Source organism: Prosopis cineraria, unplaced genomic scaffold (assembly GCF_029017545.1).
Source record: "Prosopis cineraria cultivar Desert tree isolate PC_DT_omini unplaced genomic scaffold, ASM2901754v1 PC1, whole genome shotgun sequence".
Lineage (NCBI taxonomy): Eukaryota > Viridiplantae > Streptophyta > Magnoliopsida > Fabales > Fabaceae > Prosopis > Prosopis cineraria.
The window spans coordinates 37,565,581-37,634,507 of NW_026555332.1; the positions used below are offsets into that span (position 1 = coordinate 37,565,581).

A 68,927-nucleotide genomic window follows, 5' to 3' on the forward strand; every position below is an offset into this window, starting at 1 on the left:
ATTTGCCGGTAGTTAGTAGTTGGAATGTTGGCCCCACGCATGATTCCCACGCTGCATATGATGCACGCGATTAATGAGATTTGTGTTCAATGGGCAAAATTGCCAGCAAACAAATGAATTAAAAAGTTTAATCATTAAAGGATTGAATTTGTTTGCACCAAGGAAACGTCGGTGGTTGATGCAAACTATTAAAGTTTGTGTTATAATATAGTACGAGTAATTGTCTAATTTTAAAACAGGGAAAGACGGCAAACAAACTTCATTGCCATTTACCACCCTGGCCATTTTAAACGATCACTGAAATTTATATCGTTTGTTCTTGAGAATTATAGATGTTAACAAAAATCATACATCACCATTCATTTATTATTTCTTAGGGCGACATCAATATAAAATTAAAATTTATTACTATTTTTTTATCCCAGAATTTGTTACTATTTAAAGAGAATTGCATACCTGTCTATAAAAGAAGAAGAAGAGAGAATTACATATCTGACCAGAGTTTTGTATATTTTTCTTGAAATTATATATATTAAAAAAATTAAATATGCACTAATTATTGACCCAGACTAATTATAAATTGTAAAAGTATATGTTTTTTAAAAAATATAATAAGGAGAATTTCAACTAAGGATCATGAATATGACTTAGCTATTAATAGGTTCCAAAAAAATTAAAATTTCATTTCAGTTTAGGAGAATTGAAGTGAATAATTTTTACTAGTTATTTGTTAATTTTGCTCAAGATACAAAATTATTAATTGTTAACATTTTTCCTTCACTTATAATTGAACAACTAATATCAAATCTTATATAATTATTTACAGGTCAATTTATATTGTTAAATTAATAAATGAAATAAGAAAATTAATAATTAATAATTTTACATATCAGACAAACTTAACTAATGAAGGGTATTTTAATGTCCTCATTATTAAGATTATTTTTACGTTAATCTTTATAAATTGAGCTGAAGTTATAAATTTTTTCAAAATTCACTAATAAATAAATCTTATATTTGGTTCCTAGTTGAAATTATTCCAATGTAATATATATAAAACGAAGAACACGACCTTCTTGCAACAGCGTATTTGACAAGGAAGGTTCTTGGAGCCTAAGGAAACAACAAGAGTAGCTTCCACACGTGTCATGCAAGATTTAAACTTGTTTCAATTTTCAAACTAATTAATTATTTCCTGTTCCTTGAAATAAAACGCTTGCCTGTCTGTCACAGACGTTGACCCTGAGGGTCAGGGTGCTTGCCTGCTTGGGGCCGAAGTAAAATAATTAAATAACAAACTGTGCTTCGTGCAAAAAAAAAAAAGAAAAAAACCTCTGCTTATTGAGTGACATTTCACCACGGGTGTCTGCGAATCTAGAAAGAATGCCATTAAAATTTTGAAACAAAAAATTTGTCATAATTTGATTCTTAATAAATTTTTTAACATCAAATTCAAATATTAATTTAAATTTAAAAGTGTTAATTATAAATAAAATATTTAAATTCTAACTGCAATTGCAATTTTTGTTTATAATTATTTGAATTAATATTTATAATTTATTTTAAAAAAAATTATCAAGAATTTCAATCTCAATAATTTTTATTTTAAAATTTTACTATCATTCTCATGTGAATTTATGCTCTTATTTATAATAACCAAAATTTTTAGTCATTTTTAAATAAACGAGATAATTTTTAGTTAAAAGGAACAACAAGTAATACTGTCTAAATATCTATTCTCTCTGTCCCGGCAAAATTTCAATTTAATGAAGAGTATAGATGTATTCCTCCTTTTTGCGACTCAAGGGATACGATTAAATTTTTTTAAAAAGTATAATATAATGAGGACTAAAGGGAGTAAAAGTCAATTTTTTTTCAATATTATATATCCTTAATTGCATCAAGTTATAATTCTTAAAAACACTTTAGTGTGTTTATTAATTTTAGCAAAAGATACAATTGAAAAGTCATATATTTCTTGCAAATTTAAATATATTAATTATCAATCATTAACAATTGTTAAGTTGATTAACATTGCCCTATAATTAGGATTGGTTTGCTCCTCTAGTTCTATTTATAAATTATAAAACAGAGAAAAAAATTAATTTTAATCCTATTTATAAAACATTCCACTATTTTTTATATTTATTTTTACATTTTCACTTTTGTTAAATGTTAGAAAAAATTTAAAATATTTTTTATCCTCGCACATGAAATCTTAATAAATTTTAAAATAAAAGTAATAAAATTTAATTTTTATTATTATAATAAAATAAACTATAGATCAATTATAAATAGAATAAGGTGGGTAATCTCACATGTGAGTTACCAATAACTACCTCATCAACATTAAGAAAACAGTTGAATTCATTAATTTTATTTTTAAATAATTTTTGAAATGACCATATTAATTAACTTAAATATATTCTCTCCCACTCCACGAGGAAAGTTGACTTTAGAGAATATTTGTGAAATAAATAAATTATATTTAAGACTAAATAAAATGCTATAAAATAAAATTAAAAGTCATGACACTTATGGTTACTCAAGGCTAAAGAGAATACCACAAAATAAAATTTAAAGAGTATTTTTAAAAATATTCTATTATTAGTATGTGTAAGTTTTGAAATTATATTTCATGAATTTTACTATCATGTGTAATTTTGTTAAAAACCTATTTTAAGACATTTTTAGATAAAACTATATATAATAATAAAGCTCATTAAATTCACTTGATAATCTTATTTTTTAAAATAAAAACATAAATTTTCATAAATAACTTTCATTATAATTTTATTTGAAAAAAATTGCATATATGTCCCATTGAGGAGATTTATTTATACTCAAGTTTCGCAAAATTTAAAAATTACGATCTTAGGATTTGAATGTAATTTAAAATTAAGATATAAATATAATACTGTCCTAACTAGTGCATGATCAATTTAATTATTAAATATATAAAATTATCATTGTAAAAATTAAAGTAATAGTTATAAATTACTTATGGGTAGTTATAAACAATTGGTTCTAAAATTTGTTAATAACACATAATCTGTTTAACTATTAAATAATTTGTGAAGTTATAATTATAAAATATTAAAGTGATAGTTGTAAATTACTAATAAGATATTTATATGCAATTATATTAAACTCATAACATACGATCTATTTAACTATTGAATATGTAAAGTTACGATTGTAAAATGTTAAAGTGATAGTTATAAATTATTGATGAAGTGGTTATACATTACTTGATTAATGTAATATATTTTTAATAAAGATGTTATTGTCTTTAAACTCTAATTTTAAATTATAATTTTTAAATTTTATAAGATTTATTTACAAATAAGTATGTTCGGCACCACCCATTCATGAAAGATTAAATAGAGAAGGAAAACATAATATAGAAATGTTAATATTAAAACAAATATAATTAATCCATCACTGTGCTCATGGCCTGTAGTTGGGGCCTTTTCTTATAAACAAAATAATTAATAACACCTTATTTTTAATTAGAATATCAAATTATATTTAAAAATATCTTATAAATATTGAGATGAGACTACTCTCAAAATTTTGTTCTTTCTTAAACAAATTTTCCCACACACACTTTTAAAAATTAATTGAATCAATAATAATGTTTAATTCTTCAAGGGCCTAAACTATTAGGGATAAGTTTCTCTCTCATTATAAGTTTAAATCGTTTAAATTAAATTTATTTTTTAAAATTATTAAATTTAAATTAACAATTCGATCTACAGAAGTCTCTCAGCTGCCCTTCTTCATATGGGAAAAAATTCGACTCCAAGCCATTGCTGTGTCCTGTATGAACTATACCCACTTGATTAGATAGTATGTTATTTTAAAAAAAGAAAAAAGTCAGGAGCGTAATTCTGTCACATGCACAAATGTCAAGATAAATGAACCTGGCAATTACGTTCCCACACACTATCCCTGACTCACTGATCGTCATCGATGATCCAATTTGTATCTGGACTCCTACTTTTTTATTCCTACTTTAAGTGGACCCCACTCTCCCCTTGCTCTCTCCTTCCTCCTTCCTCTAGCCGGCGCCCCCTCGCCTCCCATATATATACTCTCTCCTCCCTCACTCCTCTCACCACTTTCCTCACTCTTTCAATTCCTTATCGCAATGGCTCTCGTCCGCGATCGCCGCCATCTCAACCTCCGCCTCCCTCTACCGGAACCCTCCGAGCGCCGTCCTCGCTTCCCCCTCCCAGTCCCTCCCTCCTCCACGGCCTCCAACAACTCGGTCGCCGCTGATATAGCCCCTAACGATCTCGAAAAGCTTCAGGTACTTGGCCACGGCAACGGTGGCACAGTTTATAAGGTCCGTCACAAGCGCACCTCCGCCGTCTACGCTCTCAAGGTCGTCCATAGCGACTCCGATCCCATGACCCGCCGTCAAGTCCGGAGGGAGATGGATATCCTCCGCCGGACGGACTCGCCTTACGTCGTCCGCTGTCACGGGTTCTTCGAGAAACCTTCCGGAGATGTGGCGATTGTCATGGAGTATATGGATTTGGGAACGCTGGACACGTTGTTAAAGAAGAACGGGACGTTTTCTGAAGCCCAACTCGCGGCGGTGGCGCGCCAGGTTTTAAATGGGCTGAGCTATCTTCACGCGCACAAGATTGTCCACCGCGATATCAAGCCCTCGAATCTATTGGTGAATCAGAAAATGGAAGTGAAAATCGGTGATTTTGGAGTAAGCAAGGTCATGTGCCGCACACTAGACGCGTGCAACTCATACGTTGGGACGTGCGCGTACATGAGCCCGGAACGGTTCGACCCGGATAGGTATGGGGGGAATTATAACGGATACTCCGGCGATATATGGAGCTTGGGTCTTACCTTGTTCGAACTGTACGTGGGTCACTTCCCGTTTCTACCGGCCGGTCAGAGGCCCGACTGGGCCACCCTGATGTGTGCGATTTGCTTCGGAGACCCGCCTAGCTTGCCCGGGAAGGCTTCGAAAGAGTTTCGGAGCTTCATAGATTGTTGCCTGAAGAAGGAGTCTAGTGAGAGGTGGAGTGCCTGTCAGCTTTTGAGTCATCCATTTCTTTCGGGAAGTGTTAGCTGTGTACAGGTCTGGGTTCTCAATGCCGGGTCCGGTAGGACAGGGACTTTTTTGTCAGTCGGTGTATATACCGTCGGGATTCTATTTTGTATTTCCCGAGTAGAAGCTGTATCGTTTGGCCCAAGGAAAGAAACTATACCATTCTCTTTGTAGATTCGATTCTCTTCACCCACTTTCACGTTTGCTAGCTAATTTCATATTTTAAATATCCATTTTTTGGTTTTCACGACACTAATATTCAAATTCAACTACAAACATTTTAAAACTAGAGGATGGTTTAGCCATGGACAGTCATAGGTAGTTGGATATGTTCTTTAAAATGGTGATTTATTTTATTCCTTCGTAACAAAATATTTATTATTGTCAACTAAATTACAATTTTCAGAAAAAATATTAGGTAAAATTTTATTTTAAAAAACATTTATATTTTTTTTATTTATACCTTTTTTTTAATGGCATGTGCATATTTTAAATATGAAGTGTTTAAAGATAATAAATAAAAAAGTAAGGAGATAAAGAAAAAAGACATAAAATTTATTTAATACTTTACATTTTGGATCAATGAGTGTTTTAAAACGCCAGTGTGTAGGGAGTATATGTTTACTGGGTTTGGGGTGATGGGAGGAATTGATAATCATATTATCATGAAAATAACAGTAGTTGGTGACTCAGTCACGGGAAAGAAATAAAATAGAATTAAAAAGCAAGCTGCCTTCTTGTCGGTGTTGGATAAAAATTAATAAGAAAGATTTAAAATTGTCACGTAAAAATAACTGAATGCAAATTAACGTATTCCATAATAACGAGGGTGTGGAGGGGACTGGAGATGTAGACGTTCAGGGATAAAACTGTAATTATGAACACAAGATACTGTCATAGTGTCACACTGTAGCTTCGTTTGTCTGATTTAAATCTAGAAACATATTTATAATTATTTTGATAATAATAAATTAAAATTGTAATATATCATTTTTTTTAGAAAGATAGGTGAACTAAATTCATAAAAGATAAAAGGTAATTGTTAGCCTGTTTTTCAATGAATGGGTCAATGCATCGTGACTAGTGTTCGAGTGTGCCAAACATACTAGAAGAGTGTGTTTTTAAAAGAGTGAATTGTGATTAGATAATTGAAATGAATTCTCAAAATCCTTCATCATAATTTTTGTGTAGAGTTAAGTGACTCGTGAGAATGACTGTAATGAATGTGCCTCAAATGAGTGTGGGAAAGAGAGACACAATGAAGTGCCACATGGATAGAGAGAGACTATCAAACCTAAAAGACTAGCCTAAAGTGCTGAGTTTGCATAAGGGAAGTAAGTTTGTGTTGGGTGAGGCTGAAAATGATGCAGTGGTTAGGATTTAAGTAATTGTGTTAAGTAAATTTAGTATAAATTTGACAGAATGTTGAGAATCTTGACTCACACACTCATTGCCTATTTATAACAAAGGACAATGTTGTGCTTCATTTTGAATTTAAGTTTGGCATCAATAAAAATAGATAATTGTTAGTGTCTATAATTGCCTTAAGAGAGTTCCATTGTGCAAAGTAGTGGATGCTGGAACAACGAGAATCTCAAACAGTGGGAGGAGTGGACGTGACTCTATCAAACCTTCTTTCAAATGCACCGTCTCACTAATCTCCACCCAATTAAATCATAATTAGACTGAGTTTCACCTCCTTTGATTTAAACTTTGAGGATCTTTTGTAATTAGGTTTGACACTCTAGTTTTAGTTCAAATGGTAATACTTAGTTTATAAATTTATGGATTGTGATTTATGAAATTTTTAAATAGTATAATGATTTTTACATTTATAAAAGAAGAGTAATTTAATTTATTTTAATTTTAATTTTTTCAATTTATTTCATTGTATCATCTTTCTAACAGTGAAACAGGACCTTAACGTGTTTGTAAGTGAAATTATCCCATTTCCTCTAGTTTTATGAAGATAGTAACAACAATAAAATATGAAACAAGGGAGAAATAGTATAAGGAATGCGACCTGGCCGAGGGAATGAATGAAGGAGAACGTGAAAATTGGAAAGAGTGGGGAATGAGAAAAAAGTGGAGAATGAAGGACACGTGTGACACGTGGGAGGGAAGGATAAGATAAAGACAGGAGGGGTGAGGGTGGGCGTGAGGAGTGACGCAAAGGATTGGTTGGAATAAGAAACGGACACCTGAGGAGAAACAGCCAAAGGCGGACGTCAACGTCACAAGAAGATTCATGAATCTCCAACCCTTCCTTCTCGTGCTTCACCTTCACGTCACTTTCTTTCTTTCTTTCTTTCTTCCTTTATCCCTTCTCCACCTCCCCCACGCCTCCCCTCCCCAGTCACCTCTGGCTCTTCCGGCCTACCACGTCATTCACTATTTGGGCCTGACGGAGGCCCAAATCTCTAGTTTCAGAACTGAAGCCCATACGATAGTGCACCGCAATTAGCCTTGCTGGTTTTATAATTTCCAATAGGCTTTCAAGCTTATATTCCTCGATCAGCTACTTCAGACTCCAACTTAAGGTCTATTAATTCAATCATAGTTAACTATTAATCAAATTGGTGGTGGTGGTATTAAACTTAGGATTTAGATTTTCAATTTAAAAGTTATTAATACTGTGTTTGGATGTATATGAATTTAGATTTCAATTTGAACAAAAGCCTCTTTGGATTGTATAAAAAGTCTATGAACTTGGTTTTATTGTAATTTTTTTTTATAATTTCAAGTTCTTTTTAAACCCTAGTTATTCAAAATTTTTGTTACTCCATTCATCTATTTTTTATCTCCATATTTTTATTATCAGCATTTGAGCTGCTATCGACTTTATTTTAATATCTTGTTCTTATTTTTTATTGATTGAAAAATATATGTAAGCTCGTTACTCCCAATTTTCAAATTCTAGTTTTAAGTCTTAGCTCATTTATATTCTACTATCAAAACATTTCATTATAAAGATGAATTTTAAATGTTAGATGTTAAATGTAAAATCTAAATTCAAATAAACGCTGCCTAACTAAAAAACTACATACATAAATAATGCTCATTTAATATTAGAATAAAAGGAAAAAAATCATTCCAATAAATTATGTTTTTGTCAAAAAATTTGTCAAACCACAATCCTCACATTCTTCCCCCCTAGATTTTGTTAAAAAGTGAAGTGAGGCTTTTTGTTAAAAAAATTAAAGGCCGTGTCAATGGCAGGTTTGATGAGGGGATTTAACTATTTTATATTAGAGATGAGGAAACATATTGGCTTAAAAAAATAAAAAATAAAACGAAGAAAGAAAGGCGAGGAAGATGCGAAGAGCCCTATTTATTTAATTTGATTTAGTTTTCATTATTGATATTGATTGTTGGCCAAAAAAAAAAGAGATGTGCATTATTGATTGCGTGACGGCATTCTAACTCGAATCCAACATTGGTTGTGCACTGTCAGCCTGTCATGACTCATGACTCATGTTTCTTGATGTTACTTTCTTTCAGTTCCTGGTCTCATTTATAAATTATTATATTTTAAAAAATTTATTTCATTATATTTATAAATTATGATACATCTTTTTAAAAAATATTTAAAAATATTTTTTTTAAAGAAAAAAATAACATAATATTTTTTAAATTTATTATATAAAAATATATTTAAATTTTATATACTTTTATTCTTTATATTTTTTGTATTGATATTAATGGAGTTGGTAGAAATGATTTATATAAAGGATTGGAAGAAATTTATTAGTTAAGTAATTCAATGATTTGTTTTTTGTATTGGTTAAGTTCTCTTTTAAACCCTAGTTAAACAAAATTTTTGTTCTCTTTAGCTATTATCGACTTTAATATCTCGTTCTTATTTCTAACTAATTGAAAAATATATGTAAGCTCATTACTCTTAATTTTCAAATTCTAGTTTTAAATCTTAGCTCATTTATATTCTACTATTAAAACATTTCATTATTCAAACAAAGATGAATTTTAAATGTTAGATGTTAAATGTAAATTCTAAATTCAAATAAACGCTCCTGACTAAAAAACTACATACATAAATAATGCTCATTTAATATTAGAATACAAGGAAAAAATCATTCCAATAAATTATGTTTTTGCAAAAAATTTGTCAAACCACAATCCTCATATTCTTCTACCCCAGATTCTGTAAAAAAAAGTGAAGTGAGGCTTTTTTTAAAAAATTAAAGACCATGTCAATGGCAGGTTTGATGAGGGGATTTAACTGTTTTATATTAGAGATGAGGGAACATATTGGCTTAAAAAAGTACAAAATAAAACAAAGAAAGAAAGAAAGAAAGGCGAGGAAGCTGCGAAGAGATTTATTTAATTTGATTTAGGTTTCATTATTGATATTGATTGTTGGCCTAAAAAAAAAAAAAAAAAGAGGCGTGCATTATTGATTGCGTGACGGCATTCTAGCTCGAATCCAGCATTGATTGTGCGCTGTCAGCCTGTCATGACTCACGATTCATGTTCCTTGACGTTACTTTCTTCCAGTTCCTGGTCCCATTTATAAATTATTATATTTTAAAAAATTTATTTAATTATATTTATAAATTACGATGCATCTTTTTAAATAACATCTAAAAAATATTTTTAAATTTTTTTTTATGAGATAAAAAAATAACATGATGTTTTCTTAAATTTATTATATAAAAATATATTTAAAATTTTATATATTTTTATTTTTTATATTTTTTTGTATTAATATTGATTGAGTTGATAGAAATGACATATGAAGAGAATCGAAAAAATATGTTTCATTGATTTGTTTTCAAAAATTCATTGGTTAAGTAATTCATTGATATGCTAAAAAAAAAAAATTTAACAAGAAAGTGACATTTAACTTTCCAAAGGAAAAAAGAAATGAAAGTTTGGTTTTCAATTTTTTTTGAAAAATAAGTAACAGATATTAATTTAAATTATCATAAATTTAAGAATTTCAATTTTGACATTAAATTTTAAATGTAACTCTTATTTTGTAATCATGATTTTTCTCTATAATAATTTGAATTAATATTTGCAACTTTTTTTGGCAAGAAATCTAACTATTACTAATTTCTTCTTTTGGAGCTTTACTATCAATCTCCCAAATGTTTTAGTAAAATTTTGATTATAGCAAAAATTAATTCATAGATTCTTACAATTTTATTTAATTTTAAATTATATTTCTTTAATTTATTTTATTTTAATTATGTCTTTATAGTTTGATCTACTCCCTCTGTTTTTACTTACATAAGAAACTACCACTTGTAGTTTGTTTTTTATGTAAGAAAAATTATATTTTTTAATAAATATTTATTACATATTTTTTAAATTATTTCTCATAATTTTATCATTCTTAGTCATAAGAAACAATCAATAAAGGCTTGATTAATATAATTAACAAAGGGTATTGTCGTTCAATTATTTTATTTTCAGACATAATTAATATAATTAATTAATTTTCTTAAATTATATGATATAGTTTTTTCTCCTAAAAAAATGGAGGGAGCATTAGATATGTTAATACTTAAAAGTTAAAACTATTGATGATGATGATTTTTTTAAAAAATTAATTTTAAAGTTTATAGAAAATTTGATTAATACTTTTAACAAAAAAATGATTTAATATAATTTGTACTCCATGTTTATTAAACTTTTTATAAAAATTTTATATATAAAAATTATTTGAAAGACACAACCTAATTATATAAGTTTAGAAGGAATTTGAAAATAAAACTAATGCCATTACTTAATTCACTGAATGAGCTTTTTTTGAACACTCATATCATCTTGAACAAATGTTGGATGAAGATTTGGGGTGTATTGAAAGTTGGCCCCTTGAATTTATTCTGTGATAGCAAAGTGCTATCATCTTTGTGCAGTGTGTTAGGGAGGCTTATTGTGGCACAAAGGTGTGTTGGCCATGATGAAAGGCCTCTACATCATCAACTGCGATAAACGCATTGTTGGCTATAACAGATTACTCTAGTTCATGAAAAAGTGATTGTTAAATAGTGTTTTCATTGTTTTTTAATTATAAAAGGTATTCCATGTTTCTTTACACTTTATGACTTTGATTTATTCTTGTTTTGTTTCAAATATTTTATGTTTCTAAATGTAAAACTTGAGATCCCATTTTGAATAAAAATTTTCATTTTCCATGGTAAACTTATATGGTTAATGTTTGATTATCATAGTAATATGTTTAATATGGTTAGCTTTGTGGAGTATCTTAGCTGATATTACATTAACCCTTGAATCTTAAAATTATCAATAAATGATTAATTTTTTTAAAATTACTTTTAAAGTTTACAAAAAATTTGATTAATACTTTTGACAAAAATTTGATTTAATAAAATGGGTACATGTTTATTAATTGTTTGATAAAAATTCTATATATATATATATATATATAAATTATTTAGAAGACATGACCTAATTATATAAATTTTGATATATATATATATATAATTATATATAAATTTATATAATGTTCTAATAAAAATATACTCTCTTTATTCAAAGAATATTAAGACATGTTTTTTTTTAAGTAAGATGTTAAAAAATATAAATACTATTTTAAGTCTTTTAATATGCAATCAATGATATTTGTTGAAAAATACTATTAATTTGAAGGTGCAATTAATTCTAATCGAGATATCTTATTAAATAAAATTAAATATAAAAAAGAATGTGCAATTTTAATGATAATTAATTAATTCATTGAGAGTATGATTTGATTAAAAATACTTCTTTAATTTTTTTTATAAGTCACTTCTAACATGTTTTATTATAATTAAAGAAGACTTTGTAATATTAAGTGGAAAGGGTAGAAGTTCTGGATTTAATTCTTTAAAAATATTTAAGGATTTTAACTTTTGGAGAATCTAATGAATTAAACTATAATGATTCAATTAAAATAAAATGTAATAAACTATGTGGATATAATTTAAAATTGAAAAAATTATAAGAAATATATAAATGACTAATAGGTACCATGAACTGTGATAATTAATGCTAGTCCCAACCCAAGGGATTTGTTTGGTATTTTATTTTTTGTGAAATGACATGTTTGCCCCTATTTCCTCTCATATTCTCACTGCTGCTTCCGCCCTCTTCCTCTCTCACCATCTCCAACCACATCTCCACCATCATGAATTATAAAATAGGCAATTCACAATTTCAATTCAAACACAAACATTTTACCTGCAACAAATGATGAACCAAATTAAGTACCCCAAACATCGAAGAAGCATGAAAGCAAGTCGAGTGATCAAATGCGTCTTGGCAGCAATGTGACCAATATTTTCTTTATATGACGATTGCCGAGTAGCCTGAGGCCAGGGGCCATTTCGCTTGGCAGCTCCCACATGCTTCTCACCCTCAACTGTCATAGCCATTTTCTCGACTTTGCTTTCTCGAATCCACATCCATTATAGCTCTTCCACCACCAATCATTGTCAAAATCATTCGATGGCGTTTGGTCAAGGTTGCTGCTGATGGGACAATAGCTGGAGAAAGCAATAGAATGGAAAAAAAAAAAATTTGAAAGTATGAATTCCGATATGTGACATAACCTCAATTTGAGTATTCAGTTGGATTTGGAAATTTGGAAGAGAATATATGGCGTAGCTTTTGGATTGCTTTGACACTTCCAAATCAATAAAATATTGACATTTGGATGAGAGAGAAAGAGATAATCATCTTTGAGAGTTTAGAGAAAGGGAAAAGAACGAGATAGAACATCAAATCGTCATTTAGGTTCAAGACGACACCGGTGAGGACAATGCAAAGTTACCATTTGCCATGGTTATTGCTTTCAACCTTGATTCATTGGGAAGTGTAACGACTAATGAACTGGAGTGTGTGGCGGTCATGATTAGCTCAAGAGGGATAGTGGGGTTCAAGATGGTGGAGATGTGGCTAGAGATGGTGAGGGAGGTAGAGGATGGAAGCGATAGTGAGAGTGAGAGGGAATAGGGAGAAACATGTCATTTCACAAAAAAATAAAATTCCAAACAAGTCTCTCGGGGTTAGAAAATAATTATTACATTTTATGGTATTTATTTGTGATTTACATATTTTGAAGGTATTTTATTTTCATTCTCCTTATTAATTTTCTCTTGATTTTATTATAACAACAACAACAAGCCTTTATCCTACTAAATGGGGTCGGCTACATGGATTGTAAGACGCTATTGTGCTCTATCATTTATCAAACTTTTAAAAATATTATTAATTAAGAGATCGCGTTCAACAACTTCCAAGAGTGTTCTCTTAGGCCTTCCTCTACCTCTCTTAATCGGATTCAAAGTTATATGTTCCACTCTTCTCACTAGTGCCTCCCTTGGTCTTCTTTGTACATGCCCAAACCATTTCAACCGATTTTCTACCATTTTTTCCTCAATAGGTGCCACCCTCACTTTTTCACGTACGTGCTCATTTCGAATTTTATCTTTACGTGTATGTCCGCACATCCATCGTAACATTCTCATCTCTGCTACTCCAACTTTATGCTCTTGCTGTCTTGTTAGAGCCCAGCATTCACCACTAATAACATTGCCGGTCTGATAGCAGTGCGATAAAACTTTCCTTTAAGTTTATTAGGCACCTTACGGTCGCAAATAAGTCCTTTAGCTTTTCTATGTGAAATATCTCCACTGATTTCGCTATCATTTTGAATAATGGCTCCCAAATATCTAAACTTTTTCACTTGAGGTATAATTTGATCTCCCAATTTCACTTTCAAATTATTGTCAAATAGTCTTTTACCAAATTTACAATACAAATATTCCGTCTTACTCCTACATAGACGGAAACCTTTCAACTCCAATGTCCTCCTCCATAACTCAAGTTTGCAATTAACGTCTTCTCTTGTCTCTGCAATAAGAACTATATCATCCGCGAAGAGCATACATTTGAGAATTTCCCCTTGAATATGTTCCGTCAAAACATTTAGGATTAAGTTGAACAGAAAAGGACTCAGAGATGATCCCTGATGTAGTCCAATCTTTATAGGAAAATTCTTTGTTTGACCACTAGACGTTCTTATACTAGTTTTTACCCCCTCATACATATCTTGTATGGCTTTAATATAAGCAATCTGTACTTTTTTTTTTCAATACTTTTTAAAGCACTTTTCTTGGTATACGGTCATAAGCTTTTTCCAAATCAATAAAAACCATGTGTAAATCCTTATCTTTACAACGATATTTTTTCATTAATCCCCTTAGTAGATAAATCGCTTCTATAGTTGATCTACCTGGCATAAAACTAAACTGATTCTCATAAATACTTGTCTCCAATCTCAACCTGTGCTCAATTACTTTTTCCCACAATTTTATTGTGTGGCTCATGAGTTTAATCCCTGTATAGTTAGTACAATTCTGAATATCTCCTTTATTTTTATAAATAGTAATTAATGTACTTCTTCTTCACTCATCAGGCATTTTCTTGGACCGTAAGATCACATTAAATAACTTAGTTAACCATCTCACCCCTTCTTCACCTAAATATTTCCACGCTTCGATAGATATACAATCAGGTCCGTTGGCTCTACCATTTGTCATTTTCTTAAGAGTTTTCTTTACCTCCTTATCACGTATTATTCGATAGAATGACAAATTTTATTCTCCTTCACCAGTTATTAAATCCTCCAAGTTACTAGATGAACCCTATCCATCATTGAAAAGTTTGGAAAAGTAAGTCTCCCATCTATTTTTAATTTCATCATCTGTAACTAAAATTCTTCCCTCTTTATCCTTAATACACCTTACCTGTTCTAGATCCCTTGATTTTCTTTCCCTACTCTTGACAATCTTATAAAAATTTCATTTTCCTTCCTTCATCTCAAGGCTCTTATAAAATTCTTTAAAAGCTTTAGAACGAGCTTCACCCACAGCTCTCTTAATTTTCTTCTTAGTCATACGGTACCTCTCCCAATTTTTCTCATTGTTATAAATGTATGGCTTTAAAACAGTTCTTCTTATACTTAATTTTATCCTGTACACTATTATTCCACCACCAAGACTCCTAATCTCTCGGACCAGAATCTTTTGATTCTCCCAAAACTACTTTTGCAACCTCTTGTATCTTTTTAGCCATATCTCCCCACATGATGTTAGCACTTCCCTGAGATTTCTAAATTCCTTTGTCCAAAAGATTTTGCTTGAAAATATCTTGCTTTTCACCTTTTAATTGCCACCACCTAATCCTTGGTGCTACTACTTGTCGACGCTTTTGGATTTTACTCATAATACACACATCAAGGACTAGGACCCTATGTTGTGTCATTACAGCATCTCCGGGGATCACCTTGCAATTTTTACAAAGTTTTCTATCTGTGTTCCTAACCAAAAGAAAATCAACCTGTGACCTTGAGGCTCCACTTTTGTAAGTGATGAGATGCTCATCTCTCTTCTTGAAACAAGTATTGACAATCTTAAAATCATACACCAATGAGAAATCAAGAAGAGTTTGTCCTTTATTGTTTAGCTTTCCAAAACCAAAACCACCATGCACCCTCGTATACTGACCAGCCTCCCTCCCAACATGCCCATTAAAGTCTCTTCCAATAAAAATCTTTTTACTTTGTGGTATGTGTCGAATCAACCCCTCCAGATCCTCTTAAAATAATTCCTTAAGACTGGCTTCTGTTCCGACTTGCGGCGCATAAGCGCTAACAATATTAACAGTCTCACGTCCAATTATCATTTTTAAGGAAATAATTTTGTCTCCAATTCTGCTAATTTCTACAACATTCTTCTTCCACTCCTTATCCATAATGATGCATACTCCATTACGTGCACTTACTTTTTCTGTATACCAAAGTTTGAAACCTTGAATATCCTTAGCTTCTTCTCCACGCCATTTTGTTTCTTGCAGGCAAAGGATATTGATTTTCTTTTGAATCATAACCCTTACAACCTCTACAGATTTACAATTCAATGTCTCAACATTCCAAGTACCAAATCTAATTTTGCTCTCATGGACTAATCTCTTTAGCCGCGCACATCCAGAATGACGTGATAACCCTGACTCATTTAACACTACATCCGGGCACCGATATAGCAGCTCTAACTCACTTATCACTGTACTCGAGCCATGCAGCGCGTTACTTATGGGCAACGACCTAGCATTAACATTATAACGTCTATTGTTCATGTTCATGATAGATTCAACAAAGTTTTACATTGGCTGTTGATGGCCTAACACAACCCTCTTCCTTTACCCAGGCTTGGGACCGGCTATAAACATAGGCGAAGTTTTTCTCTTGATTTTATAATTTTTTATAAAAAGGAAAATTTCATCAAACAAAGTAAAATGACTACAACAAAAGCCAAAGAGAAGTAGTTGAACTATTCTCTCAGGCTTCGAAAATGAAAGAGCAATATAAAACTAAAAGCAAGAAGCAACAAAAAACTAAAAGTAATGAAAAGGGATCACAACATTGCTGAAGACAAAAAGAACCAGCTGCATAAAGAATTATAAAATGTACTTCTAAGCCTCCTATCTATCAAATTCCTAGAGGAATTAAGGGAGTATGAATTCTCTATTTAATGTGCAATCAATTATGTGCTTCTAAACTAATGGCTACACTAACATAAATTGAGTTGCTACTATTGAAGACATCATCTATGGTGAAAAATGGAATTGGATAAAGGATTTCTCTAAATGCCTGAGCTATTATCTTGGCATTGTTGCTGAACTTTTAGGTATCTTTAAAGGGTTTAACCTTTAATTTGTTGAAAAAGTAAGTTTTCTAAAGTCAATATCAATTCCGAATCTCTTAAAACTCTTTCACTTATTTGTCGTGATTTCAACAATAGTCACCCTCTCTCTAAAACTATCACAAAAGATTAAAGACCTTATTATGAGAGATTAAATGATCATTCCTTTTGATTATATTTTTAGCAGAGCCAACAATTGTATGAATTGGCTCTCACATCAAGCTCTTAGTGATATAAGATATTAAAATTTTAGATGAATTATCTGTAAGGTGCAAAAGCTTTCTAAGCATTGACATAACTTGATTATTATCATTTCTATGATTTTTGCCTTGGCCTTCGTTATTAAAAAAAAAAAAAGGAGTATGAAGCGTTTAGAATTATCCCGTAGGATTTGAAAGTCCATTGATTCTACCGAAACAATGGAAGTTGAAAAGCAGCCGTTTTTTCATGAATCCACAGACGAAAAAGATATCCTGTAATACAAAAAACATAAAAGACACGTGAAAAATAAAAATGCAGGCCTGCATTTTGGACCCTTGAGTAGTTGCAAGCAAACTCAGAGGTCCATTATCTGATCTCTGCGGTCAATGGAGAAAACTCTGAAAAATATTACAAAACTTGCGCTTGACACCTGGAGAAGAAAAGTAGACGAAACCCAAACTTGGACCTAAAGAAAGAGCAGTCGCTGAGTTGGTTGCAGGATTCTCAACACCAGATATGTTCATGTTCTCTATGAAAGGATTGCCATTGCAAAATATAAAGCCAAAGGAAATGATCACCATTGAGTAGAAGCAGCTTGAACGAGTCTTTGACTGAAGCTTGAATATTCAACTGACTTCAAGTGAGTCGTAGTGAAATTTGAGACGTGGCAAGCTCGAGAGAAGGAAGACAATCCATATGTGAAAATGGGAAAAGGTTTTCGGTAAACGTGATACACTTGGCGATTCCTGGTTGAAGTCGAACCTCCCAAAGCAGCAGAGATGGAAAAGATTGGATTTTAATGACTTTGTTATATTTTTCCCCCTTTGCCCTTTCTAAAGTTTCATCTCTCATTCCTTTTACGACACCTAGATGAATCCTTTGGCAACACGTCATACACATGCATATTGACATTTGGCAAATCAGAATAATCTTCATCAATGATCTTGAAAACCCAAGTTGGAAAACTTTTGGTGACATCATCTGAAACTGCAGAGCAGAACAGTGAAAAAAGTCCAGACAAACTGCACAAGAGAGAACTCCGTAGATCTATAACCTTGTGTTTGAGATTCAACCAGTCAAAAGAAACTTTGGTTGAGTAATCTTTGAACCCACCAAAGAATCAGCAAACTAAGAAGATAAATTAAAAGGGCCATTTAAGCAGCTTTTCTGAACATGTCCTGGTTGAAGACAATTTAAACAAAACTGAACCAATCATTCATACTGTAGTTGAAACTGACACTCACGTCCAGAAGCGAAAGAAAGAACACCATGCGTATGCAAATAAGCGTCCCAATTCATTCTTATTTGAAATCTTAAATTGAAAGATTGCCACAGACTTGTTTCATCATACTGTGGAAAATCACCCATCTTGTTGCCTATAAACTGTGCGGTTCCAAAAAGTATAAAGATCTATCGGTAATCCACAAACATGCACCCAAAGAGGAAAAGGAGAACTGGATCTCGTGAATCTGTGAAAAAGGCCTCCAGCTTTGAAGAACAAAAATACTACTATGAAACACCCATGTCCAGCATGTAACATAAATTGCAGATCAGAAGAAAACTGAAAATATAAGAAAAAGCGATTATCATAGAACTAAACAACTGAAACAGATCCGTGTAAATTCCAATATTGATTGATATAATATTGGAGCTTAGATGAATGAAAGTGCCGACTATAGAAAATTCTTCCATAAGCGTAATGGTCTTTACACCAAGAAACATCAACAAACAGAAGAAACTTGAACCGTCATACTTAATTGTGAGGAACATAGAAAGGCAATAACTCTAAAAAACAGGGAAAACACTGCAAAGAAGTGTAGATAAGAGCACTGCAAAAAAGAGTGCGAGAGAGAGAAGATGGAATAGTGTTTGGCAACGAACACTGGGTTTAGAACCGAGAAGTAGAGAGAGAAGTCTCCTCGCGTGACTTTTGATTGCAGATTCCTTTTTCTTCCCTCCTTTCTCTGGTGAATTTTATATTCAAAAACAGAGAGGGAGAGACATCTCTTGATTTTATTAGGAAAAAAGAGATAATAAAAATAAATTAAATACTAAAAATAAAAAGCTTCCGCTTCTCATTTAAAAAGATTCTCATACCTTTCTTTTGGTGGAGAATAATGGGGAGGTAATCAAGTAATTTAAATTAAGTTTTAAATATTAAATTTAAAAAATTTACAACTTTAACTCTTAACTTTATAATTTTATTATGATAAATTTATAATTTACATTCTAAATTTTAATAAATAAATAAATCTCATACCTTTCTTTGGTGGAGAATAATAGGGAGGTGATCAAGTAATTTAAATTAAATTTTTGGTATTAAATTTAAAGAATTTACAACTTTAACTCTTAACTTTACAATTTTATTTTGATAAATTTATAATTTATGTTCTAAATTTTAATAAATAAATAAATAATATATTTATTTATTTATTAAAGTTTAATTTTTAAATTAAAATATAAATATAAATTTTAGGGAGAGACAAGTTTATAAATTTTTAAAATATAACATTTAAAGTTTAATTTAAATTAATTAATTTCCTTAACATTTATACGTCATTCTAGATTCTCATTCCTGCTGCCTCTGCCATTGTACCGAACGCATCTGATAAATATTCTGCCTATATACCCCTAGTAATCTATGTAATATTTTAATCATTTAATGCTGCAAATAGATACGTAGTGAAAACTCTTCCTACGGGCCTGCAAAAATGCTGGAATGATGGTGTCAAAACCAATATTTTCATACTCGGATTTGATGTTCAATCGAAAAAATCAGCGGTTCATAATTCATATTATTTAATTAAATTAAATTAATGATCAAACCAATAATATAATAATTAAATTAAAAAAATTATATCTATATATAATAATTTAAATATAAAAAATATATATATAATTACTACTTAACTTAAAAAAATTAAATATTTTAAATTTATCATGACTTAACAAGCTGCATAATATAATATAATATAATATTAAATGATTAAAAAAATTTGATAAAAATAAATTTTTTTTGAATAGTTTGATTTTGAAAATCAGATTCAGTTTCCGACTTGATTCTGGCTCCTAGTCCGATCATTGGTTCGAAATGACCCAACCTAGCTCAACCATTGAAATGATTTTCTCACATGAACCAAACCTAAATTTAGACTGATCAACGATCATATCACTTTGACTGTTCGGTCCAATTTTAAAAAACACTGGTCAAAACAATTGAGATTGATTGCCATTATGCTCGTACTTTAAATTACTTAGGCAGGGATATATCAAATGACGACCCTTTGCATGATCTCCTCCTTCAAGTGAATGAGCTTTGTTCTTCATAATTAGTCTATCTATTTTAACTTCCTCTGTACTGATAATAGTACTTTTCTTAAAGACATTTTTAGTACTTCTTCAAATTTATTTATAAATCATTTCTATCAATCTCATCAATATTAATATAATAAAAATATAAAGAATAAAAGTAAATGAAATTTAAACATAACTCTTAAGTAAAAAATAAAAATTAAGTCAATCATGTGATATTATTTTTTATCTCTCTCTCTTACTTTTTAAGATAATTTAAGAATTTTAATTTAAAATAAAATAATTTCATCAATAAATAATTTATAAAATAAATTAAATTATAATTTTAAAAAATAATTTATATATTGAATTTGAGGAGTACAGGATATCTTAAGGCTGATTCTCTTGTTTCCTTTCACCATCAACCTTTCCAATATTATGAGCGGGTGGCTTGTGAAAGGAGTTAACCTTTAGGATTTTGTTTGTCGTACAGTTTTTCTGATTTGACAGTACTTCTTTTCAATGAAGGAAAAAAAACTCTTCCCATACGATTATAGTTATTTTTTTTTGGTGGGTGTTAGCACTGGTATCTTGAGATTGTCCCATGTCAAACTAAGGGAAATTTAATTAATGGGGTTTAAACTAATCCAAATTAAGTCAAGTAGGGATTTTTTTAGACAAAAGCTCTACCATTAATACCATTGCATTTTCAGGGCTCAAACTTTAAAATTTTTGGTTAAATTAATACAATTCCTTTGCCAGTTGAACCAAATATCTGGTGGTAACCTAATTTTTTTATAGCTCATAATATTATCCTCCTATTAAGGATGAGCTATTTAAAGTATAATTAGACATTAAATGTGTACATTTCTCTTAATAGAGATTTAAACTCTAATTTGATACATTGTAAGGGACTAATCTAATTCTTTGTACCCAATCTAGTTGGAACAATGAGGTTGTAATCTAACAAAAGTGTTAATAGTAATTTACACTTTTTTTTCTCTAAGTTGCACTTTTTTTCTCCCTCAAAAAACCAAACAAGGTTTGTACTTCCTCAAGTGATTTTTTAAATCTCTTATTTTACTATTAATTAGTATATTACACTAATATTTTTCATTTTATCTATATTTTCCTTTTATTTACAAAAATATATACAAAAAAATAAAAAAAATGTACACCAAATTTTCCTATAAACAAAAAATACTAGTTCTCAACTACATTTTGTGCTCATCAGGATTTTTTTTATAATTTTTATTTTGAAAATATAATATAAAAATATTAAAAAAATAATTTTAAATCAATGGAAGAGATTATTGGAGAAAAAAATAAAGGGCCCAAAATCACCCCAAAGGGTTGATGAGCATGGTGCTCGTTAGTTCCTATATTGTACCTTTACAAAAAAAAAAAAAAAATTTCCTGTGTTTCAATGTTGTCATTTCCTTATCTTTGTTTTATTGTAGTGAATGTCTTTCACATTTCTTTAACTCTTTATATTTCTGCAGAAGGATAGACAAAACAGAAGCTTTTTGGTAACATCTAAATACTTTAGCTTTTAGTTGGGGCGTCATGTTTTGATAGACCATGTATCAATAGATAAACCTTTTAACTGTCAATTTTTTCACCTTTTTGGTATGATGTTTTTTAGTGTAGTTAGTTCATTTTATTTATTATACCTTTCCTACTGTGTATATATAGATTTCTTTGCAAATAAGAGTGTATCCTTTATGCAATTGTGACCATGCCACTGTAGGTAAAGCTTTTACCAGATTTCTAGCTTTTTATATCAGAAGATTTATCAAGGTTTGGTTGCTTCCGGCTGCTTATATCAATTCAGTATCATGACACTTTTTTTCCCCATTCAATCAATGTATATGATGGCACCATTTCTATGTGTAATATTTTTTTTTTTACTGGCTATCTATTGTTGCTTTGTGTTTAGTGACAATAGATATGGCTTATGATCTTGGTAACAATGTGGCAGATGCTTAATTTACAGCTTCATTAATTTATAACATGGTTAGTTGTTAATTATAGTTAAGGCATGTTAGGAGTACCTTCCTGTGAATTGAATGTCGTGATTAATCAGTGCTATGAAAACAATATTTTCCTTGTAGTACGTTTATATATTTTAAATTATGACACTAATTTCTTCCTTATCATGTAATTTATTGAATGAATTAATGTATGAACCATATGTATTGGAACATATGTTTTATTCAATGCATATAGTATAGTCCATTCCAAAAGGGTGCAAGATGATGAATTTTGCATGATATCATTATGGTTTCTATGTCTTATTATCGACCAATGTGAATTAATATGGGACTCAATGAATGCTATGTCTTATAAGTTGATTTTTTTAATTATAAACTCAATATTCTTTAAGTAGGCATTTCATTGATAGCTAACTACGTTCAACTAATTTGTAGGATTACTTTTTTCAGTCGTTTCCTTCTCTGTGTATTGGGCATTTTAAGTTATTGAGCTTTTGAATATCTTGTAAAGTCAATGAATGTTCATATTTTCCAACAAGGTTCATGATTGCAGGATTTAGATTGCAATCATTTGCAATCCCTTATTTTAATAAATCATATTTCTTGAGCACCACATTATGCTCCCTGTTTTTAACAATTTTTGTGAGATATAACAGTATGATGCATATTCAATTGGTGATTCTTTATAGTTATCTATTGAAATTTAGTTTGTAACTGTAAGTTTTTCGCCAGCAGCACACCAAGATTCTAGAAGTGATATGTATGACAGTGATGCTATCATGATGTATTGTGCACAACACTGTGAGGTAATTAAGATTTTCAAAATTATTTCATGGATTGCCAACAAGATTGATAATGATAAATATAAATTACGTAATGCACAATAATAGTCAACATTCTGAATTCTTGAGTTTTGTACTATGACTACACAACTCCGCCTATGTTTATAGCCGGTCCCAAGCCCGGGTAAAGGAGGAGGGTTGTGTTAGGCCATCAACAGCCAATGTAAAAATTTGTTGAATCTATCATGAACATGGACAATAGACGTTATAATGTTAATGCTAGGTCGTTGCCCGTAAGTAACGCGCTGCATGGCTCGAGTACAGTGATAAGTGAGTTAGAGCCGCTGCATCGGCGCCCGGATGTAGTGTTAAATGAGCAAGGGCTACCGCGTCATTCTGGACGCACGCGGCTAAAGAAGTTAGTCCATAAGAGCAAAATTAGATTTGGTACTTGGAATGTTGGGACATTAAATTGTAAATCTGTAGAGGTTGTAGGGGTTATGATTCAAAGGAAAATCAATATCCTTTGCTTGCAAGAAACAAAATGGCGTGGAGAAGAAGCTAAGGATATTCAAGGTTTCAAACTTTGGTATACAGGAAAAGTAAGTGCACGCAATGGAGTAGGCATCATTATAGATAAGGAGTGGAAGAAGAACGTTGTAGAAGTTAGCAGAATTGGAGACAGAATTATTTCTTTAAAAATGATAATTGGACGTGAGACTGTTAATATTGTTAGCGCTTATGCGCCGCAAGTCGGGACAGAAGCCAGTCTTAAGGAATTATTTTGGGAGGATCTGGAGGGGTTGATTCGACACATACCACAGAGTGAAAAGATTTTTATTGGAGGAGACTTTAATGGGCATGTCGGGAGGGAAGCTGGTCAGTATGCGAGGGTGCATGGTGGTTTTGGTTTTGGAGAGCTAAACAATGAAGGGCAAACTCTTCTTGATTTCTCATTGGCGTATGATTTTAAGATTGCCAACACTTGTTTCAAGAAGAGAGATGAGCATCTCATCACCTACAAAAGTGGAGCCTCAAGGTCGCAGATTGATTTTCTTTTGGTTAGGAACACAGATAGAAAACTTTGTAAAAATTGTAAGGTGATCCCTGGAGATGCTGTAACGACACAACATAGGGTCCTAGTCCTTGATGTGTGTATTATGAGTAAAATCCAAAAACGTCGACAAGTAGTAACACCAAGGATTAGGTGGTGGCAATTAAAAGGTGAGAAGCAAGATATTTTCAAGCGAAATCTTTTGGATAAAGGAATTTGGGATTCTCAGGGAAGTGCTAACATCATATGGGAGGATATGGCTAAAAAGATACGGGAGGTTGCAAAAGTAGTTTTGGGAGAATCGAAAGGTTCTGGTCCGAGAGATAAGGAGTCTTGGTGGTGGAATAATAGTGTACAGGACAAAATCAAGTATAAGAAGAACTGTTTTAAAGCCATACATTTGTGTAACAATGAGGAAAATTGGGAGAGGTACCGTATGGCTAAGAAGGAAACTAAGAGAGCTGTGGGTGAAGCTCGTTCTAAAGCTTTTGAAGAATTTTATAAGAACCTTGAGACGAAGGAAGGAGAGCAAAATATTTATAAGATTGCCAAGAGTAGGGAAAGAAAATCAAGAGATCTAGAACAGGTAAGGTGTATTAAGGATGAAGAGGGAAGAATTTTAGTTACAGATGATGAAATTAAAAATAGATGGGAGACTTATTTTTCTAAACTTTTCAATGATGGAGAGGATTCATCTAGTAACTTGGAGGATTTAGTAACTGGTGAAGGAGAACAAAATTTGTCATTCTATCGAAAAATACGTGATAAGGAGGTAAAGGAAGCTCTTAAGAAAATGGCAAATGGTAGAGCTAACGGACCTGATTGTATATCTATCGAAGCGTGGAAATGTTTAGGTGAAGAAGGGGTGAGATGGTTAACTAAGTTATTTAATGTGATTTTACGGTCCAAGAAAATGCCTGATGAGTGGAGGAGAAGTACATTAATTCCTATTTATAAAAATAAAGGAGATATTCAGAATTGTACTAACTATAGAGGGATTAAACTCATGAGCCACACAATGAAATTGTGGGAGAAAGTAATTGAGCACAGGTTGAGATTGGAGACAAGTATTTCTGAGAATCAATTTGGTTTTATGCCAGGTAGATCAACTACAGAGGCGATTTATCTACTAAGGGGATTAATGGAAAAGTATCGTTGTAAAGATAAAGATCTACACATGGTTTTTATTGATTTGGAAAAAGCTTATGACCGTATACCAAGAGAAGTGCTTTGGAAAGCGTTGGAAAAAAAGGGAGTACGGATTGCTTATATTAAAGCCATACAAGATATGTATGAGGGGGTAAAAACTAGTATAAGAACGCCTAGTGGTCAAACAAAGGATTTTCCTATAAAGATTGGACTACATCAGGGATCATCTCTGAGTCCTTATTTGTTCAACTTGATTTTAAATGTTTTGACGGAACATATTCAAGAGGAAATCCCGAAATGTATGCTCTTCGCGGATGATATAGTTCTTATAGCAGAGACAAGAGAAGAGGTTAATTGCAAACTTGAGTTATGGAGGAGGACATTGGAGTCGAAAGGTTTTCGTCTGAGTAGAAGTAAGACGGATATTTATATTGTAAATTTGGTAAAGGACTATTCGAAAATAATTTGGAAGTGAAATTGGGAGATCAAATTATACCTCAAGTGGAAAAGTTTAGATATTTGGGAGCCATTATTCAAAATGATGGCGAAATCAGTGGAGATATTTCACATAGAATTCAAGCTGGGTGGTTTAATTGGAGAAAAGCTAAAGGAGTTATTTGTGACCGTAAGGTGCCTAATAAACTTAAAGGAAAGTTTTATCGTACTGCTATCAGACCGGCAATGTTATATAGTAGTGAATGCTGGGCTCTAACGGGACAGCAAGAGCATAAAGTTGGAGTAGCAGAGATGAGAATGTTACGATGGATGTGCGGACATACACGTAAAGATAAAATTCGAAATGAGCACATACGTGAAAAAGTGAGGGTGGCACCTATTGAGGAAAAAATGGTAGAAAATCGGTTGAGATGGTTTGGGCATGTACAAAGAAGACCAAGGGAGGCACCAGTGAGAAGAGTGGAACATATAACTTTGAGTCCGATTAAGAGAGGTAGAGGAAGGCCTAAGAGAACACTCTTGGAAGTTGTTGAACGTGATCTCTTAATTAATAATATTTCTAAAAGCTTAATAAATGATAGAGCACAATGGCGTCTTGCAATCCATGTAGCCGACCCCACCTAGTGGGATAAAGGCTTGTTGTTGTTGTTGTTGTTGTTTTGTACTATGACAACACCCATATTAGTTATGTAAGTACCAAAAATTATTATTATTCTTGACTCGCAGTTGGTTGTGTCTCACATACATGCTGTAGATTTACGATTTAGTATTCTTGGATCATACATAAATTTAAATGAATTTGTGCTGATCTCTTTTTGTTCGGCAATTTTTTGTACGAAATAATCATATAGGAACTGGTGTCAATGGTGTGGATTAACTTGCTGTATTGTATTTGTTTCTCTTGATTAGTTTAATTGTTGTATGGTTGATTGACGTTTTAGTATTCTTGGAGCAATGGCATGATATTTTTTTTTTCATGCAAAATTATGTTACTTCTGGAATGGAAATCATTTATAGTTGATCATTTATATTTTTCTCATCCATTCCAGAAGTCATTACTTGCTAGTTGTATATATATGTATGCATGTATTTTTTCTATTGTAAATTTCAAATTTTATATTGATGATGATTCGACAGGAGGAATTGCCTTCCATACAAAAACGGATGAGAACCCGGACGTGTTTGGATAATGGATATGGAAACGAGTAATGATTTTCAAGGATTCTTGCTCTCGTTCAGTGGTGAACATCCTCCTGGGTTCCATTTCCATTCCACCCACTATGCCCACCATTTCTCGCTCCTGTCCGTAATTCCAAATTAAGAATTCAAGATCCCAAGAGATACCATTTTTCTTTTGCTTTTTTTTTTTTGATTCTCTTTCAGATCTCGGTCACTTTCACGTGCAAAGTTCAACTCTTTAGGTACTTGTTTAGATTATTCCGAGATTTCTTCTCACCATCATCCAAGGGCTACAGACGCAAACGATTCCCCATTATCATACGTTTTCTGCTTTCCAAAGTCATCAAGAATATTACACTCAGATTCATTTTTTCTCCTTCACCTTCCTCCTCCTCCTTATCCTTCATCGGCATCTGAGCTTTGCAGAAACTCAAATCCATCATGGCATCTCTCAGTTTGACCGGGACCCACATCAAAACTGGGCGTTCGGCTTCTGGGTTCGGCTTACCTCGTCGTCCCACAACTCTGATTCGTCCTAGCAGAGTTGGGTTTAAGGTTTATGCTTCGGAGACTCAGACAGAACCAGATCTTAGTGTTAACGTTAATGGATTACACTTGCCTAATCCCTTTGTAATTGGGTCGGGTCCACCGGAACCAATTACACCGTCATGAAAAGGGCCTTTGATGAAGGATGGGGGGCCGTGATTGCTAAGACTGTAAGATTTCGTTAATGGATTACGCTTGCCTAATCCCTGTGTAATTGCTACGTCCCCTGCATTGGCTTCTCTGCTTATTTCGTTTTCCAGTAAAACTAAACTAACAATCATAATCATAAGGATCTGATATCTGGAAATTTACAGTAATTTGTGTTCAGGAACACCGGTGGCTGAAGTACATCATATTATGTACTCTATCCTGATCAACTGACTGTTCTTGGCTAAAAAACAAAGAAGTTTTCCACTGTTATCGTCTGTGGTGTAAAACTTGGATGTCAACTACTGTACTTTGCTTGATTAGGACAAGTACAGTCAATTGTTCGAAGATTCTTCCCTCTTCTCCACCTCCCTCTTTTCCATGATTCCATATTGATTAGGATAGGCCCATGGCTGTGTTAGGGATTTTGTCAGGCCTTGTTCTTTTTGACTTGATATAAACTGAGCTGCTTTTGGTCTATTAACGAGCTCTTGCTATCTACTATCTGTTTTTCCTGGTTGATATTACCACTCGATCGTCAGATTTTGCCTCCTTGGACCTTGCAACATGGAGGATTCTGCATCCCATAAGTAAATTTTGACTTGATCCAGAAAGAGCCGTCGGATCTTCAATATTTCACTAAAACTTTGGTTCCTTTTCATTTCAGAGTGGAAATTGAGATTGAGTGGGATGAAATGGAATAGTTCGTGAGGGGCGTGTACAATTGCACAAAACAAAAATTTAAGAAAGGCATAGGCAATGCAGTGACAGAGGGATAAGCACTGCTTATGGTGCTAAAATGAACAGATTTAATGTTTATCTTCGTGTCATGGAATAAATTGCGTTTTGGCGCTCAGCCAGTGACCACACTATGTATCTTTAGGCAATCAAGCTTTATAGTTTATGTTGGTTAATTGGGATTGGGACTGTGGGACAATCCTGTATTTTTTTAAGGCTATCCACGGGTAAGTTGCTATTGATGTAAATACAGGAGTCACTTGAATTAAAGCTGAGAAGATGTAAAGTTGTCTTTTTAAGCTATATATTCTGTTAATTTTTCGATCCATCATTGGTAAGCTGTTTGTCATAAAAATAAGACTGTAAGAAGGCTTTCCTCCCTCTCAGTGTTGGTTTTAGTTTCATTGTTATTTATGGATTTTGGATGGACGTGCTGCTGCCCGTTAAATCCAGTAAATAATTGTAATTTGTTCATCATTCTAAATGCTCCACAAAGTGAATGGTGCAAAAGAAATTGTATATGTGCATATACTCTAAGATAGTCTAGTATGTTAATCTTTTCTGATTCTGTAGAAGTTAGCACTAAGCAGGTCCTGCAGCTTTCCTGTAAAATTATATCATTGTTTTTTCTAGCCATTTGGTTCAGATTCCCCGCATCTGCTTCCTCTTAATTAGCATTAAACTACTCTGAGACAATTCAGAACATTGTTTTCCTCCTGCCAAACAGAAGTATTACTTGATGATAGTAAGGTGGAGTAACTTAAGGAAATTCACAATGATTTGCTGTCAAGAATTTGATACTTGCCAAAATCGGTGATTGTTGTTTTAAGGTTGACTTTTTATTAGAGTGCAAGCAAAATTTTTTATATACTTTATTGTATCGGTTTAAGAAAGGCTTGGTCATCAGTCATCTGTCTAAAAATCAAACACTTTCAGCATGTTTATTGAGGATTTACTTGATGCCAAAAATTTGGAAGGCTTCATTGTCTTTTACAACAGTTAGAACTGTTTAAAGACATAGCCCTTTCTATTGACAAAATGTCTAATGGTTCACAAAAGGGTTTTACAATTCACAAATTAATGATAACTATTTTATTGGTGCATGACCCAATGTATCACATCTAATCGGGATATGCTTTTTGAATTAATGGCTATAAATAGTGTAGTGTTATCTGAACAAGCGGGTTTTATGTTAATCTAAACTTCTAATAACCGCATGTGTTATTTGAATTTTGAACAATTCAATTAGGGTTTAGTTCCTTGTTTGCTTGTTGGCATCTGAAGTCCTTATGCCATTAGGAATATGTATCATAATCATTTTTTAGAAAGAAAATCAAATTAGACAAATTGTAATTTTGACTAGTTTTGGTGAGGTCAATTTATTGTTTGTTATTTTCCAGTTATAGGCCTGCTCTGCAAATAATCTCTCGACCTATAAACCACAAGTGCACTGAGAACTTTTTTTTTTTTTAATTTAAAGTCACTGTTTGCCATCATTTTTGGACTACATGAACTAAAACTTCACCTTGGCATGAAATTTCTCAAATCTCTCCATGGGAAAATTTTTTGTTGCTGGTATTAGTTATTTCACTGTAGTCAATTTACATGCAACTGGTGTTTAGCATCCCGGTTAAAAGATAACCAGGAAATTTGATGCTATTCTTTTGCTAGGTGTCACTTGATGCAGCAAAAGTCATAAATGTGACTCCTCGATATGCCCGACTACGGGCTGGTGCAAATGGTTCTGCCAAAGGAGAGATTATTGGATGGGAGAACATAGAACTTATCAGTGACCGTCCTCTTGAAACTATGTTGAAAGAATTTAAGCAGTTAAAAGAAGAGTACCCAGATAGAATTCTCATTGCTTCAATTATGGAGGAGTACAATAAAGCTGCCTGGCAGGAGCTTATTGACCGGGTTGAGCAAACTGGAGTTGTAAGATGTCTTGCTGAGTTCGCGAACTCATATTTTTCTAGCTAAAATTCTGGCATCTCACTCGTCTGACATTCTTGTAGGACGCAATTGAAATAAATTTTTCCTGTCCTCACGGTATGCCAGAACGCAAAATGGGTGCAGCGGTTGGGCAAGATTGTGCGCTTCTGGAAGAGGTTTGCGGATGGATAAATGAGAAGGCTACAGTTCCTGTTTGGGCTAAAATGACTCCTAACATCACTGATATTGCACAGGTTAGCTTTGTAACTTGCATTCTAATTCTCTGTCCATCATTGATGAAGATCATCATCACTCTTGACCATACTGTTATTGGACTCTGTTGCTTCTGTTTATAGCCAGCAAGAGTTGCTCTTAGATCAGGATGCGAGGGAGTATCTGCTATAAATACAATCATGAGCGTCATGGGAATCAATCTCAATACATTACACCCTGAGCCTTGTGTTGAGGGGTTTGCAATCTCAATGCCCAAAACTTCATGGTTTTTCCTTCCTCATGTTTATGAACATCTAATCTAATGCTGTCTAAAATTCACCAGATATTCAACTCCTGGGGGTTATTCTGCAAAGGCAGTTCATCCCATTGCACTTGGGAAGGTGATGAACATCGCAAAAATGATGAAGTCTGAGTTTGACAGTGATTACTACTCACTGTCTGGCATAGGTGGTGTTGAGACTGGTGGTGATGCTGCTGAATTTATTCTTCTAGGGGCAAATACTGTTCAGGTATGTCAGGCAATTAGCTTCTTAGGTCTCTTTGGTGCTTTTACTGTTCAGCACTATGAACATTGCCCCCAAGTTTCTTATAGTTAAATGGGTTTATCTTTATCCATAACATATCACTTCAAAGAACTATGTCAATGCTGAAGGATTAGTTCAACACGACGCTTTCCACAGACTAAGAAAATCGGGTTTCGAGTTTAGTGTCAACTGATTCATGGATACCCGTGATGGCTTTGAAATTTATGAAGGCCCATTTCCTGACTTTGAATAAATCATTGTTTGATGAAAGTTTTTGATGTTATAACATATAACCTTTCAGACAGTGAGGAGTTAATGATGATCATCATTTGAGTTTTCCAACCGTGTAGGTATGCACTGGGGTCATGATGCATGGCTATGGCCTTGTGAAGAAACTATGTGCGGAGCTTAAAGACTTCATGAGAAAGCATAATTTCACATCAATAGAGGATTTCAGAGGGTATGTATGAGCTTCATCTGAGCTGATTCCCAATAGCTCACAAACTCACTCGATAAAAATTCCAGGAATGTTAAATCCATTCATCAATAATCTTTTACCTGTTCTGTGTCATAAAAACCGCAGGGTGTCTCTCCAGTATTTCACTACTCACACTGACTTGGTAAGGAGGCAACAAGAAGCAATTCGACAGAGGAAAGCCATAAAGAAAGGTTTGCAATCTGATAAAGACTGGACAGGAGATGGTTTTGTGGAAGAGACTGAAAGTATGGTTTCCAACTGAACAATGTAACCAAACAAATTATAAGCGTCTTCTTCCTGTATGGTTTAGAAATAAATAACGAGGCATTGCAGGAAACTCTCTTTCTGAGTACTGTGTGAATATCTGTGTACTTTTATCTGAACTATAATTTTACAGAAGTTCAAAGAAGACAATCAAATACCTTCATGACATTTTCTTTTAGACCGACATGTGAAGAGTTTCTTGTACTCTGTTTACCTGAACAAAATTACAAGTGCCACGTGAGATCCAACGACAACTTTAAGAAGCAATTACACTACTGTGAGTCTGTGAGTTCGAATCTGTGTGTTTTGTTTTTTTTGGATAAAAAGAGTAACAATTAAGACAAGCTTACATCTTTGACCACGAAAGAGACAACCTTACATCAAAAGATTGCTAAAAAAAAAAAAAATGCTTTACCCATCATCAACCTCCACCTCCGTGAGACAAGATGGATGAGTTCTCTGTACAACGAGCCTTCTCACAGCAGGTAGGTTGGTTACATGATTTGTATGATGTCATTGTATCACATCATCAACTAAGCCCTTAAAAATATTGTTAACTAAAAAGTTTTGTTTAACAACTTTTATAAGTCTTCTTTTTAGTCTTCATCCATTTCTCTTTATAGGGTTCAAAACGATATTTTACTTTTTTTACTGATACCTCTCACGATTTCATCATATATGTTCAACCATCTCAAACGATTTTATATAATTCAATAAATATCATGTCAATTTTTTCTCATATATGTTTTGACTAATTCGAATTGAGCCTGTTCAGGATTATTTTAAGTGAAAACTTTACCATTATAAGCTACTGCACTCTTAGAACTCAAATTCAGGATCATACATCTGGTTAAGCTAGTACAATTTCTTGGTTAAATCAATGTTTATCTCATGCATTCTATCCTTTTAGGTAGGTGTGCCGCAAGCCCACAACCACGAAACCAATATAAAATAGGTCATTTTTATTCTCAACTATTTTGTTCCTAGAGTACTGCAAAACAAGAGGATGAAGAATTCTGGCGTCTTCCTCCATGATCACCTGTATAAATTCCAATTTTGGTTAAATGCTTTGAATCTCCATTTCATCTTTTACGGCACTTTTTGATTAAGCCATTATTGAATTATTTTGTTAATTTAGTTCCTTGATATATATTTTTTATTTGACTCTTAAAAATTGCGTTTTTAATGTAATCTTTCAGTACTAGAATAATTGACAATGATGTTATCATGTCATTTTCTTATAAAACTAACGGATTACTAACATGTACTATATTTGTTGAAGGATTGTCATTTAGTCTTCATCGTCATCTAATATTTAGAATGTTAATTTTATTGATAGCACATATAAATATTCAAATATAATGAAAAACCATCCACGTTAATCTAAGTCATGAATAATATAATTTATTTTTTAAACTCCATGCAACATACGTGCTTCACACTTATTATTTATAGTAGTTTAATTTACACAGAATCCATTGAGAAAGCAATGAAAAACTAAATTGAGAAAAATGAAATAAAAAAAGCAAATTGAGAAATACCTCCTTTGCGAGAAATTTGATATAGAAGACAACTTTATGGCATGTCCAATTTAAAGGAATACTCGAGATCTTACCGTTAGAAACTAGACCGTTATCTAAGAGTAACTTTTTAAATCCATTCACCGCAGGTTTTTTTTTTTACGGAAAAATACTTATTTTTTAAAAGTATTTTGATAAAATTTTATAATATTTGTTTATGGTTTTGAAAATAATTACAATTGAAAGAAATATTTCTCATTCTTAGAAAAAGCAACTCTGAGTAATTTCTAGAAATAATTAGAGCTAGGAGAAGAGAAAATGTCATAAAAGTACGAAGATACATCAAAATATAATAAAATTTGAAAACAATTAAATAATAAATAGGATTTTTATGAAGGGATATGCACAAAAAGATCATAAAATCTAAAAATTATTAAATAATAATCATTTTTTAATTGTAACTAAATACAAAATAATATCTTCTTTTCATAAGTTTTTTTTTATAAACTAAATCAATTTTTTTATTGCACATAGGCATATGTATATTAGAGATAATTTTAATTGAAGTGTAGGCAGGTACTAAATGTTAATATCTTTGAGAAAGTAAAAACTAGCCCTTTTTCTCATTAATAAGCAAATTCCTTCTTAATGAAACCTCTAATTAAATCATATAAAATAACTATTGTTAAGCTTAAGCAATCAAGCCATTATAGAAGCAAATAAACATGTTGATTTACATCAGGCTCACCACGTGGCGGCCATAGTTAAAACTTTTTAACCCTCCACCTTTGGGTAGGAATATTTAACCACTGACTTCTTTTATCTTCTTTCACGCAGTGTCCTGTAGCCTTGTATTCTAAGGGCAAAAGACTAAAAGGAATAATACTGATACATATCCCATATGCAATAAAACAAAGCTTAATGTTTTATCCTTTTAAACATTATTGAAGGTTAATTAAGGGTTAAGACAATTGATTCTTCTCTTTTTCTTTCGGTATTTGTAACTCATATTAATATAATAACACCGTATAAACCACAATCACGCATATTCAACTGATGATATCATATATAGTGCTTTAAACAGAACTTTTACTAAATGAGGGATAACGAGGCCTTAAATAAAAATTAAAGCAATATAAGCCTTGCTAGCTAGGAAACTCTGACACACTAATAACTTGCACACTCAGAAAGTGAAGCTCTAATTAATTATTCTAAATTGAAGAATCGTTTTCAAGAATATTGCAATGAGCAGAAGACGAAGGAGATGCAGGTGGTTGATGACCTGGCAAGGCATTAATAACAGTGAGCTCTTTCAGTTGTGAATGCATCTTGTTTATGAAAGCCATCACCTTTTGCTGTGGTTCCTCCATTGCTTCTTTCAGCTTCCCCAATGCCATGCAATATGCTTCCTGATGCTCATATATATATATATATATATACATACACGCGTGCGCAAGTCAATAATTAAGTTTTTATTAGTGACACTCAAACTTTATGCCTTAAGAGAATACTTCTGGTAAACTACTCAAGTCTAAGATTAGTGATGCCATTCTGCATTCTAAGAATAAGTGCATGACTGTGTCAGCTATAAGCTAGGTTATTATAAAAATAGACATTGCCAATAAAAAAAGTTCTGTTTTGTCATGTTTTGATTTAGAAAAAGAAGCAATATTGATCACTGATGAGGAGACAGGTTATAAAGTGGAGCATTTATAATAAAGGTGAGTGATCTGAGCCCTTGATGAGGACACACACTGGTGATCACATAGGGTTGGAACAAAAAACTATGCACATTTATCAGACAAGTCCTTTTCATGAACATGCTTTGAGGTTCCATGAGAGGTTTCTATCAATGAAGAATTAACCTAAACAATCTTAATCCTTTTCTCTCTCATATTTTTTCCCTGGGATTCCCTGAACCGTACTACAAGACCCATTTCTCAGTCAGATATGTCCTCTAAAGCATCGAGTGGCTTCTGTGTAAATATTGAGACTGCAGAGAGAGAGAGAGAGAGAGAGAGAGAGAGAGTAAAAGTCATACCATGAAGAGATCAAGCTCTGGCTCACTGTACATGTCTAAGCTTTGCCTGTTCATTATTAGCTTCTGATCTATCTCCTGCTCTCTCTCCAAGTTGGAAATCTCACTTACCTGATGAACAAGACAGAAACTGATCATAAATTTGTTTCTCCTGCTCTACACAATGAAAGTAAAATAATTCATGGAGAGACCATCTCATTTCCCTTAAGTAATCAGTATTCCTTTCTAACCATTACGAGTTAATTTGCACTATCAAATGCCTACATGTACACACAAACACACACACATACAAACAAAAGAAAAACACCAACTTTTCGGCTTCAGCTTTCACCTTCAGTGCCTTTGCTCTAATCATCTTTGAATATATACAATCCAACGTCTGTGTGACCGGAGGATTATTTCAAGATGATGATGCTTCATCATGAAATGAGAGAAGAACACTAGATATGCACTATCACTATAAATCTGCGTTTATATGAAACGATGCATCAGTAGAGGTGAGAGAGGGAAGGAGGGGGAGAGAGAGAGACCTTCAAACACTGCAAGTGAGCTTGAAGGAGGAGCTCATAGAGAGGATGGCTGGAGATTCTTGTCTTGAGGATGTCGTCCTTTTCAAGATCTTGTTCATGGCTGTTCTCTCCAGCACTGTGAAGCCGCTGAGATTCCGTATTATCCATATTTGAGAATATCATAGCTGAAATAACCTTTGATATACCATATATATAAATGTTGTGTGTGAGTGGGATGTGGAATGCTGTGTGTGTGTGTGTGTATAAAATAAAAAAGAGAGAGAGAGAGAGTGTGGGTTGATGAGTGAGTGGCACTATAGTACGTAGTACGGAGGGTGAAGAGTGGAAGAAGAGGAGGGTAAAATTGGAAGGAAGGGAGGGGAAGAAATTTGCATGGGAAGGTGTAAAGAGAAAAATGGAGGAAAAAGGTGGGACAGAGAAGAGATTATATAAAGTAACAGGGAAAGTGAGGGAAGGCTGTGGACTTGTTGCCACCCCTGTGACTGTGGGGCCTCTCTGAATTCTCGAGAAATGGAAACCACTCTCCTCTCACCTTCTTCTTCTTCTTCTTCTTCTTCTTCTTTTTAATTAGTTGCAAATCATGCTGACGTACGTAGAGTCGAGGGACTTAATGAGGTTTCGAACTTCACATTAACTTGGATTCAGCATTCACAGACCCTTTCAGTACAATATTAGCATTTTGCATGGATTTTCATTCTCTATTGCCATGTCTTTTCAATTATCTTTCTGTATCTTCTCACAAACATTATCAAAATCGAGGTGTTTTTTTAATTTAAATTTTATAAATTTTTGTAAAGTGTTGTTTGTGAGAGGATGCAGGAAAATAATAGAGAAATTGGAGTAGAGAGTCAAAGTCAAATGTCATTTGGCTTAAAAACTTAGCCTTAAATCTTGCATTGAAACAGTATCCATAATTTAAAAAAAAAACAAATTCAACTTGGGTATTTTAACTGGTGATTTTCAAATCACTTGATCACTTTGACTCTTAGTATTTTTTTTTCATTACTTTATAGTATACTAATCTTTTTAATGAATAAAAAAATGGTGATTTTTCCTACCTAGTAACTTTTATACGTGTAAAAAAAATCTTGGGAAAATCGCACTTAAGGACCTCTGTGGACATTTTTTAAGCAAAAAATAATCAAAAGATTTTTGGTTTTACCCTGCCTGGACCGAAAAATTAAATTAAAATGTAAATAAGTTTTGACTATTAAATAACAATAATACTCTTTTTTTTTTAAATAAAGTCTACCTCAAAGATCACCAGTGCTAGAGCTTCAGTGACCGCTGGTGGCTGGCGCCATGGGGTGGAATTTTTTTTTTTTTTAAAGTAAGAGTATTCCTGTTTTTTCACATTCAAATTTAGTTACTCTTTTCAATCTCATTTATAAGATATATTTTAGAATATTTATTTGGTTCTATTTATAAGTTATGGTGGAATTTTTTAGTTAATATTTAAAAAGTATTTTTGAAATTATCCTTTATAAGAGAGGAAAAGTAACATGACATTATTTTTTAAATTTGTTATATAAGGACAGGTTTAAAATTTTACACACTTTTATTTCATTACTTTTTTGTATTTGTTAGAATTTTTGGAATTAATTTCTGTCCATGATGAGTCATAACTCTAGTTATAATGAGTCGACCAGAATCTAGTATTAATGCATGATTAATAGCTAGAAAAGGAAATGATCCTCTGTCTTAATTGCGATTATTCCAATCAACATATTTACTTCATAATGAGGCGAATTAATGTTGATTGGATCTTCCTTTTATACGGAGGCCTTGTTTCACTATAAATAGAGAGGGTGGCTGAAGGTAGAACACACACCAAAACAAACCATTCTCTAGTTCTTTCTATCCCTCTCTTTCTCTTTGGTGCATCTGCTGTTTACCATAGTCTAGACTCTGGTAGTCTAAACTCGTGTGGGTATTCGAGTAAATTCTGCGATGCTCGAATTCGGTAAGACTCTAACTCAACTCCTTTATTTCAGTATGTTATTTAGTTTAATATTCCTTCATTGGCATCAATGCCCTATCATTCCTACGGCTTCGATCATGGATTTTTTTTTTTTGTTTGAATGTGGATCATGCATCCCTTTTCTCTCTCAGCCATTTGTTGATCAAGAGGCTTTCCTTACCTTGATTTAGGACTTGGCTGGCTTCTTAGCATGCTATTCTTTCTGTTGCGTTTTTATATTGAATGTGTTCATTTTTTTTTTCATGCTATTCCTTGGCCTCTTCTTTTTCCCATAATTATTTTTCATTTTTTTTGGATTTGTGTTCTAATTTAGATCTTTGTGTGTATGTGCTTTTATTGCTTCTAGACTCTCTCTTCTTCTTCCTCCCCATACATCTATGAGTTGGAAAACTTTTTTGGAAGCGTCCAAAACCTCTATTGAAGCCATTCTTCGAACAATGCAAAGGAAGAATTTTTTGAAAATATGGTATTTTGAAATCTAAGTTTTTAGCCTACACAATTGGTGTGGTTGTGTAAAGGGTGAAGAGATAGTTCCAACAAGATTGAAATCACATCAAATGGACGTCGGACGGAGGAGAAACAAGTAAAAAATGATGATGAACTGACGGGTTAGATTAACCCAGCTGGAGGTTGAAGACAACCTCAATGACACATCGTTTGACCTTAACCAAAATGATGTGTCTTTTTGGCCCTTACAGGGTGCTGCGTTTCATTATTAAAACGTAGCACATTAGATTGGGCTCTCCCCAACTCAACTGGTCAGACCTAGTTTGATTGAGTTAATGGGTTGATCCTGTCAATGGTTAACATAGGCTAGGTAGGTTGACCCGATCTGATCCAGCCCTTTATTTTTTTTTAAATTTCTTTTTTTCCCTTTACTCGCTTGGTCGGCTTGTGAACGTTGTGTGGTCAATCTTTTGTTAATATAAACACATGGTTGGGCTTGTGGCGATAAGATAAATCTAATAGCGTGATGCGTGTGGTGAAATTCTGCCCCCATGGTGGTATGTGTAGGTTACGCGCCTACACCAGGAGTTGGCTTCATCCCACTCTTCATTTTGTCATGAATTTTTTATTCCAAAGCCTTTTGGAGGTGCGTATGGGCATGTAAGAGCTCATTTTAGGGTAAGGTTTGGACCTAAAAATCTCTAAATTCATGATCTAGAAAATGATATATTATTTACTTGTTTTCATGCAAGTTTTATGTGTTCATTTTTGTTTCTTTTACCATTTTTTTAATAAAATGTTTAAAGAATATGTCTTATAGTCGAGACTCTCCATCGTATTCTTCTCTATCTTATTTTTTGATGAGGAAGAAAATATTTTCATGAAAGTTATGCTGAGCAATTCCTTATAGAAAGTAGAGGCTTCATTAAAATCATATTCTGAGAGCATAATTAAAGAAAAAGAGCCTATCTCTAGCAAAGGATCTTGTGAGATCTAGAAGAAATTGGAGGATTAAGAAATTGATCAACCTCTGACACCCACTTTGGTTAGAGATATTGCAAAGAAATATGCAAACAAAATTAGACATATTGATGACCTAAAGGAAATGTTGGAAACTCTTGAGGTTTTCTTTCAAGAAGACCTGTAGCTATATTTCTTATGCACAACCATAAGGGAACTCAGGAACCAATTGGATCAAATGGGCAAGCAATAAGCCATCGAAGTATAGAGTGAACAAGTTAAATCTGGAATGAAAAAATACAAATAAATACAAAGTTGAACTTCTTATTGAGATGTGTTGGTCTTTTTGATTTATTTTTGAGTTATTCTTAGTCTTGGCCCATTTTTATTTTTGGGTTTTCTTTTGAATATTTTCAAACGTATTAAAATTGCTTTATGGATATTTGTTATCTAATTGTTTAAGCTTTATAATATATATATATATATATTTCTTTTATGGATATCTATTATCTATTTTAATGCTTTATTTGAGTGGGAGTCCTTCTAGAATGTGTTATTTGAAAAGGATGCAAGGGGAAACAAATTCAACTAAGACCCTAACCAAAAGGAAAGTAGTCTAGCTATAAAGATTGGAATGTGAGTTAACTTAGTTATCTCTTGAACATGAAACTAGTAATTTAGTTGGCCAAGGATCTAACTTGAATAAACTATATTGTATACTATTTTAAGAGTGCATAATTTTCTATGTCACAGTAATGGTAACTAAGTCCATAATTGCTAAGCTTAATAAGGGTGATAAGCTTAACGGGGACAACTATGACATATGGCATTGCAAAATCTCACGTCCTAAAAGAATAAGATGTTATGGATGTCTTGACAACTATGATCCTAAAACCAGAATTTGTGAAACATGTGAAGGCTTTGGGTATGCGTAGGCTGTAATACATTTGAACTTATCTCATAAATAAAGTTATGCATTTCTCTTAGCAGACATGAGTGTAATGGTGTACAATACTCAAGTGTTCGTATAGGTTTAAATGGCTGGTTCTCTCACATAAACAGTCACCTTCAATGCTTAAGATGAGCAAAGGAGATGAGATATAATATGATCACCGCCCATTTAAAGAGAAATAATGGAATGGTTGAGAAGAATCATATAATAAATATCACCTTGAATAGTAGTATCAAGGTGAGATATGGAATCTAAAGTCTAGATTGAATCATGGATAGTTGCAATCCATGATGCTTGTAACCAAGCAAAGAATTCCTTGAGAAAGGGCGTTATGAGTGATTCATAGAATTATAGTTCAGGTATTGTGTGTATTTGAGACTCAAGCTTGGACAATGTTGATGAATCAAAATTGACATACACTCTTAAGAAAGAAACATTGTAGAAAGCAATTCATACTGCATGTGCTTAAATTTTGACTGCAATAATGGAAGTGGATGGAAGGATCCCTATTCTATCACTATATGAGTCCTATGAAGGAGAAAAATCCTTTCATAGTGCCCTTAGGACTTAGATAATGTCATAAGAGGATGACTTAGTGACAGTCACTTTAGCCTGTACCCTATAGTCATGATTGATTCGATCTAACAGGTCGAGTATTGGGAAAGCAACGAAGTCAAAGTTGATTGACATAAGGTCTGAAGGAAGATTAACCTTAAAATACACAATCATGCTTGTGTTTGAGACAAGTCCCTTACAAGTAGAGAATTTGTAAGTGCAAACATTAAGCATATGAGAAAGCAATCTTAGTTAAATAAATAACTCGAGGTGGATTAGATATGCCATGAGTAATGTTTATGGGTAAATCTAGGGTGCTTGAGGCAACTTATAGCTATAATGTAGGTATACAACAAGATGTCTTTGTGTGCTAATCCTATCCTAGGACTTCTAGTGCATAAACATTCAAATCGAGGACGTCGTGCTCACACGGTCATGGCAGAGCACCAAGTATGAAGGAAAAGAGATAGAGTTCGCATGATAATAGTCTCATCATGTACGAGTGGGAGATGCAAGAATTTTTGAAATTAATTTTCATCCATGATAAGTCATAGCTTTGGTCATAATGAGTTGACAAGAATCTGGTATTAATGCATGATTAATAGTCAAAAAAGAAAACGATCTTCTATCTTAATTGCAATTATTCCAATCAGCATATTTCCTCTATAATAAGGCAAATTAATGCTGATTGGATCTTACTTTTATACAGATGCCTCATTTCACTATAAATAGAGGTAGTTGGAGGTAGAACAGACACTAGAACAAACTATTCTCTAATTTTTTTTTTCTCTCCCTTTCTTTCTCTTTGGTGCATCTACTGTGCACTATAGTCTAAACCTTAGTAGTATAATCTCATGAGGATATTCAGGTAGATTTTGCAACGCCCGAATTTGGTAAGATTCTAACCCGACTCCTTTATTTTGATATATTATTTAGTTTAATATTCCTTCAATATTAATATTGATGAAAAATGATTTATAAAGAAAACTATAAAAGTACATTTTAGTCCCCTTGGTTTTGAAGCGCAAAATCATAATCTTTTAGTTTTTTTCTTTGCTAAAAAAATGTCCACAGTGTACTATTTTCCCAATAATATTCTGATGAAATGGCCTCACCTATAAAACATGGCGTTATTATTGATCATACATCTGCGTCTTCGGGTCCAACTGAAAGGGCCAAAACTCAAACTGTTCAATTTGTTTGCTTTACCTTTTATCAGATGTCTGTTCTTTTCTGATTCCTTCACACAGGTATGGTCGCAACGTAGCCCCACATATTTCACACTGGCAACTTGGTTCAATTTCCTGTATCAGGATCTTTAACCATTCATCATGTTTAGTTGCAATAGTAAAGTACTGCAACAGAATCTTCATTACATCGTATTACAGCAAACCATGTAACCCCATTATTTAACATTATATGTGTGATCCAGGTGGCCATTGATTTTAGGGAGAATTTCAACAAAGAACCCCTGTAGGAGTTTAATTTAAATTAAGACCAACAGAATCTAAAATACCTTGTAGGATTATGGAAAACTTGTCATTCCAAAAATATGTACTTGTAAATTCATTAGGAAAACTTGACAATTATATTTTCTACATATTCAATTTTATTGACTTGTTAAAACCCTAACTTAAAACCTAACTTGTTAGAGAAAAAGAAATATATTTTAATCATTTTTTATCAGAATATATTTTTAATTTAATCCCTTGATCTTGTCATGTATTTTTAAATTCTATTGGTTTTGATTTAAAATTAAACCCAACAAGATATCTTTACTGAAATTCTCTCTTGATTTTTTTAAATATATATATATATATATAGAAAGGAGAGATTTTTTTTTTTGGAAACTCAGTGGTATTTCAAAAAGGAATTTAATTTTTTTTTCTGTGTAATTTCTGTACAATCTCCATGTAATTTAATTTTTATAGCATAAAGGAGGACATGTGTAATGAAAAGTCTTGTTGAAATAGTATAGGAAATAAAATATAAAAAAATTATATTAAAGTCTCACATAAAAAAATTAATTATTGTAAAGTCTATTATTAGAATTAAATTATATTAACAATACAATTTAATTTTATTATTAATAAATTTTATAATAATTAATTCCTACATGTGACTTGATTGTAATTCTGCCCAATTTAAATTGGCAAAAGACGAATGTTTGTGTAAACTGTAAAGTGTCGCTGAACCTTTTATGTGCTGCATATGTAGACAAGCACAAATTTAGAAGGTTCAATTGTAGAAAAGATATTTAAGCTTCAAATGTAACTTAAATTGTAATTATGAATTTTTATTTATAATTATTTGAATTGATAACTGTAATTTATTTTTTTAGAAAATTTTGTTAGGAACCTAATTGTCATTAATTCAAAATTTTGAAATCTAATTATCATTCTTCCTTTAAAAAACTATTGATGAACAGTTTTCACAGATATAATGGTGCTAAGACAATAGATGTGCTTTTATGTTCAGATTTTATGGTCAATTATCTCATGGCGCAAACCCAAACCGTAGCATTAAGAACAATTAAAATGAATCCTTAATAAACTAATTCTTTCTAATATCATTAATGGATGCGTTTAAGATCAGTTAGAACTTGAGAGTGGACAGATATGGAAGGTTCATATATTAAGGACCTATTTGGTTTTTACGTTTGCATAAGAAAAAAGTCCTTTGACATGAGATAAAATTCCAATTTCCAGATGTTGTTTGGATTTGGATCTCTTTCTCAAAATGCGCATTTTAGTAAGTCCAACTGTGGTATGTTACTTCCACAATTACATCAGCTTTTTGTCTGGGTAAAATCTATTCTCAGAATTTTTTAAACCAAACAAGATTTAGATGAGATTTCAGATCCTAACTGAGGTTTTGGAAACCTCAGTTAAGGCTTTATCCAAACATGCTCAAACACAAAACTCTCTATTTCTGTAAAGCTTAAACAAAACCAAGACAAGCTTTTGAAAGTTATAGTTGATTTTCAAGCTAGAAAATTTCATAAGATGTTTTTCTTTATAGAACTGCTACCGAGAAGGTTCAAACTTCAAAGTCTCACAAGCTAGAACTAGGAAATGTGTGAAGCAACATTTTGAGGTAACTTCTAGAAAACATAAAAGGAAGTAAAGAACATCGAAAAATATGGGCAGAAAAGTAGCCATATCAGGACACCAAAATAGTATTAATTCTTTCTCCGTATATCCATGCAACTAGAACACAAAATATATCTGTCATATTTCACATAAAATATCAATATGTTTCTCTTCTTATGTAATCTTTAATTATTCCAACCTTCATGTTTCCCTTGTGTGAGTGTGTTACTAAAACTGCATTCACTTCTTCAGAAGCTTATATAGTACAGACCATACCAACTTCTACGAGAGCAGCATGAGGAATTTTCAGTGCTACTGGAGGCTCACGGCAATTCTTTTCACTCAAGTGGTATGTCATGATCAGGAATCGCTTCAGAATGTTTGAGCCATCACGAACCACTAAATGAGATTGGCCCAGGAAATAGGCGCTACCGCTTTCCCGAGCATCGATTAGCTCTAAGAGCTCCTTCCTTACTGATGCCTGCATTTTAGGACTATTTGCAGGCAACATGAATCTGACCTTTTTTCTCTTAGCAGCAGGAGGAGGACTAGCAACTGGACTTACCTGAGATTCACTGCTCACTAGGCTTGGCATGTCGGTTGATTCGAGATCCTCCAGAGGAACTAAAGCATTTCCTTGGGATGATGATGAATTTCCAATGATGATCATCCTTCTATCTGGGGAATCAATGGATTCTATGTCACTCTGTTCAACATTAATGAATTCCCCAATGGAACGGATTATCTGCTCCTCAAAATTATCAGAGTCCCTAACATGATCACAATATCCATATCTGACAATGCATCTGTAAATTTTGTAAACTTTTGGACCAATCCTGCCGATCAGATATCTTTCACTTTCTGGGATATAAGGCACAGGTAGAGACTTGAAGGACACAAAGATCAGGACTTGATGAAATGCAGGAAGATTTGTGATGAAATGTGAAAAGAAAGCCGGGATTCCAGCTACAATGTCGGTGTAAATGAAGCCAATTCCCGGTACTCTTGAAATGCTGAGATTTGGACTAACCTCTATGAGCCATTCGGTGGGCACCTTGTTTTCTGTATCAAACTCATACTTCTTCTTAGTTCCATAATGCCATGCAATCATGATCGTCATGGTCACCACCAAGAGAACAAACAGATACCATGCTCCCTTGTGAAATTGTAGCAGACATGCTGAAAGATATGCAGCCTCAAGAGAGCCAAAACAAACAAGAAAGCATGCAGAGAGAAAAAAGTTCTTCTCCCAGTACAGAGCAATGATTAGTGACATTAGACTAGTTGTCACCAGCATTCCACTAATTATAGCCAAAGCTGTCAAGGGAGAATGTCATTAGCTTTCTAATCAAGTCATTGGAAAGTTTTCTAGAATCAGCTTTAGTCACAAGAAATAGTATATCAGTTTACTTTCTGGCCAATATATATATACACTTATCAGTCTACTCATGTAGTCACCTTGTTCTAGAAGTAGCCATCAGCTGCCTACATTTTATTATTCCAAGAGCTTCCTTTTCCATCATGATTATTTGACTCATATTTGATATTTGACATAGAACACAAGAACAATAGCTTATGGGATCACGTGAGAGGAAACAATACTTTCCCACCACTAAAAGTTAAGAATTTTCCAGGAGAAGAACAAGATGCCAATAAAGCATCATACCTGTCGCATTACCAATTTTCACCAGGTCTCGGAAACCAATAGTAACAGTGAGACTGAGAATCATCAATAACCAGTTGATATCTGGGATGTAAATCTGTCCATGTATCTTCTTTGATGTGTGAATAACTTTTACTCTGGGGAAGCAATTTAGAGCGAGGCACTGGTTAATTATGGAAAAAGTCGCTGTTATCGTCGCTTGGCTTCCAACAGCTGAGGCAAATAGGGATAATATTGTAAAAATATGATTGCAGCTTCCTGAAATCACCAAGCACTCCTTTTATTGATGTTAATTTTAAAGGAAAAATAAACATCTTGAAATAAAAGCACTTGACCAACTTACTAGGCATAGATCCACTAAGATGAATGAAATCTTCAGTGTTAAAGTTCTTGGAGATATATGCAGCCTGACCCGCATAGTTTAAAACAAGAAGTGGGTAGATCAAGCAGATGAATGTTATCTACAACAGACACATCACACATAAGTTACAACAGTTTCAGTTACTCTTAGCATGAAGATTACAGAAAAAGATTATACATATTACCTTGATTGATTTCTGGGAGAAATGTCCTAGATCAGCAAACATAGCCTCTGATCCTGCGGACAAGTAGATCAAGCATCTTGTCATATTGATTAAAGTAATTGCAATGAGACAGAAATTCAAATCACTGTATAGTTTTATATTTTAATCACTGGGTTATGCTTGCACAATTATATGGAGAAGACATCAACCTGCCACACATAAAATGACACTCCCTAGCAACCTCCATCTGCGTGCATCAATATTTCTGATGAATCTTAACATGTATAGAGGGGATATTTTATAAATGATTTTCACATCCCACTGGAAAATATTATGCACTCCCACTCCGGCAACAAATAACAGCCAAACAAAAATGATTGGAGCAAACATGAATCCAATCTTGCGTGTCCCACAAGGCTGCAGCACGAAAAGGCCAACCAATATAACACACGAAGAAGGAACAGGTACATCTGGAACAAGTCAAGCAGAAGTTGAACAAGATGTCAGGTATGACAAATAGTGAGTTAAACTATAAATGGCTTTCTCATCACCCCATGGCACATCCCTGAAGTTATCAAGGTTGGTGGGATATTTGAAAGAATTACTCAATTGGAAATCCTATAATGGATAAGAACTTGAACAAATAATGGAATAAAGGCTGGTTAATGATAAAGCCAAAATGTGCTTAATGCAGACTGGTCATTAGCATGTTCTGAAAGCATGGGTCCATCGGATAAATATATTGTTAATATGTTCCAAAGAAATAGCAGAGACTGGACATTATTCAAATTGAGATATCTATGAACATGGCAAGAACTTACATTTTTTAATAGCGTCTGACACTGACTGCTGAGAATGTTGTGAAGAGGAAACTGGTCATGATCATAGACAACAAGGTTAAAAAAAAACTCTTTCTAGAAATTGAATGGAAAAGTACAAAAATTTATGTTTGATTTCTAGTTTCACCCCTAGCTCTTACATATGCGTGACAAATCTGTCAGGGATCGTTCAACACCCTTCGAAGCTGACAAGGCTGGTAAGAAGCCGGAAATAAACCAAGTCATTGAAGCCAAATAACTTGATCACCAAAGGAAAAATAAGACAACTCTGAATCAAATAATTACTTCTAGCAAATTTAAGTATGAACAAGGCTTATGTACCAGAAAGAGCCGGAGTGAGAACCCCGTCACCAATAGTCATGCAGGATCCAAAGAGAGCCAATGACAACAGCAAATAGTGACAGCTTTTGTGTTTCTCAATGGCCCTTCGAGCCCTTGAATCAACATTCCTGTGGGAGGGATTCTTATCCTCATAATGCATAACCTCATCAGTGCTTCTATCATTTGGGAGCAGGCCAACTTTTGCATGTCTACATAAGAGTGAGTATAACGCAAAAGTACCACCTAAAAAAAGTTCTTCCATGAGAAGTCAAATTTTGAAGGCTTTATTCTGTCAAAATTTTATGATTAATGAAGATGATTAATTACCTTCTCCATCATTATCAACTTTCAGCATTATAAAGGCATACTTCAGTAAGGAAATGACAGTCAGCGTCCAGAATATGAATGAGAAGAGTTCGTAAACAACCTCCTCGGAATTCACATCCGATGGATACATAGTCCCAAAAACATACAAGGGTGCGGTGCTTATTTGACCATAAACAACTCCAACGATTTGAGAAGACAGAAGAATAGTTTGCTTCCATGTTTTCTTCTGAAGAAAATTGAAACAGAATTGGTCATGACAGGGAGAAAAAAGAAAGTTGCATAATTAAAATGTAGTTTTGGGATCTTCAGCACAGATGGAATGAAACTTTAAAGCAACATGAGATTGTAAACATTGACAAACCTTGGTGTCAATCACGTATTAATTAATACGCATACACAGACTGCTTATTGCTCAATGTAAACCAATCTAAAAAATTTCTGGGGAACAGAACTGTGCTGTTAAATCTGACTGGGTTGAACCAGCAAATCTTAGACTCCTTCGTATCAAATGAGACTTAGTGCTCTAAACCTGGCGTGCTTGACAAAAAAATGAATCTCTCCCGAGTTCCACAATCCGTCTTTCTTCTTTTTAACACAGCATGCATTGAAGAATTTGTTTCTGAGTATAGGGGCAATTATGCATCATTATGCCATATCACAAAAAAAGCTAATCACTTATCAGTGGAACTGCATTAACTATACCTTCATCAGAGAAATTGCTCTTTATAATGGTTTTTCCATTTTCAGACAAAAGATAAATAAAGAAAATGTGGGTGGATATATTCATCACCAAGCAAAAGTGACCCATGGATCAAAACACTTCGCCTTTCATGGTGCTGACACTATAACTGAGAATCCTTTGATTTTTCTTTCGTTCATTCTAAAAACTATAATTTCACCTATTTTTAACAGAATTACCTCTCTGATCAAATTCTGCCAAAGTATAACATGTATGAAAAAAAAGCTTCCAAGACACTGCTTTTGTAAGATAAAAAATTGAAGCCTATTATTTACCTGGACAGAGTAAGACCCAAAGGCTATGAGCCTATGACTATCGGATGTACAATAAATTCTACCAAAGTATGACAAGACAGGATGAATTTTGAATTTCTTTATTTATCAAATAAATGCAAGATCTTACCTAATGGGATAAGGCTTGTTATATCAAAAAAATGCATGTGTATATACAGATGGGAAAAAAATACTGCACAAGATCTTTCAGACAGGAACATTCTATCGTCAAAAGGACCACATCCCTGATTGCTTCTTCAAAAATCATTACCTATTATAAAATAACTTAGGACTAGAAAATTACAAATGACTAAAGAAAAACTACTCCTTATAATAACGGTCCATCTCAGAAAAGATGGCTTTTTTTCTTCATCTCTAGAATCCTTAAATCCTCACACCTTTTGAGAATTCAGCCCAGAAAGCCAGAGGGCCAGAGATTTATACTTTATAAATAAAGGATGAAAATGACGTATAAGTCTGGCTTATTGCACTTCCATTTGCACCTTTCTGACAGATATCAAAGGAACAAAAAGTTCATCTAATCTGGAATAACGAACACAAGGAAAAGTCCCACCCAAAAAAGCCCATGCAAGCAATTTGTTAGTTTCAAGAAACGGCTTATAATAACAAAGAGAAAAGGTTTTTTTACCTTAACCTCATCAAAGATTGCATCAGGATGCAGTTGACAATCCATAATTAGAAACACGAAATGATGAAGCAAATCATAAACTTGAATTTGAGTGGGAAAATAAGTTATGGGATGAACAAATCAGCAGCAACATTTATGAGGAGCGATTCAATCAATGCTCTTGAGAGGAAAATACGGAGTAAACTAAGCAAGCTTAAAAGGACCCTCCGAAGTCCCAAAGTCCAAATCCAATACCCAAAGTCATTGAAAAACAGAGAGATCTCACATAGTGATATTCACTAGTTTGATCCCGTGACTTGGCTGCCTTGTATCAGCACACAATCAGTGACCAGCCAATCCTTCTTTCTTCAATATAAATATTTTATTTATTTCATGTTAGGTAGTAGAGAGGGCATGCCGAAGTGACAATGACAACAGAATATCTCATGCAGGGAGAGAGAGAAAGAGGGGATAATTTTTTATGCATTACAATAAAGATAAAATTGACTAGTACATTATGAACCTGAGATTGAAATGGGAAGTCGATAACAACGATATAAGAGTCACATGGATTTCCGTCAGGATTGACAAGTAGGGTGAACAAGTGCACATGTGGTCTGATTATTGCATATGCCGCTATCACAGATTCTTATGGAAACTTCTATATTGTCCCTGTCGAAGTTTTATGAATAGTAGTAATAGTAATTAAGTGAAAACAAATCAAATCACTTATTTAAAAGTACAGAGTAAATTGTTGGAACTAAATTTTTTTACCCCAAAGAGAAAGTCATCTCTTCGGTGTTGATATTCTTACTTCATAAAACTCTAGGAAAAATCAAATCTAAGCCAACGAGGAAAGCTATATCTAAGCCAATTATCAATTCAAATCAAATTATACGATCTCTTCAAGTGATCATTTTTCCTTCTCATTTATATCCGTTTACTCAAAGGCACAGTTTCTTATGCATGCAGTCTGATCAGGGTTGAAACCATGAAGATGCGATAAAAATAGAAACAATCAATGGACATGCACTGGAAATTAATAAAGAATAAGGAAGTTAGTGAAGCACCATCACCTACTACCTACTCGCCTGTAAGAGATTGGTTATTGAAGAGAATTTATCTTTCAATTTGCCCGTGATGTCAAAATCTGGAAGCCACGTTTTAAGATCCTATGCATTATTAAATGGATGTGCTTAAAATGCGTGATAAGCATTAATTAATAGCATATGACTGCTCCAAATATTGTTCGCACAAATCCATTACGTTAGCGTAAAAGAATACCAAATGACAAGTCAATAATTTGTCAATGAGGAGTTAGGACCAAAGAATTAAAGAGTGGACATTCACCGCAAATGAGAGAATCGCCTCAACACGCCAAAATTCTTACGCCAGGCCGAGAGGCCATACAATCTTGTCTATCCTTTTCAACAAAATGACATCTAAAAAACAGAAGCAAAAAGAAAAAGAAAAAGAAGGGCTTGCTCAATTCATTCCCTTTTATCATTCATAAGCTTTCTCCCAATCATCTACTACTTCAGAAACTTCTGATGCATTAGCATTCTCTTCATGCTGTCCTGGAACAGATCCGCTGGATTCAGATTCCATCCTTGGAACAGAAGATGAACTTGCTGAGTGTTTCCGAGAAACATCAGTTCCAATGGTCGCAACAGATGAACTTGAAGATGATTCTTGGTCTAAGACACTCCATCGATTTAATGAAGCTGTGATTGGGACTTTAGGAGTTTCTCTCGCCCAGACAGAAGGCTGGAGGTTAGCAGAACCATCAGTCCATTCTTCATCACCCCAAGAATCTTCTCTCCAGACAGGCTCTTGAACCACGGCCTTTTTCCATGGATTCCCCTTCAATGCTGCCAGCGCTCCTCCTTCTTTCACCATCCCGAGTCCTCCCCATGCATTTGTAGCAACAGATGTAGCTGATGACCCAGCATTTGGCACGGCCACCACAGCCCCATGATAAGCTGTTCCATGATCCAACCTCCTCATTGCAGTCGCAGCTCGGCTAGGATCATGGAAGACAGCCAATGCATTTTTATCATTCAACCAAACAAGTTCACATTCACCGCCAAACCTCAATACTAAAGCACTTATATCGGCTTCTCTTGGTAGGTCTGGAAAGGAAACAACAAGACGGGGATCCATGTCTACTAAGGGATCAAATTGTGGAGGCAAGGTTGCATTTACCGTTGCTGTACCTTTAACCCCAAGCACCCGGGGAGGAGCCTTTGACTTTTGGGTAACATGAACTATGACAAAACGCTTTGGCTCCCAACCAGCAGCATTCACTGCCAACTTCCATCTATCAGCAATAACCCTCACTGCATCTCTCTTATCCTTCAGCATAGGACAGAAAACATGGACTTTTAAACCATGTGTTGCTCCTCTGCTCTTGCCAAGAACTAAAAATTTGCATCTCTCCTCCACAGAGAAAACCCACTTAGGATCACGCCTGAGCATGTCTGAAAGCAATTCATTAGTAGTAGAGTTCTCACCAAAATGAAGAGAATCCAAGTTTGGAGGGTTGACGTCAAAAGCATCAGCAAGAACCCTTTTACGCTCCAGCTTAGCACAATCATCATCACATGTAAGCTTTCTTTGTCCAAGGGGAATGAGTTTGCTGTTTTCCACAGGTTGAAGTGGCACAGGCAACTTTTGAATTATGGAAGCTTCATGTATGGAATCCATGTTATAATTACCACTAGCACCACCAGCACCACAAGGAACATTTGCTGTTGCACGACCGCAAGAACAAGTAATTGTAACAGAGTACTCACATCTTATATCAGGGCATGGTGCTGAAGGGTGACATGCAGCTGTACATGTATGCCTGCAATCTCTCCTTGGAGCACCGCATGTTTGACCACAAGAAACTCGGAGACCTTGGTCACTACTAGATGGAATATCACAAGGTGGAGGGTGACATGTTCTGCCACAAGCATGTAAACCACATTGTCTGGTCTTCCCACAGAGTTTATTACATCTAATATCCTTTGATCCACAAGGTATATTCCTAAGAACCACATGCCCACCAATACATTCTTTTGCCACAGGCACTGAGCAAGGTGGGCAATCTCCATAGTGGCAGCTGTGGGAGGCTGAATGGCCACAAGGTTGAGGAATTGAACATGGAAGTTGACATGAAGGAGGGGGTGTACCGCAAGGCAATGGAGGAGGGATTGAAGTCCTACCACAAGCACATGTCAAATCAGCGAAGATAGTCTCAAGACAAGGTGGACAATGGCCACTGTGACATAGGGATTCACATGCATGTTGCCCACACCTTAGCTTCTTTCCACATGGCATGGTACAAAAGTGAGGATCCCACTCCCCATTTAGACGATTACTTGGATTAGAAAGTGGACAACACCGTTCACTACATCGATGCCTTCCACAGTTTTTTTTGCGCCCACAAGATCTTTCACAAGTGAATGCCTCATTCTCCCTCATTGTCTTATAGCACTCCACAGTTCGAGAAGTTGAACCACACCGACACTTTTGGGAGACTAGAACTGAACATGGTGAACAATCCCCAGAATGACATGCCCCTCTACAATGATGCAACCCACAAGGAAGAGGCTTGTCACATGCTTGTGAACAGGTTGGTATTGGATCTAGACAACTATGTCGCTCCTCCTCCAATTTTGTCTTCCCACAAAAGCATGTCTTAATCTGGCTTGGTAAGAATTCACACTCACCACAGCTGCCTGGATGACAAATGTCATTGCAGACATGATTACCACAACTAAGCTTCTTCCCACAATTGGAACCACAAGAAAATACACCACCTTCAGCTTTAATTTCACCCTTCACAGCCATGTCTCCACAAAGAACAACCTCTGCCTTCTGGTTGCAGAAACAAGAGGCATTGATTAGAACCTGACATGGATCACATGGACCCACATGGCAAATGCGTTGACACTGATGACGCCCACAGTCAAGAAGCTTATCACAGAGTTGACCACAAGTAAGAACAGAGGACCGATCAGAGCACCGTGTGGTAATAGTTTTCTTCCCACAAGGACACAAACGCGGCGGTGCAAATGCTTTACATGGAGGACATGGGCCTGGATGGCATTGCAAAACACAAACATGAGGGCAATGATCTTCCCTGCTCCCTCTCCCTCCATTAACCAACGCTTCCCTCTCAAGAGGCTTGCCACATGGTTCTCCACAAGAATGTGGTATCAGATACAGATCAGATGGTGGGTCTGGCCTCTTTCCACAAAAGCAGACATACCTAATCTCCCTTGATGACGTAAGTTGTACAGACTGACAACCAGGGCACCGCCAATTAAATCCTTGATTCTTTTCTGCAGACACATCAACAGAAGTAGGCGCTCGAGCCCACTTCTTTATACAATTCAGGTGAAAGATTGAGTAGCAGCTTGAGCAAGACCAGATGGGTGCAGACCTACGGACCATGTCATAGCAAATCATGCATTCCACAATACTTTTCATAAGCTTATCCTGGATCTCTTGTAACAGTTGAGGCAAATTAGAGTCCCTTTCTCCTTTCACCACCTGATTCTCGTTTCGTCCTTTTTCCCTTTCCCTTCTATGATTCATAGGCTGATTAACGTGACCCCTTGACCCGTGACTGCTTCTATGCCGATTTGCTGGTGGAGCAACATTATTATTTGAGCAACCAGCATTACCATTTTGATCCAAAGGGTAATTTGATGGTGGGAAATTCGGGGTGGTGGTGGGGACAGATGCTCTAGGAACCCATTCCTGACGAGGACCTGGGGCAGGAACCCTGGACCGATCCCTTCTTTCTTGTCGGACTTGCAAGCTCATTGTATGTGATGTTCCACACACAAAGCTCGTCTCCGCCAACACTGAAGTAAGGCTTGAATCACAGACCAAACCCCTAAATAGAAGTTCACCCGATTCTATTCCAACTGCAAATCGAAATTTAATAAGGAGTTATGGATTGAAAAGGCATTGATGAATTTAGAGCTAAAATATCTAATCGACATAAATAAACTAGCCTCGAAAAGTAGAAAACAAAACACAGAAAGAAAATCAAGATTATTTGAAATAATCTGAGCACTTCTATAATAAATCAATAATCGTGCCATCAACAAAGGCAGGTATATTTATACGAAAAACAGCTTGCGGGAATTTATATTTCCCCCTTCTCAATCCGCCGAAATGAAATCTTTAGAAGCCAACATGTTTAACGCAATATTGGCAACCCAATAGCAATCAATTCCAGACAAAACTTACTTAAAAGTGAGCTTTCCTGATTCGAATTTCAAGAAGAGAGAGGAATGAAGAAAATACGTATGCAATCAATCAATAGGGTTATCCACAAGAGCAAAACGATAAAATACCTGATTGTTGCCCCCACTGGCGGATTTTCCCGGAGTTGATGCCAGTGGATGAGAAATTTTCAACTTCGCGGGATTAAGGTAGTTCGGGTCTGAGACACCGACCCCGAAAGGAAAGAAGTGAGGGTGGAAGGGCGAGAGAGGAGAAGTTTATGTAGGGGAAACTGCTTGGGCCAAAAGGCATGTGTGGGTGGTCCCCACTCTCCCCACGCTGCTCGTTCGCGGACCGTCAACGAGTGCGTGTCGATCACTCAATGTTTCTTTTCTTTTTCTTTTAATAAAATTTATTTTCTTAAACTAATTAGCGTTGGTTGATCCAAAACTAATACTATATCATTTGCGGTAATCATGTCACCTGTGAAAGTTCGCCTAGGGGATGAATGAAGATTTATAGAAATTTAATAAATAATAACTAAAATAAGAAGAAAAATTTAGAGAGATATCACCAAATATAAAAAAAATAAAGAAAGATAAGCATGCACAGATATTTATCTTGATTTACTCCAACCACTTGAACCTATGTCTAGTCCTTAAGTTTTGTTTGAGATTTTTCTATTAATTTTATCAAGATTAATTCGGGCTCTTGATAGTCTCAATATAATTCCAGACTTTAACTAAAATCAAAATTACTTCCCCTTATATAGATAATGAAATAATCCATTTAAACTTCCCAAGTCTAAATTGCTTTATTATGAATCAGTAAAATAGAGGCAAATAGAGTATGTTCAAAAGTGAACAACAACTATTAAATACCTTCGTTTAGAGTTGATATATGATCAATGAAGCTCACTGAAAATTTATATAAACTCAAAAGGTTAGTGAATAATAAATATGAATCACTTGAGTTTTCTCTTATTCGTTCGTGTCTCCTTTGTCTTCATAACTATCTACATTCATAGTTGAAGCTTGTAAAGGATTCGTTACACTCATGGATACAGTCGTTAGAGTCAACGACTTCTTTTCTCTGAAATGCCTGAACAATCATTGAACTAAGATAATGGAACAGTGTTTTTTGGCGATACTTTCTCTATTACGGCAAGTGAGCAAAGTAACACCACTTTTCATTAAACGTTTTGATGAAATAGGTGAGATATTATTTCAAAAGAGAGAAGCTATTTAGAAGTAAGGATTTTATGGGTATGATCAATCTAAACTCAACTTATCTCAAGAATGCATTAGAATAATTCTTGAAAGATTATATGATCAATATGGCACATAAAACGCGAAAGGAAATAGTTTCGAAGAGGTTACAAAGAGCCCTTGTTTTTGTTACACAAAACAGAGTAGGAATGAGTGTGTTTATTTCAAAGCAGGAGAGACTATTTAGGAATAAAGGAGAACAAGATAAATGAAAATGCAGGGAGCTTATTTCGAAGTAAGAGCATGTATTAGAAAAGAGTTACGAGACGTTGATTTGAAAGACTTTATTTGGAAATAAAAACAGCTATTCTTGAATAAGCTATTCTTGACTAGACTATTCCCGAATAAGTTAAACTTCAAAAAAACTCAATGCATATAAGCTTATGAAGATAATATCACTATTTTGAAATGAGAGTTGCTATTTCGAAATAGGCTATTTCTCAATAAGTAAAATAAATGATACTTGGGAATAAGGAAGGCTTACAAGCTCACTATTCTAGAATAAGGACCATTGATTAGAAAACTAATAAAAGCACTAAGATGTTGAGATTTTGATTCTAAAAATGTTTGAGACACCTTTTAAGCAATACAAGAGGTCCTTAAGAGATGACAATTAAGTCAAATACTTAATCTTTAATGAGAAATATGAAGTAAAAAGATTTAAGAAGAGTTTACGTCTTTCTGCTTATTTGAAAATAAGGCATGTATTCAAGAATAAGGAATTTTAAGAGAAAGATATACGAGATATAAAAATTTAAATCCATGTTAATTAATTTCCTTACAAGCCATTATTTATTGATTAGTAAATCTATCAAACACAAACTTCTCTTATTTTATAATTATCAAAACCAAGATTCAACGTCCTATATCATTTTAATTTCTCGTAATTATTTTGTAAATTGGTTTCTCTCTTCTTCTTCTGGAACTAATAAGGAGTAGGCTTCATTAACCACGGGTGAGGAGGGACTCAACTTTGCTCCTCTTACCTCCCGTGCCTCCACAGCTCCTCTAAATTGTTCAGATTTTATGTTTTTATTTTTATTTTTATTTTATATTTATTAAAATAAAAAATTTATATGGATGATCCAAATTTACAAATGATCTATATGTACATTTAATCACCAGTTTGAATAGTTTAGGTTTAACGTGGATGGTTTATATTTATAAAAAATTTAATAAATCTCATCAGCAGTCTAAACAATTCAAGGTTTAATATGGATGATCTGAATTTACAAAAAAAATTATTAAATATGATCACCAGTCAGAACAGTTTAAATTTAATATGAATGATTTAAATTTAATATTAAAAATTTTAATATTAAATTTACACGGTCTAAAATATATCTAAATAGTCAATTGATAAAAAATCATAAAAAAATTTAACATTAAATTTGGATCATTTATATTAAACTTGGACTGTTCAAATTGATGATTAGATTTATTAAAAAAATTTATAAATTTTTTATTTTAATAAATATAAAAATAAAAATATTAAATTTAAATCATTTAAATTTATTTGGACAGGCCAATTTTTTTCTAAAATGTAACAGAGTTGTGGAGGTACAAGAGGTAAGATGAGCAAAGTCAAGTCCACTGAGGAGAGCTTTTAACATTCACGCACCTAAATTGGTGAATTTGTTTCTTTACTAATTCGTCATTTATATAGTACCATGTTTGAACCCCTTTGTCAGTTTAATCACGGCATAGGAATCCAAATCAACCTTTTTCATTTAAATCAATAAATCATTAAAATAATATTTTGACTGATTTAATAAAATGTTTTATTTATGATGATCTTATCATAATTTAACTGCAATTTTAATTATTAATTTTTAAATTAATATTTTGACTGGTTCAATAATCAATTCGATTTTTAATACATTATTTAATTGGAGGGTATTAAAATGGAGGGAAAATTATAATAAATTTGATTTTTAAAAAAAAGTTAGGTTAAAAATTTTTAATCAACTGTCGGCCAAAAAAATTTAATCAATTTTCTTTCATCTTGTAATCGAAATCTGTTTATTGTGATTTCATAATTCATAATATACTACTCATCCATTATTTTTTTAAGAAAATAAATTCATCAGAAACTCACCTCTACTCTCTTCCTCTCTAAAATCCTCCCAGCAAAAATGAGGTTTAGTTTTCATCTAAATATCTTGTGTATGAATAATTTTAATAATACATTGAGCATGTATAAAAAATTTCTTTTATTTATTTATCTATTTCTAAAAATGCTATTGACAATTTCCATAATCACTATTATATATATATATATTTGGTTATTCAAAAATTCAATTTTCACCTTAAACAAAATGACTTTATGAAATTTTAAATCTATATATTTATTTACCTATCCATCCATGTATCTATTTATATTTATATTTGTGTATATAAAAGCAACTGTCATTGGGATGATGAGTCAAAAAGACATTTTTAATTGGACAAAATTTAACCTTATATATTTAATATACTTTTATTTAATTAAATTAAAATATGTAAATTTTAATATATTAATAATATCAATAATAAAAATATGTTATAAAATAAATAATTTATAAAAATATACATGTCTTGATTTAATTAAAAATAAAGATATTAAATATATAATATTAAGTATATAATTTTTTTCTTTTTGATATGGTAACATAATGCCAGGCACTGCACCATATCAACATTTTTCAATTATTCTATGATTTCGAAGTCACATTAATTGGTTTAAGTTAAATGCCATCTATAATTTGGAATTTATATTAATTCATTTCATTTATATTTGCCAGTTTAATTTATATTTTTTTCATTTAAAAATGTAGGGTAAAGGTATATTTTTGTCCCTAAAATATTTTTGATAAGCACCTAACACTCTAACATTTTTGTTGAAATAATTTTACCCTTAAACCTATTAAAACATAGTACTTTTGACTTTTTTGTCAAATTTTTTCACAGCCAACATTTGAGGTCAACATTAAAAATTTAATGAAAAGGAAAAAATGCTTCATTTTAGTAACTTTAAGGGTAAAATTGCTCCAACAAAAATGTTAGGATGTTGGATGCTCTTTGAAAAATACTTTAGAGACAAAAATACACCTATATGAAGTATTTTTAGTATTTTAAGATATAATTATTGCATTTTTTTAAAATATCTTTAATTAATAAATCACTTTATTTTTATTTTAGAGTGAAACATCCTATTAAATAGAGATAAATATAGAAAGATGATATTAACTTGAAAATAAGTAATTATTTTATTGAGAGTGAGATTTAATTAAAAATACTTTATATTTTTTAATTGAGGAAGTAATATTTGATATGCAATCAATTCCATTCAATGCATTTTTTTCTTACCATTTTTTTTTTGTATAATTTGGTGTAACATAACTTTGACCATTGATAAAAATTACATGCACCTTGTGATTTAAAAAAAAAACAGAGAGAAAAATGAGAATTATGGTTGACTGATTACCACGCATTAATTTTAGCATGCTATCCATAACCAATCTAGATTCATACATCCACATCGTGCATTTATAAGGTTTTTTCATGCCTGTACTCATTGTATACACCATTCCATGTTTCTAAATCTTAAAATACAATGGATTTGATTTAAGAAATTATATAAACATATACAATTCAGATGTTTGATAGAATTGATATTTTTTTTTTCGCTTTCCATTATTGTATCAAGTGCGATTGGGATAGTAAACAAGGTTAATCTTTGATGCATAGTGAATGCCTGGAATGTATATCATAATATCAAGTTCAACCATCTTGATAGAGTCAAAAATAAAGGTCTCGTTTATTTGTTAGAATAAAATAAATTAAAAAAATAAATATAAAAATAAGATAATTAAAGGGAATCGATAAATACATTCATAAAGGAGAGTGATAATTGAGTTCATGAAATTAAAAATTATAACTCATAAAAATTTTGAAAGATGTACACATTTGTAGTACATATCATGCTTATTATGAAGGGAAAGGTGATTTAATTTATTTATTTATTTTTTCAATCTATTCCTTTCCATTCATTTCAAGTAACTAAATAAGATCAAAGTTAATGGTAGATTTGGTTTTAACATTTAAAAATGTTCAAGAGATCACTGAAACCTGAAGGAGAAAGTTGATTCAGGAAATAGGATAAATTTATATTTTTAAGAAGATATACAAGATTTTATATTTTATAAAAAATCATAAAATGAGAAAAATACTAAAAAAAATAAAAACTTCACATAATGAATGGTATATCACTCTCTACCATATTTGTGGAGTTGTGAGAATGCAATTGCAGATAAAATTGACTCCTGTGCTTAAAAATGTTCAAGGAACCACCAAGGACAATGAAAAAATTGAGTTAGAACTAATTTTTAATGTTTTAACTTACTAGAGCCTCAGTTACCCAATATTTTTTTTTTTTGGGAGAGATACACCCATGTATGTGCATGCATGGAGAAATGTTGAGGTCACGATTAACATTTAACACTGCACACGCGCATGTCCTTTAAACCATCATTTATTTTAATTCTAATGCATTCATTGCTATCATGTTTTAAATAGGGTTGTGCAGCCAGCAGGATAGCCACTCCCCCGTTTGCTTTAAAGGGTCAAAAGGTATATTTGTTTTGAAAGTTTTCCGCTAAATGTAACCTTTGCTTGTTGCAATATTATTTAGAAAGTTTAAAAAATGATGTAATGTTATTCTGTATTAATGTTTAACTAACATTGACGTCAGTTGAATAATTTTGACCACAGTTAAATGAAAATTTTGTCCTAAATTTTTTTTGAATGAACAATTGATATCCTAAACTTCAATTAGTGCAATATTTTATATTATCAATATTCAAATCAAAAAGAGATTTAACTGTTGAATATTATTTATGAATTAATATTAATTAATAAGCCCAATAGTTTGATCTTTATGATCTTGTGTGGACCGTGATAAGTGGACCACACAACTGAGCCCAATGGGCAGAGGTCCAACCCACAACCTAGTAGTCATCGGTTATTTTCTATCTTTTAACTGATTGAGTCAGAAATAATAAATAATATAATTATCTAATTATTTAATAAGGCAGTTACATATCTAATCTATATAAATCGATTAGTTGATAATCGCATACACACGACTCATTTTCTTCTACACAATATTATCTCTGAACTCTTTGAAGGCTTTGGGGACTTGTAGGTTGTGTACCTGCCTATACTCGAGGTAATCGAGATTTCTTTAACACTCATGGATTCTTCAAGTACGCATGAATTACTTTATTCTATCATATTTTATTATACATATGAATTGAGATATTTAAAGTTAACATTAACAACATGTTACTGATATTAAAACATGGTTTGTATTTCTAAATTTTGATTGGAGGCCAAAACTAACCCTACTCAAGCATTCAATAGACTTGCCCTTTCTCAACTTGCCTGTAGGCAACATAAACTAGCTTAAGGTGGGGAGAGGTGAATCAAAACAACTTAGATTGAATAGTTGAGAATTGTGATATCAATGCTACTCTGCTACTTACAATATGCAGTTGCATATTTAAGATGTCTACACATTATTCTACTTGCATCTACGTAGGAATTTCCTTTAAGCATCCCTTATGATTAATCCACTACAAGGGGTGTAACTACTTAAATTGAAAATTTTATGATATCAATTGCTACTTGAGACAAACTTTCCAAACAAAATTGCTTTTTAACCCTAAGAATTGTTCCACTAACAACCATCATTGGTCAAACATTACTATATGTCAAAAATGCATCATTTTTTTAAACTTATATTGTAATATTACACCAATCAAAAGTTAAGGATAACAATAACATCCCAACATTTTTAATTAAAGTTAAAGGATAAAAAATAATTAGAACATTCTCACATTTGTATGGAAGCTGTCAAAATTTAAATTAAGGATTCCAAAATGATCGAAATATCCCTATATTTGTAATTGAAGTAAAAGGATCCAAAATGACAAGAACATTCTTACAATTGTAATCCAAGTTAAAAGATTCAAAACATTTTCACTTTTTTAATTGAAATTAAAAGATCTAAAACAAGTAGAATATTCCCACATTTGTAAACTAAGTTAAAACAAGTATCCAAATAATGCAAGGGTCATTTATTTCAAAAGATAAATATATAATTGTAACAAATCACAAGATAGCTTTCCATTCTATGTTCAAGAATCCAAAATGATTACAATTTTCCCACATTAGTATAGGTCACAATTTTCTCATATTTGTGTTCCAAGTTCAAGGTTCCAAAATAGTTGAATTTCTCATATCTAAATAAGTCATAATTCCTACATGTGCATTCCAAGTTCAATGATCCAAAATGGTCACAATTTTTCCACATTAGAAATCCCAATTCAAGGATTCAAAATGGTCAAAACATTTTCTACTTGTAATCAAGTTAATGAATCAAAAACAATTAAAATATTCTCACATTTATATAAGAGCGGTCAAAATAAGCAACACATAGGTAAAAAAAACATTAAATCCAAGTATTTTTGTGACAAAATCTCAAATTTCAACCACATAGTAGCAGGATTTAGTGGCTATAAATTGAAAATGATGCCAATTTGCTCTAGCGGAAAGACTAAAAAATTACTAAAGATTTTTCAAATCACTAACTAAAACTAATATAATGACAAAATAGTTATTAGAAAAGCATTAAGCACTAATGTGTTTAAAACATAGATAAAAACTTGAAAAATTAATTCGCTAGCACATCATTGGACCTAATTTATCAAATATTCTAACAACAAAAATAGATAATTGCATGCATCTAAGCTTTAGATGTAGAAGAGGTTGTGTCTTTGATACCTATAATGCAACCTTTATAGTTGAACCAGTAATTCAGGTTTGTCTCGATAGGCTAGCCTGAATAAGCTCAAAAAAAGTTCAGGCCATACCTATCACTTTGGAAAAAAAATCAATACTCCACCCGAACAAGCTCGAAAAATTTGGGCTTGACTTGAAGAAAAAAAAATTTTATGCTATTTTATACTAAAATATCATATATTTGAGTATACCACTATAGATATTTTTTAAAAAAATAAAAACATTTATATTGTAATATTTTTATTATTTTTAATCTATAAAATATCTCAAAATAATATTTAAAATATATTTTAATATTTATTTTTAGATTTTAAGACCCACATATTTTTTTTAAAAAATCAATCCTAGATATTGTTTAAATATCCAAAATATACATTTTATATTTTTATAAAATAAACTAATTAATTTAAAAAATGAAATTTAAAGTAATTTTAAAAATAAAATTTAAATATTCAGACTAAGCTTGGTCATTTGAACTTTTCAAAAGATCCACTATTTGTCTCGAATTCCCAACTTTACTCTACACCATGCCTATCCACTAAGCTACTTGTTGCTACATACAAATTGCTAATACTAAAGTAAAAATGACATTAGAAAATAGAGAGTGATATAATCTCTAAAAAAGTTGAACTGTTAAACCTCACATTAAATATAGAAATCAATGTTTCTTGAAAAGTCACCAATGCAACGATGCACACGCTTTACGAAGAAGAACATACATTAAATGAAACGGCAATCAAATTTAGATCTCTAAAATATACGTCTAAGGCTGCTCCAAAAAAAAAAACATTGTACATCTAAGGTCAAAGAAGATTTTAGTGTAGAATAATACAGCATTCCAAAAAAATTCTGGATTCCAGTAATCTTGTGACTGTTGAAATAAACTGTTAAAAAAGATCCTTATGCCCAATTTGAAGCTGTGGTATCAAAATTAGAAAGTTGAAACAAATATAGAATTCTCAAGAAAGAAAGTATAAGGGCTTGATTGGTTTCTATTCTCATTTTTTATTTTTAAAAAACTATTTTATAATACAGTTTTTTAAAACAAAATAAAATAAAAATTTGTTTGGTTATATCAATTAAAAATTAGTTTTAAAATTTAAAAATGAACTAATAATGATGGTTATAGGTAATTAATAGTGATAATTAATAATAAGAATTTGTTAAGGTAACTATAATTTTCAATAATAAGATGTAGTGTATTTTAAAAACAAGAAGAATAAAACAAAAACAATTTGAAGTTGTTTATATTTTTTATTTTTTAAAACAAAAAAATGAAAATAGTTTTGAAAATAACTAAATGAAAAACACTTATCCAAATACATTTTAAAGTTTTTTTATTTTTAAAAACAAAAAAAAGTTTTTAAAAATAGAAAACAAACAAGCCCTAAATCTCTACGTCACTGGAAGTGGATTAAAAAATAAAGAACATCTCCATTGTCCAAAAAGACAACTTCAAAGAAATCTAACATCCAAGGAGACTATCAAGTCTCAAAAGCACCTCAACCACCATTTCTTATACCATCACATGTCCACATTACATGCTGTGAGGGTGACCACCAAATGCTCATCACTAAAACAGTACCATTTTCATTTTCATGGCGCTATCTAAGCCATTCAAGTAAAATCAAATCCTGGGTATTTGTTATTCCCATTTTTTCCTTTTCTTTTCCAAATCTTCACCCATTTTTTTATTATGTTCTTCCATATGCTAAAATTCATAGGAAAAATTACTTTAAGGTTCCACTTAAAAAAATTAATTACTCTAAAATTTATTAAAAATTAAATTTAGGAGAATGACAACTTGGTATGTAGCAAACTTATTTTTCAATTTGTAATATCTTAGTAAATATTTTCAAAATTATAGTATTTTGGTAAATAATTTTTTTTTTTGCAATAGCATGATGTCAATTTGCCACTGTCATCTTCAAATGGTTGTTGAAATAAAAATACTTTTGCGAATGAAGGAACAAACTCCAGCCCAATTAATTACAACTTGGAACTGTAAAATTCCTGAAACCATCGTCAGATGTAAAATTGATTTGATAAAAGATGAATCCTCTATGATCCCCTATTAATTACTTGCTAAATTAATTAATAAATAGGAAATTGAATTTTAGAATTCTTCAACAAACTAATGGATATGGAAAGATGCAATTTATCACTGAATTTCAATACATTTAAAAAAAATTAATCTTTTAATCCTTCAATTTTTAACTTACTTGTAATTCAATTCCTCAATCATGACCCGCCTATAACTCAATCTCTTAACTTTTGACTCACTTATAATTTAATTACTCAACTTTTGTTAGTTTTTTTATGTTAACTTAGACTTCACATCAAAAAGCAAGAGGAGGGTATTTTAGAATAATATATGAAAATTTTTTTCATCCCTCTTATTTGATAAGGATAATTTTTTTAAAAAAAATTAAAAAATAATGACTAAGTTATAAGTGATTAAAAGTTAAGGGATTGAGTTGCAACGAGTTATAGTTAAGAAACTGAGTTATAAGTGAGTTAAAAGTTGAAGGACTAAAAGATTAATTTTTTTTATATTTAATGGATAACAAGTATAAAAATAAATCACATAATCATACAACACAATTTAGGGCTTTGATTATATTCTTCTAGTCCTCTTTATAAGATATTTTTACTAATCTCATCAATATTAATACAAAAAAAGTACAAGGAATAAAATTATATAAAATTTCAAATATGGGCTTCTATAACAACTTTAAAAAATAATTTTATGTTACTTTTTTTTTCTTTTATGAAGGATAATTTAAAAAAAATTAAATATTATTTAAAAAGTCTCACTATAATTTATAAATTGGATCAAATAAATATTTTAAAATGTGACTTATAAATCAAATCAAATCGAAAATACTTAGGTAAATGCCACCACCATCCCCAAACCCCTTGGAATTCTTTTTTAATATTTTTCTGCATTTCTTCTTGTGAGGTCATCAAGCGCCACCTGCAAAGACAAAAAGAGACATAAATGGTAAATAGTTAAAAAAAAATCATGAAAATGCTAGTTGATCAAGTTGGTAACTATTTTTTAAGGAACTGAGGTGACCATTGTGTTTAGAATCCGACTGTCATAATAGTTTTTAAAAAGTCAAGTCAAAGAACTAATCAGAGGATTAAGTGAATAAGAGATCTTTACAGTCAACAGTCCAAGTGTAGTGAAATTTAATTAAGGACTAAGATGTACTTTAAAATTTACATTTTAGAAAATCGAGTCAAAATGTCACTTTCAATCGCATTTCAAGCACATTAAAATGAAGAACGAAATTCCATCAATTTCCTTTCCCTGAATGATCGCAACACAACTTTAATGGAGTTATAATTAGCAAAAATTTATTATTCAATCCAATCCCAGAAAATGGAAAACACAGAAAACAAGTTATAGTTAAGGAGAGGGAATTTAAAAACAAAGAGAGAAAGCTCCAAGCACAGAAAACAACATATCTTGCTGTTCAGAAAGAAAGACAAATTAACTTGCTCCAAATACTCTAATCATGCAGAAATCTAGAAGACAAAAGCATGAAACGAACCTGTCGAGTCCTCTGGTAGACTCTGGGCCTCATCAAGATCTCCAAAGCGATGCTAACTCTTCTCTTCTCGCCGCCGCTGATCCCCCGGAGATGCAATTTCCGATCACCGTGTCGGCACAATCCTGCAACCCCATGGCTACCATTGTGCTCTCCGCCAGAGCTCGCTTGTCCGCCACGGCTCCTTATTTAGCAGCCTTCCACGGGCGCCACAGCACGCTCGCTTATTTTTATAAGTATAATTAACAATACTTACTTATTCAAGAATGGCGCCGCAGGCTGCTGTCTTTTTTTTTATTAGCATGATTATTAATGATATTTTTATTAGTTATTAGATATTTTGAATGATATACACAAAACACAAGATAATCACATAATTAAGTGATAGTTACCCAACACGGTTATACTAAAAGTTTCAAATCTGAAATCATAACATAATATTCTAAAAATCAATTTAATACCATGAGAGATAGATAGAAGTCTCACGGCCAATATATATAAAATGAATAAAAGAGAAAATTTACATTTTGCCCATGAAAAGCATACAGGAGACTCATTGCCGTTATGTGTAAGGTAGAATAAATTTCAACGCCTATATATTCATCATGTTTAAAATGATCTTAGGTTGACAAATATACGAAAGAGGCCAATTGGGTCTATAGATGTCAACATAAACTAAATCACTCTCTTAATACTTTTTCTGCTAGTTCCATTCCTATAAAAATATTAACAATAGGGAACAATACACAAATGTCTTTGCAACTAAATATAGGGTGAAATAAACCATGTAAAATAATCAAATATGCAATACAGTAACATTTCATGCAATTAAAAACAGTTCCAATAAACATAAATACATGGCATTAAAACTCATGTTTTCCAACACATATTTTTTTATTCTAGCCACTTTCTCATAAAACAATTAATATCTTATTTAGTAATATATTTTCTCAATAAAATAGAGTTTAATCTAACATGTGGATTTTTAATGCATATATTTTATGATTCAAATTTGTGGAACATAAAATATAACATCAAGAAGTGATTATATCTATTATTCGATAGTAAAGTTTCCTAAATACGAAAGTGATCATCTATGGTGTTCACAACAAAATTATGCTAATTGTTCGTCTGTGAACAATAAATTATCAGGTGTGTTAAATATGCTGAGTCTCAATTGATAACAAAAAGGTCTTGAGTTCTTTTACCATAATTCACCCGGATGTAAAAGATACGCAAGACTTAGTAGAACAAGTGTTTTTTGTTATTACTGAAATGTGAAAAAATTACAAGTCTAAATTGAAGATAAAACTAATTGATAAACCTAAAAGCTATGGGTATAAAATGCGAGTCTTTTTTAGTGTTGACTGTCTTTCTTTTATGCTTTGGCATTCTATTTATAGTGTTAGATTAGTGGCGGTTTCTCCTTTAGGACCTAGAATGTTCTGTTAAAGAATCGAGGATCCCGTAAAACTCATGGCACGATTTTTACTCAATCTCTTTCATTTTTGACAACTAGCTTGTCTCACTGAGATACTTAGGCACGATGATGCTGCTCTCATGAATTTTGAAATTATTTGAGATCGTGTCTTTATGCGCCAACAGTCTAAGGTTTGCAACTAACAGGATTTCGACATGCTCATCCTGTCGTGGCTTTCCATTGAGTTCAGGGTCGACCCCTTTATTTAGATTATTGATTGGACCTGACTCTTTAATCACTCGGCCTAAATAACTTTATGACCTACCCAATACTTTGGTGAGTGACATTTTATATTTTAGTCCAAACACTAATTAACAATAATGCTGATGGAATAAGGGATAATGGTTAATTAGGATAATTAATATTTATTTAAGATATTAGGATTATATATTAGATACATTTAAATAAGTATATTTATCTATTAGAATTAGGATTTATTATTTACTTTATAGTTATCTTAGATATTGATATCTTTAAGATTATATTTAAATTTAGGACTTGAGATTTTGATTTAAATTATTATTATTATTTTATTATTTTTAGAGTTCTATAAATAAAGTTAGGTTTTTCATTTGTATTTAGCTTTTGAATATTATTGAATCAGAGTTTATGAAAATTTTAGCCTTTTTCCTCCTTCTTTTCCTCTATTCCCCTCTTCCCTTCCCATTTTACATCAAACACATATTAATTAATTACAAAAGCTAACACTAATATCATACTAATTCTAGGATTATATTAGTTAATTTCATTAATCTCGGCAAATCTTATTCTATGTTGAAGTAAATAACTATCACATTAGGCAATGAATCAACGATCTAATTGTTGAAAATGACAAGTTAAATGTTACAAATGTGTTGAACAAATTTCAGCCCGATTCAACTGTTAACAAATTTTACAATACTAATTTATTGAGATTACCTTATAAAAATGCAAAAATAGTTATGAATGATGAATTGAATAAATCTCATATCAAGCAACAAATCAACAATCCAATCATTGAAAATGACAATTTGGATTTTACAAACCTGCTAGTCAAATTTCAACTCAATCTAATGGTTAATGAACTCACAAATGTTAATTTATTAAAACTACCCTTTGAAGATGCAAAAATAGTTTTCATTCTTTTCTTTTCTCTCTTGTATGGCTTGTCTCCCATGACTTAATCTAATCCCTATCCGCTTTACTTAATGAGACATAAAATTAACTTTAATATTGGACTTTTTTCTACATAGAAAGGGAGCTTAAACTCATTAACTTTGATTTTTCTCAAAACACAATTTGATTTTTAATTAAATCTCATGATATTTTAATTAAATTTTTAAATAAAACTAGAATGTTACAACTCCACCTAATTGTTAGTTGATCGTCAAGTCACATTTATTGG

The 68,927-nt window shown here is 32.5% G+C and overlaps 5 protein-coding genes across 6 annotated transcripts; 2 read left to right on the forward strand and 3 right to left on the reverse strand.

Moving 5' to 3' along the window:
• Positions 1 to 4,121: 4,121 nt before the first annotated feature.
• LOC129291725 (mitogen-activated protein kinase kinase 9-like) lies at positions 4,122 to 5,255 on the forward strand. Its single transcript, XM_054929232.1, has one exon. It carries the CDS (start codon positions 4,154 to 4,156, stop codon positions 5,252 to 5,254), a length of 1,101 nt encoding a protein of 366 aa, XP_054785207.1. The 5' UTR covers positions 4,122 to 4,153; the 3' UTR covers position 5,255.
• Positions 5,256 to 26,930: 21,675 nt separating this feature from the next.
• LOC129285129 (dihydropyrimidine dehydrogenase (NADP(+)), chloroplastic-like) lies at positions 26,931 to 31,959 on the forward strand. Its single transcript, XM_054920692.1, is given in 8 exon segments — positions 26,931 to 27,567; positions 27,570 to 27,634; positions 30,021 to 30,284; positions 30,365 to 30,535; positions 30,638 to 30,750; positions 30,838 to 31,024; positions 31,390 to 31,499; positions 31,623 to 31,959. Coding segments are annotated over 8 exon segments (1,275 nt in total). The 5' UTR covers positions 26,931 to 27,359; the 3' UTR covers positions 31,780 to 31,959.
• Positions 31,960 to 34,408: 2,449 nt separating this feature from the next.
• Positions 34,409 to 36,016, reverse strand: LOC129295684 (homeobox protein rough sheath 1-like). Its single transcript, XM_054934259.1, has 3 exons — positions 35,870 to 36,016; positions 35,343 to 35,450; positions 34,409 to 34,710 (listed from the first exon to the last, which is right to left on the reverse strand). The coding sequence occupies exons 1-3, from the start codon at positions 36,014 to 36,016 to the stop codon at positions 34,513 to 34,515; spliced, it is 453 nt and encodes a 150-aa protein (XP_054790234.1). The 3' UTR covers positions 34,409 to 34,512.
• A 7,744-nt stretch (positions 36,017 to 43,760) lies between these two features.
• LOC129294635 (potassium transporter 2-like) lies at positions 43,761 to 49,507 on the reverse strand. Of its 2 annotated transcripts, none has more exons than XM_054933078.1 (10): positions 49,191 to 49,507; positions 47,531 to 47,756; positions 47,204 to 47,446; positions 47,023 to 47,076; positions 46,865 to 46,915; positions 46,253 to 46,513; positions 46,065 to 46,117; positions 45,863 to 45,980; positions 45,523 to 45,777; positions 43,761 to 45,173 (listed from the first exon to the last, which is right to left on the reverse strand). In XM_054933078.1, exons 1-10 carry the CDS (start codon positions 49,233 to 49,235, stop codon positions 44,113 to 44,115), a joined length of 2,367 nt encoding a protein of 788 aa, XP_054789053.1. In that variant the 5' UTR covers positions 49,236 to 49,507; the 3' UTR covers positions 43,761 to 44,112. The 2 variants fall into 2 exon arrangements, with proteins under 2 accessions (XP_054789053.1, XP_054789061.1); XM_054933086.1 differs by lacking the exon at positions 49,191 to 49,507 and adding an exon at positions 47,892 to 48,138.
• A 979-nt stretch (positions 49,508 to 50,486) lies between these two features.
• On the reverse strand, positions 50,487 to 54,656 carry LOC129319255 (NF-X1-type zinc finger protein NFXL1). The gene is made up of 2 exons (XM_054964260.1): positions 54,527 to 54,656; positions 50,487 to 54,091 (listed from the first exon to the last, which is right to left on the reverse strand). Exon 2 carries the CDS (start codon positions 53,985 to 53,987, stop codon positions 50,673 to 50,675), a length of 3,315 nt encoding a protein of 1,104 aa, XP_054820235.1. The 5' UTR covers positions 53,988 to 54,091; positions 54,527 to 54,656; the 3' UTR covers positions 50,487 to 50,672.
• Between the last annotated feature and the right edge of the window lie 14,271 nt (positions 54,657 to 68,927).

Excerpts from the sequence above, each read along its gene's own strand:
- LOC129291725 (XM_054929232.1), top strand. The coding sequence starts at position 4,154 with ATGGCTCTCGTCCGCGATCGCCGCCATCTCAACCTCCGCCTCCCTCTA.
- LOC129295684 (XM_054934259.1), bottom strand. The coding sequence starts at position 36,016 with ATGGATAATACGGAATCTCAGCGGCTTCACAGTGCTGGAGAGAACAGC. Across the intron at positions 35,451-35,869 it reads CTCACTTGCAGTGTTTGAAG|GTAAGTGAGATTTCCAACTT; the intron begins GTCTCTCTCTCT and ends CTTGTTCATCAG. Across the intron at positions 34,711-35,342 it reads CAGAGCTTGATCTCTTCATG|GAAGCATATTGCATGGCATT; the intron begins GTATGACTTTTA and ends TATGAGCATCAG.
- LOC129294635 (XM_054933078.1), bottom strand. The coding sequence starts at position 49,235 with ATGGATTGTCAACTGCATCCTGATGCAATCTTTGATGAGGTTAAG. Across the intron at positions 47,077-47,203 it reads TCTCACTCCGGCTCTTTCTG|CCTTGTCAGCTTCGAAGGGT; the intron begins GTACATAAGCCT and ends GCTTCTTACCAG. Across the intron at positions 46,916-47,022 it reads GACAGATTTGTCACGCATAT|TTTCCTCTTCACAACATTCT; the intron begins GTAAGAGCTAGG and ends GATCATGACCAG.
- LOC129319255 (XM_054964260.1), bottom strand. The coding sequence starts at position 53,987 with ATGAGCTTGCAAGTCCGACAAGAAAGAAGGGATCGGTCCAGGGTTCCT.